Raw genomic sequence first — 72,089 nt, 5'->3', positions numbered from 1 at the left:
ATAACAATCAGAGACTTTGATGAAAGATGCATCATATTGATTCAGGTTGGTTGTTTTTTTGTTTATGGAGTTGCTGGAGCAACAACACTTGAGAGAAGTTTTGCATGCGAAACATTCCAAAGGTTCGGGATCAAGATCGAGTTGAATTCCTTTCTTGTTGAGAGGGAGTGTTGAAAATAGCAACAAGAAATGATAAAAATAGAATTCAGAATATTCCAATTTTAATTTTTCCTTGAATTAAAATTCGAATTTAGTCTCACCAGTTGCTTGAAAAATAATTAATTAAGTCATATTGAGTTAATTAGTTGGATAAATTCAAGTCAGAAGTCCTTATGAAGTCATGCAACAGTTATCCCTTAAATTAAGGAGATTATCCCTTAATTAAGGAGATAAGATTGAGTTGTATTTGAGTTGTAATTAGTTAGCTCAGTTTACTGAGTTAAGTTCAGTTAAATTAGTTCCAAACTGTTTGAGGAACTAATTGTGAGTTTAGTCAGTTAATGCATGCATGCATCCAACTAGTGTACTCCAGATAACTAAAGATTCTCTCATCAGAAACTCATGCATGTCTATTCATAGAAAGACCCAGTTGAGCTAAATGTCAAGGACAGGTTACTATCAGTTGCATGAGTTTTCCTATAAAGGAAACTCATCCATGTAGAAGGAACAAGGTTCCTTGAGGATTGCGCAGTTTTACAGGGTGTGAGATCAGTGTGAGTGATCAATGTTATGCTTGGTAACATGAGGATCACCCAGAGAAACTGTGCAAGGAAATAGGAGGCTTGGAGGGCAGAGGAGAAGGTTTGTGAGAAGCCTTTTTTTCCTGTGAGCATCCAGGAGGATTGTACTGAGAGCTAAGGCTTTATGTAATTCTGAGATATTTCCACCTTGTATGATAATACAAATGGTGGTGTTTTTAGCTTAGGCTTTCCCTTGAGTATTCTTCTGTGTTTCATGTTCATTGATTCCTCTTCTAGTTATATGTGTTCTGCTTGATCTTGCTCAAATATTTAAGCTTCCGCAAAGCAAACTTTGATAGTAGAAGTAGATTAAAGTATTTTGCTTTATTTATATTGCATTATCAGATTAATCTACAGTCAGAATTTCTACAATCTGATGGGTAAACTAAGATAGTAAACAAATTGTTGGAAGGATATCTTTATTTCTTTTTCCTTGATAAACAGACACAATGGATCAAATGGTTTCCTTTTTTTGAATGGTGGTATAACACTTTCTTCCTTACCGCAACAAAAATGACCCCATTTATGGCACTTTATGGATATCATCCACCATCCATCACATCATATTCAAGAGAAAATTCCAAGGTTCAAGCAGTGGAAGATCACATAGAGCATCAACAACAAGTTATCCAAATCTTAAAGGATAACCTTACTTTAGAGCAGAATAGGATGAAACAATAGGCAGATCAACATTCTTTTGATGTAGGTGACTCGATATTCCTACGACTACAACCATATAAACAAATGTCCCTCAAGAAATATAAGAAGGATAATAAATTATCACCAAAGTATTATGGTCCATACAATGTGTTGTAAAAGATTGGTATTATGGCATACAAATTGGAGCTTCCTAAAGCTTCTCGAGTGCACCCAGTTTTCCATGTTTCATGTTTAAAGAAGGTTATATGTGACAAGCTCCCAGTTCAAAAGATATTGCCAAAACTTGACAAGGAAGGAAAAATCATATTGGAATCTCAAGCAGTCACAGAAACAAGAACTTGACAGCTACGAAATTGATCAATTTCGGAGAATCTCATCAAGTGGAAGAACCTACCTGCTGAAGATTCCACATGGGAGGAAGACAATTTTATACAGAAGCATCTAGAACTACTCAAGCATTGAGGAAAACACCTTTTTGAAGGAGAGGGGAATGTTAGGTCCCTATAATATTATTGATTCCCCCATTACTATTGCCATTATAACCCTTATTGTTATTGTTGTGCCCAGTTGTCCCCATATTGTTATTAGTGTGCCCCATAGAAGCCCACGATTGTTATTGTTATGCCCTTATATTATTATTGTTATGTTGGCTTTGATTATATTGTGACCCCTTAGGGTCATATATATAGAAAGGAGGTTTAGTCATTTGTATCATCCAAGAATTGTTCATTTGTGTAATGTAAAGGAGGTTTCCCCCTCGAGGAGGTTGATTTTGAAGGCATTGACCTATCTTTTCTTCTATTTTCTGAGTTGGTTTCATAAAAATCAAATCTATTTGTGCTCCCTTTCCTCCTCTCTTTGCATCATACTTGTTGTAGTAATCATAATTCCTTGTCTTTTTCACTCGCTTCGAAGTTGTCTGAAATTCATTTGAAACTGCGACTCCTCCCGTTGATAAACCTATGAGCCTTTGGATGTCCACTGCATGAATTGGGTATTCTTTATCAAGCCAGAGTGATCCTCCATGCATTATGTTGATCAGTAACTTTGTGCACTACATTGCTTCCATTTTCGTCCCAAACACAGGCAAACTTCTCAAATTAAGTAAGGTGGACCATTGGATTCCTCTAAAGTTAGTTTTGACTTTGATTGTTACACTCCCATCCTCCCTCATGACTGATTCAGTGTAGAATTCACATTTCATGGTTGAAAACTAGAAGGAGTCCAACAGATCGTTGTCGACCAACGCAACTTTATCATACTTTCCATAAAATGGCTCCCTCATCAAATTTCTCTCATCCAATTCTAGCTCTGGAACATATACAATAGTCTTCTTCATCTTGAAGCGGTGCTGATAAACACAAAATACAAGGGGCTGGTATGTGATATTGCAATGACAGAAATTAGAAACATACTATAAACTAAGTGACTCTACCACCTTGGCTTCGAACTCTGAAGAATTCAACATTACCATGCAGATTAAGTAGACTAGCTCGACACTACGTTTCTTATGAAAACTCCTAACCAATTACTCCAAAAACATTCCCTATGCATACTCAATCGTGTTAATCCTATCGTTGGCTGAGGTGGACCTGACTCAGATGATGCAATACTAAAAAAGGAAATGTGGAGTTGATGGGTAATTATATTATCATGATGGAAGATGCTTAGGAATTGATTATTGTTATAATGGGAAATATTTAATGGAAAGTCGAGTGGACACCATAGTTATTGTCTAATTATTACGGAAATGACTCTTAACATGTGTGACTCCCCCTAATGAAAATCATTTGTAGCGAGGTGGTATAGCAGTTGTAACTGGAAGAGACCTAGCAGAAGTTTATTTTGAAATGAAAAGAAATTACTGACTAGAAAAAAAATTGACGCGACTAGTGACGGCTTGACTAAAGAAACTGACCTACTCCTACCAACTCCTACCTATGGTCTCCTCTTGGAGATCCAATCAATTCTAAGTAACAATGTTTGATTTGTGGAAAAATTTTAGGCATGTGTCATTCACCCAACCTAATAGCAATACCCCATCCATTTGTGTGAGTTTAATTGCTCCTGACTACTCTACTTCCGCAACAACAAATGGCCCTAACCAATGCATTTGTAGCTTTTTAGGAAACTTCAATAATTTTCTATAGTATAGCAGATGACCTCCTACTATGAATTACTTTCTCTTGATATGTCTGTCATGCCATGTCTTCTGCCTTTGCTTCTCAACCATTTGATGGAAACCTACTATAAACGTAGCCTCATCGAGCTCTGAAATTTCATCTAGCCTCTTCTGAATTGATTCTTCCTCTGTCATATGAGTGGCCTAAGCTATGAAAAGGTTAGGAATAGAAAATTCAGCTAGTACCACAGCCTCTCGTCCATACACAAGCTGGAAAGGTGTATTCTTGTGTAAACGCTTAACAGTTTTGTGGTATTCCCATAGAGTCATTGGCACTCTCTCATCCCAATCATCCCGGTTGGTTGAGAATATCTTATTCAAACCCTTCTCCAATATCTTATTGAAAGCCTCTATGGTACCATTAGCCTAAGGGTGATACGGGTTGCTTTTGTGGTGTTGTATCATGAAGTTTTGAAGTAAGGAGGCAATTGTTTCATTGATGAAGTGGGTCCCTTGATCACTGGTGAGACTCCTGGGGCACCCAAATCTGGATATGATGTTCTCAAATATGAATTTGGCGGAAATATCCATAGTATAGTCCTTAACTGGTGCGGCCTTTACCCATCTGGTGAGGTGCTCTGTTGTGGTGATTATATACCTGGAGTGAGAGTGTCATGCTGGAATATTGATAGGTCCTATAAAGTCGACCGCCCATTTCTCAAATATCTGCATTGTGCATACTAGTTGTAATGGTATGATCTATATCACTTCAGCTACCAGAATTAACCAAGATATTTTACTTTTGTGATGTTAGGATAATTTCATTCAAAAGAACATGAAAATCCACATGTGCATATTGTAAAGAAGATAAAACGAAATGATGACCACCAAATCAAGAACACAAACACATTGATAATAGAGTTCACCCAATGTGGGTTACATCTCTGGGCCCTCGTGTCAAGAGTGATGAGCGCCAGTATTGAAGCAAGGATGTTGCAACTCCTGGGCTACCAGCTTTACTTATCAACATGGGGTTTGTACAAACTTGGAGGTGACAGTGTTATATGCACAAGTAGAAATGAAGGTCCTGCATGTTGTCACTTGTTCATCTGGTGAGAGACCCCAAGGGTTCCAAGCCAAACTTCTACAGAGTCAGAAGAAGCTTGATTCTTTGATGGAAGAAGAGAAAATATATTCTAAGAGTGCTACTCTACTACAGTAATGAAGAAAACAACATGTAATGCTAATCACACCATATCCTAATTAACCATTTAAACAGCTATGCTAAGCAGAATTTCTAAATCAACACTAACCTAATGCTACTATCTAAGTTATAGAAGTAAAGAGCATCAAACCAAGCTAATGAGTAAGCCAAGAAACTAAACTAAATCTGTTTTCACTTTCTCAGTTTTTTGATGATTGGACAGTGTTAGAGTCTAATTGAACAACCAAATCGAAGCTCGGAAGTGGCAGCGTTTAAATGATATGCAGAACAAAGTTCAAGAAGGAGTCGAGCGGAAAAGCTAATGAAGATCAAAATCACCGAAGGGAGGACATAATGAAGCAGCAGTGCATAGGAACCATTGGATCGATCAGCGAACAATAAAAACGAAAGATGAGCGATGGAGATCTTATTGCAGGAGATTAGTGAATAGATGGACGAACAGGATTAATGGAAGATAAGCAGCGGAGATCTTATCACAGGGAATTAAGTGAATAGATGGACGAACAATATTAATGAGAGATGAATGGCGGAGATCTTATCGCAAGGGATTAAGTGAATATATGGACGAATAGGATTAACGGGAGATGAGTGGTGAAGATATTATCGTGGAAGATTAAGTTAATAAATGGATGAACAGGATTAATGGAAGATGAGCGGCGGAGATCTTATTGTAGGAAAATTGTGGGGAATGATGGAGCAGTATTCGTAGGCGGTAAGAAATTTCTCGCATGCCCTTAAAGCTATAAGAGGAATTCCTAAATTTTGCGCGATTAGCCTAAGTGAATGACACGTAGCACGAGAAAACCACTTTTCTTGAGTGCTCTCAAGCAGATATCGACCGTGCAAGAATTCACGCGAGATTGCGCGATAGTCATTGGATCATGAAAGGTTGATCAACAATGGAGATCGGCCAAGCTAGTTGGCAATCGGGTGACGCGATAGCCATTGGATCAAGCAAGGCAAATCAACGGTGGAGATTTGGAGTGCATAAAGTATCGAGATGATGTGATAGCCATTGGATCAAGCGAGGCAGATCGACTGTGGAGATTTGGAGTGCATAAAGTAACGAGATGACGCGATATCCGTTGGATCAAGCCAGGCAGATCGATGGTGGAGATTTGGAGCACCTAAAGTCAAACGTTGAAATGAATACGTCGGCTATGTGATATGTGGGTTAACGATGATTGGTCATGTTTGTTGTGTATCGGACGGTAAGGAAATCTACAGGTATAATCCTTGCGAACCTGCTAACTAAGAAAAAAAAGGGCACAAATGGAAGTAAACTAAAACACAACCAATCTACACTACACTGTTGTAATGGAAATGCATCTACTTAAGAAAATGAACAATTAAACCATGAATCTATGCGTTACCCTGATGTAATGGAAATGCAGCTACTTAAGCAAATGAACGATTAAACCATAAATCTATGTGCTACCTTGTTGTAATGGAAATGCAGCTACTTAAGAAAATGAACGATTAAGCCATGAATCTATGCTAGCATACATGTACAATAAAGAGGAGCCTTAGCTTTTAGGGTTGGTACCTAACCCAAGAGCTTCAGCCCTCTGAGTTAACTCAGTGCTGGCTCAAAACAAAACTCATTCTTATTATCAAAACAATGGATTACATCAAAAACTTTCACAAGTCTTGCAACTGGAAAATAGAGTAAAGTTTTACAAACAAAAGTCCAAATCCTACTGAGGTCCTAGGCCTCTCTACTTATATTTCTAAAGTCTCCAACAACTTCCTTAAAATTAGGGAGGCTTGGCTCCCAAACTCAAGATAAACTGGTGCTCTAACTTCCACTTGCTCGGCTGCATTCTAGTCCTCATGATTTGGCTGGTTGCACTCCGAGCTGATGGAGGAATATTCGAATGGAGGGGTAGTAAATGAGGAGGATTTCCCTCCTATAATTCCTCTCCCTTGTCCCATTCGAGTTTTGACCAAGACATTTGCCGAAATTCCTTTGTTTTATCCTTTAATCCTGCATTAAATGCACATTAGACCACAAAGAAAAATATCCAACGCTAACTCATCTCATAAACAAAATATAATCAAAAGTATGCAATAAGTTGTGAGAATAGTTGGTTTGACTAAGCTAGGAGGTGAATTAAGGCCCATATAATTACCCAATGATGAGGCTTATCATCACCCCCCTACTGAAAGTGTTTCTCATCCTCTGAGCAACTTAGTCAATTTCCATGTTCTTCATGTCTCTGGTAGCCTCTCTGACATCCCATGCCTCTGTTGTGGTCTCTTCTTCTTGTTCATAGAATTTTGCTTTCCTTTCTACTTCTTCCTACTACCTCTTTTCATATTCTTCTTTTCTCCCTTCTAGCATCCCTAGGAGTAGTGGTGGACTGAGTTTTAGGCCTATCCAATTGACCTTCAACCTTTGCATTGATTGCTTATACATAGGTGTCCTATTAAGTGCCTCTCTCCACTTTTGAGGGGAGTGATATTCTCTGATCTTCAAGTTGTTTGGTAGTGTGTTCCATCTCCTTAAGCAGGCACGTATATTATCATCTCCTAGAAACCTAAACATATCCTCAAAATGTGAAATTTCTTGCTCTTGGGAAGCAAGATATCTAGGTGCTAGCTGAGGATCATTTTCAATTAGATTATGGTTGTTGATTAGGGCCATGGGATTTGATTGTTCAGCTCTGATGAAAAGAGGTTCATTTTTCTCTCTAGCCAATATTATTTTCATCTCTGCAGCCCTTGACTCCTCATGGTTCATCCATGATGCCAAAGTCATTAATTGTAGATCTCCTAGCTCAGCATTAGGATCCCAATCATTCATGTCTATGAGGTCCTTGTTGTGCAAGTAAAACTCAGCCATTTTGGCCTTATCCTCTAGTGTACTTTGATCACCAAGATTAATAAACTGCCTGTAGTCCTGAAATGGCATGGTGCCCCTTTGTGCTAGTGTTTTAATCTGAAATTGCAGCCATTGTTCTCTTAGGTAAAGAGAATAGGATTTAGCTAGCATCCTACACTGGATGGCCTCCAAGGAGAGGTTGGCCATACATGATAGTTGGTTTTCCCTTTCCTGCATCTGTCCTCTCAGCCATGCATTTTCCCTCTGAAGTTGATCTCTCATTATTTCTTCTCTATCCCTTAAGCCACTTAGCTCTTTGCCCATTTTCTTGAGCTTCTCTTCTAGGTGCCCAGTGTCTTCCTCTTTTGTTTCTTACTCATCTCCATCTGTTTCTTCCTTCGTTTCCTCCTCTGTTTCAGCATCATCCTCCTTCTCTTCTCTCCCTTCTTCTTCTGCTTCATCATTTTCCTCTGTATTAGTTTCTTCTTCATCCATCTCATCCCCATCTAGCTCTGTATCTTCTTCTTCTTGTTTTTCCTCCTCCTCACTGAAGACTAGCCATTTTATAGGGATCCTGAGGTTTTGGAGGGTATCCTCAATGAGGATCCTAATCAACCCATGGTGAGCCAATTGTAGGGACTTCCCTTCCTTTATTTTGTTGCTAGAGTCTATGAGTGATTGCATCAAGAAATAGGGTATGTTGAGTCTTTTGTGAACTGGTGTTTCTACCCCCAAATCTTAATTCTTCAAGCATCCTAAAATGGTATCCATAAACAACACTGTATCTACCCTCACATGAGATATATTTGATGAGTTGGTAACCTACCTCACTCTGTGGGTATGGTAGACTGTCCCTCCTTACTCCATTTCAATCCTCCGTGGCTTCTTCACCTTCTAAAAAGAATTTCCTATTTTCCACCTGACTATCTGGTTTGTCTTCTTTTCTCCATGGAATTCATAAGGGAGGTGTGGTGACCCTACTGATGATCTCTGGGGTGAGATATATAGTTAGGATTTCGTTGTGTGGAGTGAGGGAATGAGAAAATTATTGAGCTACCTCATCATCATACCTTGTGAATTTTTCAAAAAACCCCATCCATTGGTGTCTTATAAAGATTTCAAGCACTTGGGGGTGTTGTTGTATCCTCACAGTGTTTGTGGGTTCTCTCCTATTAAACCCTCATGTCATCATGCTTGTGAGGCTTGAGGAGGAAATGAGAGATTTGACACAAGAATATTAAATTCAGGAGAAAACAGTGTTTCCTGTGTATGTAATTCACCTCCCATAGTTGTTATATCCACTAGCTTTTAGAGCATTTCTAGTTCATTTGCTTGTAAATGGGGATGGATTATTAGATCCTACCTCTTTATAATGGTGGAAGCAGACAATTCTCGTGATATTCCCTCTTGAATCCCTCTCTGCCTATCATGTAGATTGCCTTTGTGTATCCTGTAGACTGCTCCTGTACACTGCATGCTCCTGTAGAAATTCTATTGCAGAACGATGGATCCTTGCTTCTGGTGGGTGGCCAGAGTTATGAGAGTGACTTGAGTGAGAGAGTTTCGAGGAGATGGAATGCATGAATGCATGCAAATGATGTTTTGTTTCCCTTTATGGCTTTGTTTCCTCATAATCAGCTCGCACCTCGTAGATCCATAGTTAACCAGTTATTGTCCTACTCCTCCTCTGTCTTTGAGTTGACTGCAGCCACGAGTGAGAGGACACTTAGTTTTGTATGTGATGACTAAACGAAGGTGGCCAAGTTAACTAGCCACCTTTTCACTTATAAACCAACTACCTCATAACCCTTACAACTTTTGATCAAATTATGCATATGAGTGAGTGAGCGAGATACTTACCTGTGGTATTGATTCCATGCAGTGGTTGTCGACGATCAGAGGTGTTGCATTATTTATTTGTTGCATGGTCATTCTTCTTCCTCCTCTATTGTATGTTGATGGTTTCTTTGCTTTTGCAAGTGTCTGTGACTAAAGAGCTAATGTTGTTACTGCTGTGGAGCTCCTGGATCATCTTAGTGAAGACATGTAGCTAATGATTGATATTTTGTGGGATATGCTACTACAGGATCTAACCAACCTACCATTCTCTTTTGGATTGCTTCCTAGGAATACAGGGGATCCTGTAGAAAACACAGTCTTCACCTAAATTGAAGCAATGAAGTAAAAAACAATGGAATTTATGGAGGGATGCATGGTAAGGAGTGGAGGAGATGAATATATGTGAGGCAGGGTTCCTTTTGGATTTTCTCTTTGCTCCTTGATTGCCTTTCTCGCCCACCTGCAAATAACAATTATGTCTTTTTTCTCTTCTTTTTTTTCTTTTTATTTTTATTTTTTGAAAAACACCTAGGCTGCCTTAGAGAGGTTTTCACCCTAGATGTTTTCCCTGGGCACCTCAAGGAAGGTTTTCACCTAGGGATCTTCTTATTCTTTTTTGTTTCATTTTTTTTTTTCATCATTGGGCCGCCTCAAGAGGTTTTCAACCCAAAGATGAGACTCAGGCACCTCGTGGAGGTTTTCACCTGAATCCGTATTCTTTTTTCTCTTTTTCAGTGACTGATGAGGGAGTTGGAACTTGCTCCACCATCATCACTATCTTATTGATATTGTCAATGAACTCTTGTTTTGATAAAGGCCTCTTGTACATTTTCAATCGGTGTCCATTAACAAGCAATGGAATGGCTTCTTCATCTATAGTTCTGATTTGCACTGAATCATTATCATGGCATATTTCCACCACATAAGGTCTGAGCCATCTTGTCCTTAGCTTGCCCTTGAAGTCTTTATACCTAGAATCATATAACAATGCCCAACTGCCCTCTTGAAATTGCTTCTCCTTAATATGTCTGTCATGCTAGATATTCCTCTTAAGCTAAACTATCTCTGTATGTAGGAGGGCCTACATTCTGAATTCATCCAAGCCATTCAAATGGAACAATCTTTCTCTCTTTGCATGGCTGAGATCCAAATCTATTTTGGTTGCCATCCTCAATGTGTTATATTCAAACTAAATGGACAGCAAAGCATGTTTCCCATATACCAACTCATAGGGTGTAAATCCAGTGGTGGTCTTCCATTTTGTATTATAGGCCCAGGTGGCCTCAACTAGTCTCTCTACCCAATCCTTCCTGCTGCTACTCACTACCTTGGTTAAGATGATCTCCAGTGCCCTGTTGGTCACCTCCACTTGCCCATTAGCTTGTGGATGATAAGGAGTGGAGGTCATATGCTTGATTTTGTGATGGTTGAGAAGTTCCTCAATCATGTTGGAGGTAAATTGTTTCCTTGGTCTATGACTAGCTCTCTAGGGTACACAAATTTGTAGAATACATTCTCCCTTAGGAACTCAGCCACCTTCTCTTTTGTTTATTCCTTAATCACTTTGGTTTTAGCCCACTTAATCAAATAATCAGTGCACACAATAATGTACTATTTTTTCTTTGGAGGGTTGATAAGCCCAATGAAGTCCATGCCCCACTTGTCAAATGGCTTGAAAGTCACTTGAGGTTGTAGGGGCATTTCATCTCTTGGAGTAGGCTTTCCCATCCTCTAGCATCAATCACACTAACTAATGTACTTTTTCACATCCTGATGAAGAGTGGGCTAGTAATAGCTCGCTTGTAACACTTTGAATGATGTCTTATTTGCTGCAAAGTGACCTCATTAAGGCCCATCATGACAGGTTAGAAGGATGTCAAAAAATTCCTTTTCCCTTACACACCTTCTCAAGATTTAATCTGGGCCAAGTTTGAAAATATTTCCCCCAATCTAGGTGAAGGGGCACTTTTCTTGACTATCTTGCTCTTTTCTTTGGAGAGCAAGTTTGGTGGGAACTATGATGATACCAAATAGTTTGTTATATTCGCAAACCACGGGGAGAGAAATGAAATAGAAAACAAATGCTCGTTTAGTAACTGGTCATCCACCACTCCTTCTTCACCTATAGGCAGTTTCATCCTAGATAGAAAGTCTACAACAAAATTTTCCTTACTAGGCTTATCAACAATAGTTAGATCAAACTGTTGTAATAAAAGAAACCATCTTATAATTCTAGCATTCACATCTGGTTTTTTCATTAGATATTTTATTGTAGCATGGTCAATGTGCATAAATGTTTGATAGCCTATAATGTAATGCCTAAATTTTTTTAATGAATGCACAACAACCAGGAGTTCCTTTTCGGTCACAGTATAATTTATCTCAGCCTTTGATAAGTTCTTACTGATAAAATAGATGGCATAGAGCAATTTCTCCTCTACCTGACCTAAGGCTGCTCCTATGGCTTTGTGTGAGGCATCGGCATGAATATGAAAAGGGAGGGCCCAGTTTGGGCCTCGAAGAATTGGTGCAATGGTTAACTTACCCTTTAAAATGTCTAAGGCCTCTTGAAAACTTTTTGACCATATAAACTTAGAATCTTTGGTCAACAACCCAAATAAAGGAGAGGCCAACTTGCTGAAGTCCTTTATGAACCTTTGATAGTATCCAACTAACCCCAAGAAACTCCTAACATCCCTCTACTTTTGTGGAGGTGGGACCCTTTGGATGATTGCTATTTTGTTTGGGTCCACCTGCAGTCCTTGCTAAGATATTGAATGACCTAGCACGGTCCCTTTAGTCATTAAGAATTCACATTTTTCTGGACTGAGAGATAGGTTCATTTCAATGCATTTGTGCAATAATTTGCCTAGGTTAGTCATGGCTTCTTGAAAATCACAGCCATAAGGTGTAAAATCATCCATATAGATTTCCACCACATCATGTACTAATTCGGCAAAAATACTCAAGACCTCTCTCTGGAAGGTGGAAGGAGCATTGCATAGGCCAGAAGGAAGGACCTTATAGGCAAAAGTACCCCAAGGGAATGTGAATGTGGTCTTATCCTGGTCTTCTAGGAAAATTTGGGTTTGGTTGTACCCACTAAATCTATCTAGGAAAGAGAAAAACTTCTTCCCTGCCAGGCCATCTAGCACTTGGTTAATGAAGGGTAGGGGAAACTGATCCTTCTTTGTGGATTTTTTCAACTCCTTGTAATCGACACAAATCCTCCACTTACCATTTTTCTTGGGAACTAACACTAAATGAGAGACCCACTCATTGCCAGATATAAGCTACATGAATCCTGCATCTAGCAGTTTTTGCAGTTCTTTGACTATATCTTTAAGAGCTAGATGCATCCTCCTTTGTGGTTGTTGAATCGGCTTGCAACCTTCTTTGATGTATATGTGGTGAGTACACACTGATGGGTGCACTCCCTTCATTTCCTTGTAACTCCAAGTGAAGGCGTCTAGGTTTTCTCTCAACATGTTGCATATCTTTTCCTCTTCGAGAGCAGAAAGAGATGGATTAATTTTCAAATTTTTCTCTGGGCTGAATTCTATGGTTTTGACATGGAGTGGTTTGGAATTGGCCAGACATAAGTCAATTGGATGATTTTTCTGGGTTTCCCTTACTTCTTCTTCTAATGGTAATGAACTAGGAGTTGGACTTTGGAGTAGGTGTTCAATTAAGTCATCCTCATCTTGTTTTCCTCCTCCTATGGTTGCTTCCAAAGCATAAAGTTGGGCTGAATAAACCTCATCTTCTTCCTCCTCCTCCAACCATAAAGTTAAATCATGCTCTAGAGAAGGTTGAGCAGGAGGGTATAGGACTAACTGCTTGGACGTATGCCCACTCTTAATGGTCATATTCCCAGCTCTTCAACTAATGTAAGCATCGGTTGTGACCAACCATGGCCCGTCAAGGATGAGAGGGTAACCAGTAAACTTAGCCTTAGGCTGGAGAACTAGAAAATCTGTAGGGTATTCCCAGGAGTCAATGGAGACCATAACATCCCCCACAATTCCCTCACGGGTGACTATGGAACAGTCTGCAATTTGTAGAACTATTGTGGTATTCCTCAATGACCCTTAGAGGTTGAGCTTGAGCATGGTGTCCTTGGTCATCTTATTAATGGTAGCCCCAAGATCGATCAGAGTGTGTGGGACAATGGTTCCATTGATGTGCACATCTACTACAGGGCTTCCAGGTTCCAAATATTTTGGACATATAACTTGCCCCAACATTAAGTCAGACAGTTGCCCAATGACATTAATGGTAGGGGCATCCCTTTTTCTTCTTCCTGGATGCTTGAATCATTTCCCCTTAATCAAATTATTGTAATTGGGAACATCTTTTATTGCATGGAGAAGGGGTATCTTTACACATAGATTTTTCAATTCTCCCAAAAGTTCAGTTTCTTCTGGGGTAGGCTGGAGTGGTTGGGCTAATCTCTCAGGAAAGGGTGGATTTACTTTAAGGTTTCTTTACTCTCTTTCTTCCTCAACCTCCCTATATGGAGAGGGAGGTTGGTTCTCTAAGAGAATTCTCTCAGATATTAGGTTGATCTCCTGGATTTCTACAGCATAAGCTGGGTATGATGTCTCTCCACTGTATACATTTTGAGCCTGCCTATTGTTCGGGTTCGGATTTGGCTAGGTAGGCATCTGGGGTTGCTTGGGTGGAGTAGAGTGTAGGCATTGTGCTTGGGTAGGTGGTGGAGGAAATAAAGCTGGAGCATTGCTGTATTGGGGCCTCCACCCCTGAAGTGGGGTATTCCACTAAGGTTGTGGCGGAATGTAAGGTTGAAATGACTAGCTAGCTATTTGGGGATGACACTAAGATGCATAGGATCAAGGAGGGGGTGTAGACCAAGAAGGATGAGTAGGGGGTCCCCAAGAAGGTATAGTTGTGGTTTGGTTGGGGTTGTAATATGCATGGGATGACCCTTGCATACCCTGTTGGTATGGTATTGGCCCAGGAGTTCTCCTTTGGTTGATGTAGCAAATCTTCTCAGTGACCCCTTCAGCTCCTTGATATACAGCTTTGAGTCTGGGTAAAGAAAGGCACTTGTCTATGGAGTGGTTTTCTTCACAAAACAAGCAAATCTCAATGCAGTTCAATGGACTTTCGTTTCTGGGGTGCCTCCTGGTGCATCTAGGACAAAAGATGTCCAAGGCTCTCTTTGCTTCCTCTTGCTTCCTTTTGATATTCATGGTGTCCAATTGCAAGGCAAGGGTTTACAGCATCCCACTTTTGAAATCTTCCAGCATATTTCCAATTTCACCCTTGATGGATGAGTTGGAAGATGATGTACTGGCCATAGGTTAACTACTCCTACCCTTTTTCCTGGCTGCCCTAGAATGGTTTCTAAAGACAGTCTTGATATCCTCATAGGGTAATTGGTAGATATCTCCTCCTGCTAACAAGTGTAAGGTATCCATAAGATCTTCCCTTACTCCTCTAAGCAAGACCAACTTTAGTGACTCCAGGTCAAGTGTGCACCTGGCCCTTTTGTAACTAAGGTGGAATCTTTCTTCGTAGTCTTCTAAGGATTCATCTTGGCCCATGGTCATCTTGAAAATCTCTTCTTTACAATTCTTTGACCTACAGTAGTCCCTATATTTGTTGTTAAAAGCTTGCTACATCATTGAGGGTAGATGGAAACAATTTTAACTTTTTCTCATCATCTGTATAGTCATAGGTTTGGAATATAATAGCAAACTTGAAAAGGAAAGTTTTAGGGTCCTCTATGGTCAGGACATGGAAATGAGGTAGAGCATAGGGGCTTATATTCTTCATCTTAGTGTCCCCATTGGTTTCCCTGATGGGGAAGGCACCCTCAACTCTCTCTCTATTCCCTTTATCATTTCGGTCTTCAGCCATTGGTTCAGTCGGAATGGTTTCCTCTTCTTCTCCTTCCCCTATAGTTTCTTCAAATATATCAGGTTGCTCACCTAAAGGTTCCTCCAGTTCATAGCCACCGAAGAAGAGAGAAGGTTGGTGTTGGATGCAGTGGGGGTATTTGGCAAGAATTTCCATAAATTTTCCCTATTCCTACGAAGCATGAAAGGAAATTTTTTTGGGTTGGTTTTTGTCAGATTTTTTTAAGCTGGAAAGTAATTTGCAGAAATGAAATTGTTCATTGAATGAAAACTACTGACAAAAAGAAAAGTTACTTGCTGAATGGAAAGGAAATCAGATAATGACAACTGAAAGAAAGGAAGCTACTAGATTACTTTTGCAGAAATAAACTAATGGAAGAAAATTGAAGACTAGAAATAGAAGAAAAGAAAGTAGTACTCACATTCTACTCTGACACCTCCCCAGTAATGGCGCCAAAAAGTGATGAGCGCGAGTATTGCAGCAAGGATGCTGCAACTCCTGGGCTACCAATTTTACTTATCAACCCGGGATTCGTACAAACTTGGAGGTGACAGTGCTATATGCACAAGTAGAAGTGAAGGTCCTGCCTGTTGTCACTTGTTCATCTGGCGAGAGACCCCAGGGGTTCCAAGCCAGACTTCTATAGAGTCAGAAGAAGCTTGATTCTTTGATGGAAGAAGAGAAAATCTATTCTAAGAGATCTACTCTACTGCAGTAATGAAGAAAACAACATGTAATGCTAAATCACACCATATCCTAATTAACCATTTAAACAGCTATGCTAAGCAGAATTGCTAAATCAACACTAACTTAATGCTGCTATCTAAGTTATAGAAGTAGAGAGCATCAAACCAAGCTAATGAGTAAGGAAGGAAACTAAACTAAATCTGTTTTAACTTTCTTGGTTTTTTGATGATCGGACAGTGTTAGAGTCTGGTTCAACAACCAAATCGAAGCTCATAAGTGGCAATGTTTAAATGATATACAGAACAAAGTTCGGGAACGAGTCAAGCGGAAAATAAATCGAAGATCGAAATCAGCGAAGGGAGGATGTAATGAAGCAACAATGCATAGGAACCATTCGATCGATCAGCGAGCAATAAAAACAAAATATGAGCAGTAGAGATCTTATCGTAGGAGATTACGTGAATAGATGGACGAACAGGATTAATGGAAGATGAGCGGCGGAGATCTTATCACAGGGGATTAAGTGAATAGATGGACGAACAGGATTAACGAGAGATAAATGGCGGAGATCTTACCGCAGGGGATTAAGTGGATAGATGGACGAACAGTATTAACGGGAGATGAGTGATGGAGATATTATCGCAGGAGATTAAGTTAATAAATGGACGAACAAGAGTAACAGAAGATGAGCGGCAGAGATCTTATCATGAGAAAAACATGCGAAATGATGGAGCGGTCTACGTAGACGGTAAGCAGTTTCTCGCATGCCCTCAAAACTGTAACCAGAATTCCTAAATTTTGCACGATTAGCCTAAGTGAATGACACGTAGCATGGGAAAACCACTTTTCTCGTGTGTTCTCGGGTGGATATCGGTCGTGCAAGAATTCATGCGATATTACACAATAGCTGTTGGATCATGCGGGATTGATCGATGTTGGAGATCGACCAATATAGTTGGTGATCGTGTGACGCGATATCTGTTGGATCAAGAGAGGCAAATCAAAGATGGAGATTTGGAGTGAATAAAGTATCGAGATGACGCGATAGCCATTGGATAAAGTGACACAGATCGATGGTGGAGATTTGGAGCGCATAAAGTATCAAGATGACGCGATAGTTGTTGGATCAAGCCAGACAGGTCGACGGTGGATATTTGGAGCGCCTAAAGTCAAACACTGAAATGAATACGTCAGCTGTGTTAACGGTGATTGGTCAAGTTTTTTGTGGATTAGATGATAAGTAAATCTACGGGTATAATCCTTGCTAACCTGCTAACTGAAAGGAAAAAAAAAAAGGCACAAATGGAAGCAAACTAAAACACAACCAATCTACGTGACATTGTTGTAATGGAAGTGTAGCTACTTAATAAAATGAACAATTAAACCATGAATCTATGCGCTATCCTGTTGTAATGGAAATGCAGCTACTTAAGAAAATGAATGATTAAACCATGAACCTATGCACTACCCTGTTGTAATGGAAATGCAGTTACTTAAGCAAATGAATGATTAAACCATGAATCTACACTAGCATATAGGTACAATAAATAGGAGCCTTAGCTGCTAAGGTTGGGCCCTAACCCAAGAGCTTTAGCCCTATGAGTTAACTCAGTGCTGGCTCAAAACAAAACTCATTCTTATCATCAAAACAATGGATTACATCAAAAACTGTCACAAGTCTTGCAACTCGAAAATAGAGTGAAGTTTTACAATCAAAATTCTAAATCTTACTGAGGTCCTAGGCCCCTCTACTTATATGTCTGAAGTCTCCAACGACTTCCTTAAAATTAGGGAGGTTTGGCTCCAAAACTCGAGATAAACTAGTGCTCTGACTTCCACTTGCTCAGCTACCTTCTAGTCCTCATGATTTGGTTGGTTGCACTCCGAGCTGATGAAGAAATATTCAAATGGAGGGGTAGTAAATGAGGAGGATTTCCCTCCTATAATTCCTCTCCCTTGTCCCATTCGAGTTTTGACCAAGACATTTTCCAAAATTCCTTGCTTTTATCCTTTAATCCTGCATTAAATGCATGTTAGACCACAAAGCAAAATATCTAACTCTAACTCATCTTATAAACAAAATATAATCAAAAGTATGCAATAACTTGTGAGAATAGTTTGTTTGACTAAGCTAGGAGGCGAATTAAGGCCCATATAATTAACCAATGATGAGGCTCATCAAAGATTAGGGAGGCATCTTCATTAAATGTTACAAAAGATGATGATGTACATAGTATGTTCTTTGTCACTACAAGGATAAATACCCTCAACCAAAGTGGCAGGTCTCTCCATGAGACGTTCTTAGGAACTCTCACTCATATGGGAAAATTCCCTCAACAAGAGTGGCATGTCTCTCCACGAGACATTCTCCCTATAGGAACTCTCACTCAAATGGGCATTCCTTCAGCATGACAAGCTAATAAAATCTCACAAAATGTGGCATACTAGTATCCCTCAACATAATGGTAATCAAGGATCTTAGCAATAAAAACATCGTCTCATCAAATCAAAATAAAAGCATGGCATAACCACATCATATACCTCCACTTTGATGGATGGCCAAAAAATGCAAAGCTCAACTATTAAAATGGACACCGCAGCTGAATTTGTGGTGCGAAATTGTGTCAAATGACTATAAACTTTTCCCCTTTCTGACACCGTCAAATTCTAGACCCTTGAGAATCTTTTAGATTCCCCTAAAGATTCCTTCTTGAAGATGGCTGGAAAATCCGCTGCTCGAATGAAGATTCTAAGCACACCACTGCGCTCCCTGTGAAATTCTATGAAAATTTATTATAAAGTCAGCATCATTCTGCCTCAGTCAAAAATCAGCCTCCAAGGGAATCTTTTAGATTCCAAAAGATTATCCAAAGATTCCTTGTTTTTGGATACCTGAATTTATGCTTCTCAGATGGAGATTCTAACTGCACGGTTGGACTCCTGGCAAGAAAAACTGCGAAAATGTCTATCAACTTGTCAAATTTTGTCATTGGCACCTCTGGCCCTTAATGCAATCTTTTTGGCATCTTTACACATCCCCTACTCATGGTTCCACTCTGGTCTGGCTTAGCATTCCTCCATCAGTTGGGAAAATGATTTACTGTTGTGGTTTATATACTGGAGGGTAGATATAACAAGAAAGTCGTTGGCCTTTTGGCTAGCCCATGACTAGCAGGCCATTAGGTGGCAGGAGACTAGGGGTCAATCCCCAAAGGCAACAATGATATTTTGGCATTTTGCGTTAACGTTGATGCTAGCATTTTATCGATTAATGTTTTATATAGAAAATGGTTGGTGTAATATGTTGGCATATGACTTGGAAGTCAATGCTTGCAATGGTAACCGTTGTAGTGCGTTAACAAATGTTTTGGAGTTATATTATATGTTGGCAACATACAGTTATGGTGTAATGGTTGAAACAACAACAGTTTAACCTAACGTTATGTCATTGCATATGTCACGGTGGGTGTGGTGGGTCCACCCTTGGCAGCTTGCCCACCAAATATATATATATATATAGATATAGATATATATATATATATATATATATACAAAGTCCAAGCCATTATATATATATATATATATATATATATATATATATATATATCTAATTCGATGTTGACCAATGGGGTGGGTAGGTCTGGCAGGCCTGACCCACCCACTTATTTTTTAATATTTTTTGTTTTTAACAAAAAATTGGTCCTTTTTAACTTTTCTGAAAATAAGGATCACTAGAAAAATTAATAGTTTGACAAATTTGTCCATTCCAGTGATCATATTCTATGTGCCGGGTTTTTGCCAATTTGTTGCCTCCTTAAACCTACCACTTGGCCAAGTTTGACCAAAACTTTGACCAGTTGTAACTTGAGCATATGAACTCGGATTTGAGTGTCATTCACACCATTGGAATCAGGAGGATGAGCACTACGATCTAGCTCTAGTTGCACTTCAATATGAGGGATTTTAATTTTGATATTTTGTTGATCTACTTTTGAATTATGAGTGTGTTTGGAGCCACTTGGATCCTGGAAGTTCATCATAGTGTGATGGTATCCCAACCCTTTAGCAAACATCACAGCCCCTAGCATATTCCTTCGCATATTTGAAAATCATTGGCCACCATAGCCCCACCTGCCATACTTTCCTTGCAGTAGCCTTTCCTCCAACATGTCCACCCGCAATTCCTGAATGACATTCCCATAGTACATCGTGTCTCTTATGGTGCAAGACACATATGCACAACACCTTATCAAGCCCCAATTTATGCAATTTCCTTGCAATTAATTGATAATCGACAGCTTGGACTACCATATGTGTCCTTTGTGTGGTATTGTATTCTTCTTGACATTTACCTGTAGCTAAAAAACTAAAATGTCTTCCAAGTAATCTGGTACTGCTTCAATCTAGAATAGATCAGCGTCTGGTAGCTGATCATCTAGGGATCCTCCAATTTCTCTCAATTCCAACTGTGAGAGGCGATCAAGTCCCACATTCAATTAGCTAGGCTTAGCAATCACTTCAAATGTGAACTCCTGGAATAACAAAAAACACCTACAAATTCTTCCTTACAGTATAGGCTTGTTCACTAAATATTTCAAAGTGGAATGGTGAGTGAAAAAATTGAACGGGCCTCCCAGTAAATAGTGTCTGAATTTTTGGAGGGAATATACCGTCGCTATTGCCTCTTACTCAGTTGTGGTATAGTTCTTTTCTGCTGTAGATAATTTTATGCTAGAAAAATAAATCGGGTGGTTGAGGTTTCCTTCCCGTAGCTGAGCCAGAACATCACCCAAAGCAATGCTTGATGCATCAATGTGGACATGGAATTTTTAGTTCCATTCGAGGTAGACGAGGATCAACGCACTTACTAGCTTTTCTTTCAGTATGTTGAGTGCAACCTCACAGTCTTCCAACCATGTGAATCGTTCAGTCTTCCTTGACAACTTCTCCATCGATGCAGTGATCGATCCATAGTTGAGGATAAACCTCCTGTAGTACCCAGTATGTCCCAAGGTGGATCTGAGCTATTTTACACTTGCAAGTGGGTCCATATTCACGATCGTCGCAAACGTAGCAGGATCTATACATACTCCTTCTTTGCACACTATGTGGCCTAAAAGCATGCCAAAAGGGACTGAAAACATGCACTTATTCAAATTTAGTGAGATTTGTAGCTATCTACATTGATCGAACATGACTATGAGCAAAATAGAGTGTTTCTTCAATAGAATATAGACCATCTAGTCATCCATATAGACTTCTAAGAAACTGTGGATGTAATATCTAAAGGCGGAAATCACAATTCTTGAGAACACCATGGGTTCATTCTTGAGACAGAATGGCAAAACATGATAGGCATAGGATCCCCATTACATGGTAAATTTAGTTTTCTTCTTATCCTCTTCTATGATCATGACTTAGTGATAACAAGAGAATCAATGCATAAAAGAGTAGGCTCCATTACTCACTACATTATTTAGAAATTTATCACTGAATGGTGTAGGAAAAGGATCATGCACACGAGCATTGTTCAAACTACGGTAGTCCACACAGACCCTTATCTCTCTAGAGTCTTTCTTATTTTGTATCACAATCATATTTATCCACTCTGCCTCATCCACTGGAAATATAAACCCTACTGCTATCATCTTGTCCATTTCTTTTTTCACTTTCTCCTTAACCCTTGGGTTCATTTAGTATGGTTGATGCTTTATTGGCTTGCATCTGGTTTTAGCATGATTTTCATCTCCCCTAGATCTCCCTTGATCTCCTTCAATTCCACCACCGATCAAGGGAACAAGCCTTCATATTCTCTCAGGAGGTCAAAGATCTCCTTTGTAGTTTTTTCATACCAATAATCTCCAATTGAGGCTAACTTGGGTTTTTCATCAATCCTGATGTTATGTTTCCACAAATTCAATGGGAGTAAATGTGGAGCATCGCTGACAGGTCCATTCTTGATGTCCTTTTCCCTTTCAATTTCGTGGAATGATAGATGTCGTAATTCCTCCAAATCATCTTCATCCGGGTCTTTTTCTAGCTTCTCATAGGCTACAGCTTCATGATATCCAGACTCATAGATATGTTGTAAAGTCTTATGATCTACGCACCCATCCATTATCTAACCCAAGGTGAGAAAAATCCTCTTGACATCCTACAATGCCTTAGTCAGTCTTTTGTTGTGGTCTGAAAAGGAAAAGTTGGTGACAAACTGATCAACGAAACTATCCTAATCTCCATTTTGTCTCCTTATTTCTTCTTGTACATTCCAAGATTTGGGAAAGGTTCCTAGGGTGTGTATAAAACCATGCACCCATAACTCATTCCCGATTCCATTTTTCCTTACAATTTTTCAAATGTTTTCGAGGATCAAATTCCCCCCTATATTTGAAGAAATATTGAGGGTACTCCCCTCCTTGTAATAATATTACTTCCATGGCTATTTTGGTCTTCTCCCATTCTTATAGGTAGTTGTGGTAAACTCCCCACCATCTTGTCGGTGTCTCTTGTAATTGTTGGGTACGGATCCCCCAGGTCTAAGTTTTTCTCTGAATCATGTAAAGTCTCTGCATTTTGAGGAGTGGAGCGTGATTAGCGCAGGGTTATAAGAGTCAAAAGGGCTTTAGGGTGGGTCAAAGCCCCTTATTTTGTAAAGGGATGGGATTATCTAGAGTATTTTCAGCTCTCCCCATGGTTTACAGACCATGGTATTGTAAGGGTAAAATAATGTATAAAGACATGTCTTATCAAGTCTAAGGCAATCAATTGGTGAGATGATATGCTTTTGAGTTTGTAATTGTGAGATATTTCTATATTCAAACGAAGGGGAAGGCTCATGTAGATGTGTGTGCAGAGACCTTGGTAAGTCTGCAGTTGTGTGCGTAGGCCCCTACAGTTGTGTGCATAGGGTCAGAAAGATTGCATCTGTGAATACTTGAACTAATGAAGAAGAATTTGAGACAAATACTTGTATTTTCTTATGTTCGCTTAGTTTCTGTGTTTTAGCCTATTTATGGTTCATTTTTTTACATTTCTTCTGAAATTGCATCGCGAAGGTTCAAATATTGTTTTATATGATGAATAATACATGTTATACTTGTTACACACAGCTCACAAGTTTGTTAAGTAGGAAAATACTTTACGACTATAACAATAAGGTTAATGGTTCGCGAAGGTCAGATTAATCCCTAAACTAATAAAAGCCTTACAACCACACTACATAGTCCCTCTGGATGTAGAAACCTGGTTCTAGCATCCCCCAATACTGCCTCAGGTGAGACTGTGGTCTGCGTTACGCAGATCATTGCCCAAAGGGCCGGTAGTATAGGGTTTTGTTGCTTAGTACAGCTAACTCTAAACTTGGGTCTAAGCCCCTCAAGCCAACAATAATTCAACATTTAGTAGAGGAAATTTATGTTCTTCAATAACAGTTGCATCAATCTTGTTGATAAATGAATTTACTGAATCTATACCATTAAATATAGGGAAATATCGTTCGTCAATGCCAATCCAATTGATCCAACATATTATGGCACAATATCTAGTGTTGATTTCATATCCACCCTATTGCAAATCATCCCAAGAAACTTTTGAGCCAACCTCTCAACTCTGAATTCTCTACTAGTTGATAGACCCTTCAATCATTGGGTTGATGTAGTCTTCCCTTCTTCCTCTAAAAGTGTTTTCTCATGACCATTGAAGGGTGTTTTTAAATTATTTCCCCTAAATATATTTATCATGGTGTTTTTTATAAAACACCCCCAAAAAGTCATGAAAATTGAACTTTGGAGGGGGGAGGGGGGGTATAAATGACTTCCTCTAAATATATTTTTCACGACATTTTTTAACCCCCCCCCGGAAGTCATGAAAATTGAACCTTTTTTTATGCATGGGGGTTTCTAACAATCGCCTTTAAAAGTGTTTTCTCATGAATTTTGTGGGGCGAGGGGGTGGTTTAAATGACTTCCCCAAAACATATTATTCATGGTGGTTTTTTGACAACCCCCCTAAAATTCATGAGAATTTAACTTTTGGAGGCGGTTTTCAAAAACCCCCTTCAAAAAAAGTCATGAGAATTGAACATTTGGAGGCAGTCATTTAACAATCACCTCTAAAAGTTCAATTATAATGAATTTTTTTTTTTGGGGGGGTGGGGGGTCTCCAAAACCACCTCCAAAAGTTCAATTCTTGTGACTTTTAAGGGGGTTTTTTGACAACCCCCCTTAAAAGTCACGACAATGTAACTTTTGGAGGTAGTTTTGGACAACCTCCCACCCCACCCCAAAATTCATTAGAATTAAAATTTTAGAGGTGATTGTTAAATTACTATCTCCAAATGTTCAATTCTCATGAATTTTGGGGAAGGGGATCTTTTGATGTATTGGACGGGGCAAGGGGACATAAGGGTAGCATGGATGGGTAGAAGTGAGAGGTTCGGGCATGGTTTATTGAGATCTATAATCCTAACATTAAAGAATGAGAAGGGGCCTTAGGACCTCATGACATAGGGGCTATGGGGCCTAGAGGGAAGGAAACAAGAGAAATTGATAGGAAAACCCCCAATAGTTGTGACAAGCGGATTAGGGGCCCTATTATCATAACCCATAACCACTAAATTCCCTATCCCCTTAAACCCCAAGCCATAATCCCTTAACACATACACTCATAACTCATAACCACCTTAAAAGTCACGACAATGTAACTTTTGGAGGCAGTTTTGGACAATCCGCCCCCCCACCCAAAAAAAAAAAAAAACTTTTAGAGGTGGTTGTTAAATGATCACCTCCAAATGTTGAATTCTCGTGAATTTTTTAGGAGGGGGATATTTTGGTGTATTGAATGGGGCAAGGAGACATAAGGGTAGCATGGATGGGTATAAGTGAGAGGTTCAAGCATGGTTTACTGAGATCTATAATCCTAGCATTAGAGAATGAGAAGGGGCCTTAGGACCTCATGGCATAGGGGCTAGGGGGCCTAGAGGGAAGGAAATGAGAGAAATTGATAGGGAAACCCCCAATAGTTTTGATAAGGGGATTAGGGGCCCCATTATCACAACCCATAAGCTCTTAACCCATAACCACTAAATTTCCTATCCCCTTAACCCCGAAGCCATAATCCCTCAAGCCCTACACTCATAACTCATAACCCATTAACCCCTTGATCCCTTAAACCATAATCCACTAACCCCTTAAACCCTAACCCCTTAACCCACTGACACCTAAATCCCATAACCCTTAAGCACTTAACCCTTAAATCCCATGACCCTTAAGCCCTTGGTGCTTAAGTTATGCTTAACCCTTAACCACTAAGCCATTAACCTCTAACCCCTAAACCTCCTAGACCTCAACACCCTAGCCCTAAACCCCCTAACCCCTAACCCCCTAATCCCTAACCCTTTACCCTTAACCCTTGACTCCTAAACCCCTTAACTCCTAAAACTCCTAAGCCTTTCTCCCAAACCATAGGTTCTCCAAAACTAATCTTCTTCATCATATTAGGTTTTTTTCTACTAACCCCTCCAAACACAACCTCCAAGCACTACTAGAGTCCAAGGAAAAGAGCCACAAGGTCCCCAAATTTGATCTACATTTTATGGACAATCACATTTCCCCCAAAATATCCTCCATGTATTTGCTTTCAAAGGGAAACAATATGGTCTTATAATATCCACAAATGCATCTAAGTTCATAGGAATAAAGTAAGGTTCATCTCCATGCATGACCCAAATGTAATTCATGTCCACTTAAAAGAAAAAATATGATATAAGGATGTCCCTTTAGCTATCATCATCCTTTAACACTGGTCCATTCTCTTACCAAATGTATGGGTAATAGTCCCATACAAGTCTACAATATTTCTCAAAGGTTTTGTCCACAACATGCTCAAAACAACATTCAAATTCCCTTATTTTGCTCCAAGTCTATTTGAAACTAACACAAGAAAACCTCAACTACATGAATGGTGCAATCTTCAAGCTATCTATATCTAGGTTCATCCCCTTTTTTCCCCTTTTTTGCACCTTCAATAAAAATTTGACCAAGGAAATCTTACAATTGGATCTCCCTTTTTCATCTAGTGAGAATATGGCCTCATTCTTTAGGAATGGCTTGTTTCGAAACAAAATTACACTAATACTCTCAACATATGTGGGGCTAGAAGATACATTAAGAGGAGAAAACATAGGTCAAACTCAACCTTATTATCAAACATAGGTTAAACATATATAAAAAATTAAATAGTCTACACATGTAATTCTTACATTGTTGGATGATTTTGGACTAACTTCACCATTTCATTCCCCACCTCCATGATAGCTTTTCATTTCATTAATTCTTCAATAACTACTTTTAATTTTCCAAGTTCCTTGTCTTTTTCTCTCAATTTATCATATGTATCATGCAATTAAAGTTGATTAGTGAACCCCCAATAGTTGTGATAATGGTATTAGGGGCTCCCTTATCACAACCCGTAAACCCTAATGCATTTAATCCCTTATCCAAGTAGGGGAAAGGGTGTAGTTGTAGGGGAATTGGCACCAAACTTGGGGGTTCATAACATTAGGAGAAGTTGAATGGTATGACAAAAAAGGTGGGAGGGATATATTCTTGTGTATTGAATGTGGAAAGGGGAGGTCCAAGCATGGTTTAGTAAGATCTATAATCCTAGCATTAGAGAATGAGAAGGAAACTTAGGACCTAATGTCATATTGGCTAAGGGGCCTAGAGGGAAGGCAATGAGAGAAATTGACAGGGGAACCCCCAATAGTGGTGATAAGGGGATTAGGGGCTCCATTATCACAACCCATAAGCCATTAACCCATAACCACTAAATTCCTTATCCGATTAACCCAATGTCATCATCCCTTAACCCATACATTCATAACTCATAACCCATTAACCTCTTGACCCATTAAACCTTAAGCCACTAGCCCCTAACTTAAAATACATGAACCCCCTAAGCCCTAACCCCTTATCCTCTTAACCTATGACCCTTAACTCCTAACCACCACTTGTACATATGGGCAGAAAATTTGATGTCGTACTTCAATAGTTTAGTCATACTGTCGCCTTTTACTTGCAAATATTTCTATTTTTATTTTTAAAGCTCTAACATTTGTGAGATACCCGACAAACAAAATTATCATCGAATATCTGACAATATGTTATTCAAATTATCAACGATATATTCCTCTTACATTCCCCAACAAAAAATCATTAATGTTATATCATAAACACTCTATATAGGTAAGCATTGGAATCATTTTCCTCAACTCATGGGGTACCTTTACACCTCAACCCATGGAAGTGGACCTAAGTCCATGGTACAACCCATCGCACTCTAATATGGTTCTAATTTTATCTTCAAAACTAGGGCATAACACACCTTATAATGTGAAATGGTTAAGCCCTCCGAAACTTGTGGGATTTTTGCCTTCATGGAAGATATTATAGCTAGTGTTCATCAAATACAATGCACTAACTCCACTAACACACACCAAAAGTCCAAGATACCCATAAGATGTGGCCCACACCCAAGCGCTTAGACTACACCTCCATAAAATGCACCTTCAACTTTGGATGTCCAAAAACAATACTATTCTAATCCAATATGGCCTATTTGTTAGATTTGTGTAATTCAGACTTTATCAAATCCTTGCACCTCCTTAACACTCCATGAAAATTAAACTACAATTGTCACCTTCCAAGTTCCGACACCTCCTTCTGCAACATGAAAAACCACCTATATATGTTCCAACAACCTTTCCAACCTCTTCAGTCAGTTGCACATATATTTCACATTTCTTCTTTGTCTTACAAAGTGGTAGTGCAAAGAGAGGGTATCAACTTCAATCAAGGAATGTTCTCTTAGTATCACTGGCAAGTTGTGTTTCTGCAACTTGTCAAATGTCTTAAGTTAGATTCACAACTTCTCATGGTACATAGCTTGCTTTTCTACACCTCTAAGTGAGACCACAACCCCTCTAACTATTCCACCTCTTCAACCCTTGTTAGAGTCTTGGACGTGTACCCATGCCTCAAACAGAACATAACACTAGCATCCCAAATGTGCATGCTTGTTCCATCTTTTAATGCCTTGTTGAAACCACATCATCACAGTGTTTAAAATGAAATGTTTACATCTTAAGGAAAAGCACCTGCTTTTCTTATGACAACCTAAACTATGTGAGTGACTTGGAGAGGACTCCATTTTATCAAGGTAAAAACATAAGGTCTTACAAACCCATTCACACAACAGTTTGAATATATTTAATCGATGGTACTCCTTCCAAATTTGTCATATGACTTTTAAGAAACTAACACTTTTTTTTTAATTATTAAATCAGCTTACTATATACTTTCTTTTGTTTTCACCCACCTAATATGCAAGAACACTTAGATATTTTCAATAAAAGCAAGTTAATAGCACATGTTTCCTTATTACACTTAAATGTTTTCAATACAACCAAGTTAAGGGCATGTGTTTCCTTGTGAAATGTCTCACATTCAAATTCCAAATGTAGAGTATGTCTACCTCTATAAACTTCAAAAACAAAATCTTTGCATAAAAACAATAATCTTAAAATTAAATTATTATTATTATTATTATAAGTACTCTAAATATGCCAGAAATGCTTTCAAACACAACAAAAAACATCCCAAGGGCATTAGTTTCTCAAATACAACTAAAAACATACTATCCAAGAGAAAATAAAATAATGTATAATGTATTTAATGAAAATAAAATAATGTATTTATAAAACAAAATATGTATAAAGTATTTAAGTGAAAATAAAATAATGTATTTATAAAATAAAATAATGTATAATGTGTTTAAGTGAAAATAAAATAATGTATTTATTGTATTTTAGGAGGGAAAATTTTAGCATATTTGAAAAAATTAAGCGTTGATTTTGCTTTACAAAATTTCTCTGAACCCAATGTTCATTTAAGTTCTAGAATAGGTAGTATTTGTTCACTTTTCACACGGCGGGAGCGAAAATGAGATGTAAGACAATTGTGAATTATGGTTTTACCAATAGAAAACACAATATTGAACCCCACCATTGGATCTTCTGTCCATTGATTGTGCCAGAGTATGCTCCATTTTTAACTTCTCTGCATTTCCCCCATTTTTAGTCTTCCACACAGAGAGGAGTACACACACCTCAGGTCTCTGGCTCAAAATCCACTATTTTTTTGCATCCACACTGGTATGTTTATGCTTTAATCTATGTGCTACATGTTGTTATTGTTTGCAAGGAGGGTATTTTCATTTGATGAGTTTGAGAGACCATTTATCATAGTAAAGGAGCAAGAGCATAAAACCCAAATGAGATCATAAGGCCAACATTGTGGCATCTATGGCCATTGTGAGAATCCTCTGCACCTCACTTGGCCCCAAGGGAATAGGAAATATGCTCCAAAGCCCCGACGGTGGGGTCACCATTAGTATGCTCCTATTCTATTTATTCATTCTCTATTTTTGTATCGGTGAAAACCCTTAAATTATGAAAATAAGTAGAAATTAATTATTTAAAACCGTATAATTTATGAGTCAAAATTACTTTTTTTTAAATCTGTAGATATTCTTCAAGGAGTGAAATAACAAAATACTCACTTTGTGATCTACTCACATTTTCTCACACACTGCGAGGCCCACCAAGTTCCTACAGACAAAAAAATTCATTTTTGATAGTTAAAGGCCATTGTAAGATATTGTCACAACCCATGACAATATTTCAAAGTTCTTATGTGGGAAGTTGTCTAATTTGATGACCACCAGATCCATCTTACCTAAATTTTAATGCGATCATTTTTCACTTCCATTACTAGAGTGAACTATTACTATTTTCTCGCTACCGAGAAGCTATTTGAGGAAGATATTGGCTTTCCTGCGGCTCTTATTCAAGAAATCATCAACTCTTGCACCACAGAAGAGAACATCAATAATCAGGTAGATTGGGATGGGTTTCGATTGGATAGCAAGAGAGGAATAATTAGATTTTGACGTATAGTAAATTCCCATTACAGATTTTATGTGATCAAGTCTCCCAAATTTATTGTTTATGTAATAGACCATGGATTTGGAAGTCTTTCGAACGTGCAGGAAGAATTCATGAATTTATGCAATTTAGTTGGCGCAATGTTGCTCTTGCATAGAAGAGATGGAAGAAGTATTTGTGTCTCCACTCAACTGCCTGACCATCAGATGGAAACACTAAAACTAATCCTCATGGTCATCCCCAACTGAATATACCTCTCTTTTTTTCATATTAATATGACTTTATATTTTGTATGTCTATCTAAATGTGTTTTTGTATGGGTCAGTTGGAAAATTCATGCGTTTGAATTTATTTTGTCTTAGTTAGATTTGAATCTGTGGGTTTATTGATGGGACACAAGTGATATCATCATTGTGGTATTGTCTATCGTACTAGGGATGTCAATGTTCTAGAGTGCCAGCTATGACACATTATTTCAGTTTCAGGTTATGTCTGCTATAAGATTATCTACAATCTCAAGCATGTGTTCATCCAATAGTAATAGTGCTAATTACTCATGGCTGAGAGTTGAATTTATTTTGTATGGGTATGTTGGAAAATGCTTCTCTTTGAATTCATGTTGTCTTGGCTTGATTTGGATATGTGAATTTTTCTATTGTAAATGGGTGATATGAGCATTGCGGTATGTCTATCGTAGATAGGATGTCAATGTTTTTGTGTGCAATCTATGACACTTTATTTCAGTTTCAAGTTATATCTACTATAAGATTGTCTCCAATGTCAACCGCATGTTCATCAACAGTAGTAGTGCTAAATACAATCTTCCATCGTATCTATAACTGTAAATCGTGAAACCATTATGGGATGAATTTATACAATTCGATGTGATCTATCAATAGGTTGGTATTCATTGGTTGGATTCCACCAAAGATCAAGCAGAAGAACATAACATGCAGCAAGCATGTTGAGACCAAAACTTTCAACTTTCAGGGACATTGTCATAACAGTTATCTCGGGGAGTGTCTTGAAATCATTGAGAACTTTATCCCATGTTATTATAGACATAGTTCCATACAGCCTTCTATATTTTATGCATGATTTTTTTAGTGAAACCTTAAGCAAATCTAACATACTCATCCACTAGGAGAAACTATGGCTTTCTCCGATGTCCATAATATGCTTCTTTAGACTTGGCTTTGCATGTTGATTACTATTACCACTATCAGACGTTTCAGCTAAATCTTTATTGATATTATTGACATAATTGTTGCTAGAGGCACTTGTACGTAACTTTGGGAGGGCTTGGAGAGTTTTTGCCGCAACTTTGATCTTTGAAGAATGAAAGTCTAAAATATCATATTTCAAATCCAATTCACTGACCCCTTCTAAACTTGTAGAGATCTCATCATTGACAGTATCATCAGAAGTGCAATGCTTTAAGGCAGTCATAGAAAACATGAAATCATCCTTTAGATGGATTTTGCAGCCTTGAGTAGGAAAAATGTAGCCTTGAGTAAGGTGATCTAATATGCACTGATTGCAAAATACATGACCGCAAATGGTGGCAATCACTTGTTCAGGGGCATCATTATAGAGGCCACAAAGATCTAATGAACCATCCAAACGATTTATCAAATCAATATATTTTTCCCTGGGTAGCTTCGTTACTACTTCTACAGAACATCTCCAAGTAGAATTAGATAATTGACTTTTAACAAAAATAGGATGATCACATGCTTGATGAAGACGTAACAACATGAATAATATATTCACATTTATGTTCTTTTTCATAGTTCTTGTAGCAACATAGACCTTGAATTGAGCTTCCACCAATAGAAAAACCTGAGCCTCTATGTATTGATGTTATCTACCACCCGGAAACAACAAGTACCCACAACTCTCTCTCTCAGTGATACATATGAGCCTTTGTGTGTCGATTTTATCTACCGCCCTGAAACCAAAAAGCCCGTAACTCTCTCTCAGTGAGATATTTATTTATAGAAACATTCAAAATGAGTAAGCCGGGTCAATGAGATCTGACCTGGGGTTTAACCGAAACCACCTATCAGCCTCAGACCTTGAACTGAGCTTGTGAATGAGCTTTAGGCAAGTGGTAAAAACCACTTTCTCCCACAGAGAATTCAACCTTCTACAAGGTAACTATTTTAGGAGGTTATGTAATAATAGGTTCCCCATCAATGGTAGTACCTTTTTTGAAGTATTACTATCTTCAGGATAGCTTGGAGCTTCTGGTATCCTGAAATTGGATTTCTAGAAATTGGAAACTTTATTTTGGAAATGAAAGAATTATAAACAACATATGGTTCATATTTAAGAAACCTAAAGTAGATGAAAATATCATCAATAGAATTTTGGATTGGTGTCCTAGAGAGACACCACATTTGTTTAGTCGGTAAACCCCAACATGCTCTAGCAACTTGGGTCCTATGATTCTTAATATTTTGAGCTTCATCTAGAACCACCATAAACCAACCCACTCTTGCAAGAGGGGGAGGAATAGGTTCACTTGAGGAACCATTTTCTCCCTTTCTACTCTTTGCCTTCCTAATAGTCTTTGAGGTCTTCTTTTTCTTTTCAAGAATAAAAGAGTCAATTACACCAAAATCATTAGGATTTCTTTCAACTTCTTCATAATCATCTCCAAGATATTGTTTTAGAACCTCCATGGAACAAGTAGTCAAAACAATTTCATGCTCTTTTCCAGCTCATTAGGGCCATTTGTCATGTTGCTTCCATGATAAACCAGGACAAACAAATTGGATTTTTTGGTAACCTTGTCACAGACTTCTTGTGCCCATTACTTAAGAACACTTGTTCGACACACAACTAAAGTACCGGTGGATGGTCAACCTTTGTTCATATAAAATGTATTTTCTTTCCCCTTAATGTATTCCTCCAAAGCGATATCATTTGCATCATTATTTGATGTCTTTATTTTCAAACAAAACATGTTGATACTCATCATCTTTATCTATATTTACAATAGATGTTTCAACCTTTACTTGATTTGAATCTTCCTTAAGAGATATGTTAGGAGGAGTCTCCTTCAAAATTAAAGCAATCATTGAGAATTTATTTGACATCTATGTGATTTCAGAAAATTAAAGCACTGCAACATTGTGTTTCCATAGTGACATGTGAACTTTCAGAAGATAGTAACAAGTGCCACCAGTAGAACTTTTAGGCAAATTCATTGAGTTAAACAGCATTGTGCCCACTTTAGAAATCTATTGAAAAGTTTCCCTAGATTTATTTTTGATAAAATAATGTGAGCTTCAATCTTCATCTATTACTGATTAGATTTCTACAGCATCATCTTCCAATTTAGCATCCATGTTGTTAACACCACAATCCTCTATTTCAGTAATTTGTCTTCCAACAGTCCACATGATATGTTTTTTGTCTTTTGTTCCTTTTCCATGGCATTGAAATGAAAAATCTATGAAGCATTTATTTCTAACCCCCACTTAAGTTGACTTTGATTCCAATGAAGGTACCATAATTCTATCCTTATTTATGTACCCTGAAGAAGGTGTTTTAATACTTCAAGTTAAATCCTTCAAAATTATTTTTTAATTTGTTTCTCTGAATGCTTCCTACCGGAAATATACAAAAACATCAAAACATCCAGAATGACAATTATCTATTTGAATTTCATAATTCAAATATCCACATTCCTTCTCCACCCTATCAAACTCACACTCATCTCTCTCCAGTTTTAGTAATATTTCATATTTTAATTCCAATTTCCACTCAGATGGATATTGAATCTGAAAAGTGTCATCAGCCTTTGAATTTACTGGTGCAAAAGGATTACTATCCATATACTGAGCATTCAATGGGTCTTCTGCATCAGGAATCTAAGAAACACAAATTGGCATAGTATCCTCTTCAAGTAAATTGATTTCTCGATGTTTAGAAGTGCTTGGAATATTATTGAACAACTTTTGACAATCATCCAACTTAAAAGATCCACCTTTGAAGGAATATGCATCTTCATCTACACAATGTACAACAATTCTAAAATCATATTAACATTTCACTTTTTCATTTTTCAAACTAGGATTCATGCCACATCCTTAATCGTCATATTAAATGTAATGTATTGATAAACAAGAAGTAGGAAAAATCCCATATGTTAATTGGAATAACTGCAGCCAAGGAGAAACACATTTTATGGACTTGAAATGGAATCCAGAATATGAGTAGGGAAGGCAAACTCAAATTGAAAAGGACTGACAAGTATGAAAACTGCACTACTAGGAAATAAGTGGTGATATTGGCATAGCCCCAAGGGTAGGTTCAAGTGATCTTGCAGCTAGACATGGGTCCTTTCAAAGTTGGGAGGTTAGGGTTAAGCACCATAATCAGTGCCAATGGTTTACCCCATTACTATCTAGGGATCACAACAAAGTACTCATGGCTTTCTGTGATGTTTTCCTTGGGAAGAATAAAAAAAAAGAAAAAAAAAAGTGTTGATATTGGCCAATCTAATCCAGAAATGGTTGAAATTGAAGAAAAAATATTGATGGGATCAATCTAATAATATTGAATAATATCTAGCCCAGTAGGATATGTCAAGTGGTTGTGTACTTTGAGGCTTGAGCTTCATGTAGGAGGTATTGAGGTCAATCCCCTGGGGTGGTTGCCTCTAGTGTGTGCTTCACTCAATGCCCTTACTAGGTCAGACACCATAATCAGAGGCCAATAGGTTTCCACTAGGTAACATCCACAAAATGTGGGGAACAACCCTGGTGCTTCCCCATGAGGTTTTCTTTGGAAAAAAGAAGTTTGAAGAATAGGATCTATAACACCAATCAAAATATCATAATGGAACATTAGAGAGAATGTAATGGAGCAAAAAGGAGAAACTAAAGAGGTATAGGGGGGCATAAAATACACCCACCCATTCCCTCTAATGACATAGGTCCTTATCAATATTGGAGGATATATCAAGCTTTTTCAATTCAATTTTTCTCCATGCTAGATTATAAAAAACGTTGGAAATATTTGTAAAATACTACACTCTCAATATCAACATTGATGCTTCTTGAAATATTATCCCTTCCCCACTTGATAAGGTGGTGTGCACAGGGCTCTAATCCCATACAACAAATACTCAAGAATTTATAATTTTATAAAGAGGACCTTTTCTATCTATCATCATAAAAAACAATAGCCAAGGGAGTGAGCATAGCAAAATTAACATGACAAAACCCAAAGTGCAAGTAGGAATTCCATGGAAATAATTTCACAACTAAGGATCCCCTCCAAAATAATTGTAAATAAATAATTTGACAAGCATGGATCCACCCCACTTGGATGAGTGGGGATGTTTCCAAGTGACTTTAATAAATAACAACAAATCATTTACTATTGGACTGTAACACATGAGGTAAATCCAAGCAGTTTGAAGATAAGGTATGTATTGTATCAGGCTATAGCATATGCATGTTGCCATCTATGATAATGAAAAATGAAAAGGAAATGGAGTCTATGAAGAATGGATGCAAGATAGGAAGGAAGCACTAAATTAGTGACATGTTATCCTTGATAATATAGGCTCCAGAACATGAGAATTTTAGGAACTTTTAACAAGAGGTTCCACTTGTCTACATGATGGATTGATCAACATAATGGGGAATGTGTGAAATACCATATTTCATCTCCATATCAACCAAATTTCCTATGGAAATGTTTTACTTTCACTTCCTATCATACATCACCAACTTGACTTCTCCATATGTCAAAGTAGTCAAATGATAGGTTCAGTCACTTCTAGTCTCTTCAAACTTCAACTGACTGAGTAACTAGGGTCTTTTATGGTTATATATGTAGGGGGATATCAGTTTTCAATATGCCTTTAAGTAAAGCTCCAACAATAAGGTAGTTTTTCTTTACAGAAGGATTTATTTTCAAAACTCCCATAATGTGCAACATAAAACAGATAAGGTTAGCTCTATAATATTTGACAATAAAATTAGACAATAAGTCGAGGTAAATCACCTAGCACCACTAGATATGATGGTTTTTAGAGAGGTAGATACTTTATCAAAAGGTCAAACACCATTAGAAAGTGAATACTTGAAATAATTTCCTTCCGAGGCTGACTTATTAAGGATTGGAAGGACCAGAATCATTGAAATGGAACGATTAGAAGATATGAACTTCTCAAATGGAGTTAAATTGATTGCAATTCACTCAGAACTGGAACATGAATATCAATTTTCAAGATCCACCAGTTCTACACCTGCACTTGGAATATAGCATAATATATCTAAACAAAATGAAAGTTGCAACCAACTCTTTTGTATCCCCTTTGTAGAAGACATGTAATATAGAAGAAAGATCTAATAAACAAATGGGAAGAAGAGTTAGGAGAGAAAAGGCATCAGAGAAGGTTGCAGGTGCGGCTTCTACAATTTCTCCTATATGTTCAACTCAAAAGGGAAAAAAGGTTGTTGCATCTAAGGGTCATATGTTTGATTCAATATTCTTGTTGTGAGAGTGGGGAAGTTCAAAACTTTTAACTGTTAGTGCGGTGTTGGAAATAATACTGAGAGGGGGGTGAATCAGTATTATCAAATCAATCATTTAATTTTCCAAAAAAAATTGTATACGCTACTTCAGCTGAGTGAACTAGCACGTATACATGACAGTACTTAAGGCAACTAGTGTATATGTAGAGAACTTTTGATTTATCCAATTTATCATTCATTGAACCTTAACAAGTATATCAGAGATTTATTATATAGTGTAGTAAAAGCAAAATAAAGCATCACACATAAGCAACACACATGAACACCAAGATATAAGGTGGAAACCCAATGTGGGTGAAAACCACCTACTATTGTTGTCTCTGTCTTCTTTTAATAATAAGAAAATTTGTTTACAATTTTGTACTGGTGAAAACTTATACCAGTACGCAGTCTTCTACCTACAGAAGGTTACAACCTTCCCTCATTCTCCAGCTTCTCCTGGAAGGGAGCTACAACCCCCTAACTCTTGTACTAGCCGATATGTTTACTAGTACATAGGCTTAGACCTACAGAAGGCTACGACCTTCTTTCTTCCTCCAAGGACCATGTTTCATAAATTTTCAGACTGGATCCATCAACAACATCATAACAGTAATTTAATCATCAAATACATCTACATAAACCAATCACTTTTTGAACCAACCATAACCGAATCAATCAATCATTTTGACAACCCATCAATCTTGTCATTTAGAATACTATCACCAAAATACAGTAACTAGAACCCAAACCAGAACCTAGAACTCTGCAACAATAAACATAAACAACTGAAACATATTTTATAAGGTATACACTACTTCCATGTGTCAAACCTGTGAGTATACGTGCTTTTCTCAAAGCCAACCAGTGTATACATCTGCAAATATTAATTCATAATTCTACAGCTATTCCAAACTTCAGTTATACCCAGATCATAATATTTACAGAACAACACATGCGTCAGTATATAGATCTAGAATAAACATGATCAAACCATATAAAGATAATTCATTTCAAGCCTTAAGATCCTGATCCATCATTAGATCTTATCCTCCATCAACCACTAAGGTTCATCCCTGGTTCAAATCAAGCATAGCACCATAAGCCAATAACCTGCATACTAGATCTCACACTTCATTAGATATTCGATACTTACACACCTTTGCCTAACGATCTTCTCCTCCTTTTATATTTATAGGCCTTTCTCAATACCATGGACCAAAACCACTTAGGACCAATACATTGGACCAAATACCTAGGGTCAATACCTTGGACCAATACAATGGACTAAAAACTTAGTTTTTCAAGGTATACGCACTTTTCCTTTTGTGAAAGTGTGTGTGTACGTATACACTACTTGTGGTTAGTGAATCTGCGTGTATACGCATCTTGGTCAAGGTGAACCTGCGTATACCTCTCTTTCTTCATTTTGTGTAGACTGATCTGTAATTATTTGATGTTAATCTATTGTCCTGTGATCTTTCATCTGAGTGAGTTGCCATCAAGGACAATACATGTATCATAATGCCATCAATATCCCCCTTTGGACTTGATGGAAAAAACAACACCAAGTCACTCTCCCCCTTTGACATCAAGGGCAAAGGGTCATGCTCCCCCTGAGTACATGCAAATTTTTCAAAAAGATTTTCTAAAAGAATAACATGACTCTATACATACATCACCAATGACCTTCCTATCACCAATGACTCATACATACATCCATCTCCCAACCAAGTGGGGATATACCAAATTTGACTCATCCACCCAACCAAGTGGGGATATACCAATTGTTTATACATGACAAAAACAAGAAATATTACATCATCCATCCCATGCATAGTGGGGTTACAAATTAGGTCTTTTCATGACCTTTACATTAAATTATATGCATGACATTTATAATAAGGACATCAACAAGACCATGATAGTCATCAGCAACTATCATACACCATATATGATCTGCACCATCAGCAACATCAGGATCAACAACCTGTATATTTCCATCATCAAAAGAGTCACCTGAATCAATAAAATTATGCAGATCTGTACCAAGATCTTCTAAAATAATTGCCAACAATGCATTATTAGAAGCATATGCTCCCCCTTAACTTGTGCCAGATGTTTACTGTCAGATCTGATTATTGCATATATCAGTAAGAAATATGAAAGCATCACCAGATATACATCAAGTTATCAACAACTTTATGAGGACCAATATATTTCCACATGTTATTAGCAGATTGTAACCATCATCAAACAGAGTAGATAATTGAAATAACCATATCAAACCCCTTTTTCCTAAGTCTGGCCCACTGCTTTTCCTCAAACCAACATATACGCGACTATGCCCACAGAAACCAGCGTATGTACACGACTACGCTTCATGAAAGTCGCGTATAACAACCTTTCTTTGAAAAATAGGATTTAACAACAGGATGATGCAGCAACTACTCCCAAATTTTGTCTGAGATATTCAAATGTCTCTCTGGGTAGTGGTTTACTGAATATATCATCAACCTATTCTTTGGAGGGAACATACTCCAACTTGAACTTTTGTTCAAGTGCTTGTTCACGTAGAAAATGATATTTGATGGGTATGTGTTTGGTCTTGGAGTGCATGACTCGATTCTTTGAAATACTAATGGCACTTGTATTATCACATAGAATGGAGATGGGTGGAGTACATGTGATCTGAATGTCTTGCAAGGTTTGCATCATCCAAAGTGGTTGTGTGCAGCAAGATGCAATAGTCACATATTCTGCTTCAGCTGTAGGTAATGCAATTGGACTTTGTTTCTTGTTGAACCAAGACACTAACCTGGAACCCATATAGAATGCACCACCACTAGTGCTTTTTTTGTCATCAACACTTCCTGCCCAATCTGCATCTGTATATGCATGAAGAGGAAGATTTGTATCTCTAGGATACCATAAACCAATTTTTTGTGTTCCTTGAAGATATTTGAAAATCCTTTTGACTGCTTGAAGGTGTGATTCCTTTGGATTTTCTTGGAATCTTCCAACTATTCCTACTGCATGCATGATGTCAAGTCGGGTACCTGTTAGATAAAGTAGACTGCCAATCATGGATCTGTAAGTTGGTTGTTGTACTGTTGTTGATTCATCATTTGAGCTGAGACTGCATCCTGTTGAGTATTAGTCAAGTTAATAATATTTTTCTTTTCATGCTCAAATTTATATACACTACTTCAATGAAGGTAACCGACGTGTATATGCAACTGTGTTTAAGGAAACCAGCGTATATCCAGCAAACTTATGATTCAGTTAATTCATCATATGTTGATATTTAATCAGTACTTCATTAACCATATAAATAGTAACCATGTGCAGTAATATCATAACAAGCCATCACACATAAGAAACACACATGAACACAAGATTTAAGGTGGAAACCCAATGCAGGACAAAAACCACCTGCTGTTGTCTTCTTTTAATATAAGAAAAACCTGTTTACAATCTTGTACTGGTGCAGACTCATACCAATACGTAGGCACCCACCTATAGAAGGCTACAACCTTCTCTCATTTTCCATCTTCTACTGGAAGGGAGCTACAACCCCCTAGCTCTTGTACTAGCTGATCCATTTACTAGTATGTAAGTGCCAACTCACTGAAGGCTCCAACCTTCACTCGTTTTCCAGCTACTACTGGAAGGGAGCTCCAACCCCCTGGCTCTTGTATTGGCTGATGTGTTTACCAATATGCAGGCGTCGGCCTACAGAAGGCTATGACCTTCTCTCTTCCTCCAGGGACCACGTTTCATAAATTTTCAGACTGGATACTCCTAGAACACAACACCATAATATGAAGGCCATGTTTCATAAATTTTTCAAGCTGGACCCATCAACAAAATTGAAGCTCAAAGTCAATAACCACTGCAATACAACCATCAAATACATCTGCATTAACCAATCATTGAAACTCAATCATCAATCTCTGAATCACCCACAACTGAATCACTGAAGTCCCATCATCACTGAAGCAAATCACAATCAACCAATCAATTTGAACATTTAGTATACTGTCATTAAAAACACAATCACCAGAACACAGAGCAGAACCCAAAATTCTGCAACAATAGCCAGATCCAACTGCAACCTCAAATATCATATCTCATAATGTATACGCTACTCTGATGAACCGAACCAGTGTGTATATGCACTTTTACCAAAGCCAACCAATGTATACATCTGTAAATATTAATTCATAATTTTACAGCTATTCCAGACTTCAGTCATACCCAGATCATAACATTTACAAAACAACACATGCATCAGTATTCAGATCTAGATTATACATGATCAAACCATATAATGATAATTCATTTCAAGCCTTAAGATCTCGATCCATCATTAGATATTATCCCTCATCAACCACTAAAGTTCATCCTTGGTTCAGATCAAGCAAAGCACCATCAGTTGATAACCTGCATACTAGATATCACACTTCATCAGATATTCAATACTTGCACACCTGGCCTAATGATCTTCTCCCCCTTTTATAGTTTTAGGCCTTTCTCAATACCATGGACCAAAACCACTTAGGACCAATACCTTGGACCAAATACCTAGGGTCAATGCCTCGGACTAGATACCTTGGACCAATACCATGGATCAAAATACCTTGGACCAAATACCTTGGACCAAAAATTTTGTTTTCCAAGGTATACGTTCTTTTCCTTCTGTGAAAGTGTGTGTATATGTATACGCTACTTGTGGTCAATGAACCTGCATGTATACGCAGCTTGGTCAAGGTGAACCTGGATATACCTCTCTTTCTTCTTCTTTGTAGTCTAATCTATGATTCTTCCATCTGAGTGAGTTTCCATCAAGGACAACACCTATATCATAATGCCAACAATCTCCCCCTTTGGACTTGATGGCAACAACAACACCAAAATGCAAGCTGCAACCAACTCTTTTGTATCCCCTTTGTAGAAGACATGTAATATAGAAGAAAGATCTAATCAACAAATGGGAAGAAGAGCTAGGAGAGAAAAGGTAGCAGAGAAGGTTCCAGGTGTGGCTTCTACCAGTTCTCCTATATGTTCAACTCAAAAGGGAAAAAAGGTTGTTGCATCTAAGGGTCATATGTTTGATTCAATCTACTTGTTGCGAGAGTGGGGCAGTTCAAAACTTTTAACTGTTAGTGCAGAAGTAGATCTCTCATGGGGAATACAGGTCTTTGCATCAGAAATTTCTTGATTGTCTTTCTTGATTAATGCTATCATGTGGTGTTTTTCACATGTGTATTCAAGCACTTAGGTATGAAAGAAATTATGAGAATTTCTCCCTGTTTATAGTGTCATATGACTAATGCTAATATCTTATAATGTGAAACATATTTTATATGATCTGAAACTATTACTTAAGAAATTTTTTCCTTTTTGTTTTCAATTTTAAATAACTTTCATTATTATGAAAAAAATATTCAATATATACATGGATGAACTTAGGGTCAAAAGAGGATGATGGTTTTCTCATGCTTCTATATTGAATCTAGATTTAATATGTCTTGTTAGAATTTATTCAGTGTGTACTTTCTAGTGTTTTAGGCCTGCAAATTTCAACCCTTTGGGTGGGTAGCCTTGTATAGATCATACCCAACCACTTATTGTAGTTCCTACTATAGGTGGAAAGGACAACAACATAAAAGAGAACCCAAAATTTTATCCTTAAAGTCTACAACAAAGTGAGTCTAAAGCAGAGATGATTATTTTTTGATATTATTGAATATAAATGTGCCTCTGAAAATCATAATCAATATGCCTTTCTCATTTATGTTATGGGTGACATTTCCTTATATAATTTGATATGGATCTAGGTTTTGGAAATTTTGGAACCTTGTAAATGGAATGTGTATGCCACTAGCAACCTGAGTATGCATCTTATGTTGCAACCTAGAAACCTATAAGCTAAACTTTATCAATTTATAAGATTTATAACCATCTACTAAGACTTGAAACGTAAGATTTGAACTTTATCAATTTGACAAAACTTATAAGTTGTCAATATTCTCTACATGGGATACATGTTGGATGTCACTGTACACTACTAGAAGGATGGAAGGGTAAGTTTTTCATTCACAGTTTTGTCTATACCAGTTTTTTTCCTATCCATTTTCTTCTCTTTGCAGTTTGATCTAATGTTAACTTTTAAGTGTTGTACTTAACAAATATACAAACTCCCTTTAACATGCCCCTTTTTAGAATTTGTTTTTTGTAAACCAATCATGCACTGATATGGAAATTGGAACTGATAATACACCTCCCTATCTTTCTTGTAAATATTAGTTAGGCATCAATCATAGTATAGTTGTTTCTTGCTTGTAAAATGTATTTACTATTATTACAAAGATGAGTTAGGGAATTCTTTGTCATTAGGGTGTCACTAAGGTTACTTTGATGCCTATGCAATGGGGCTTCTAGATAAGTCTGAGTATAATAATTAGTTAGACAGGTTTAATTGTAGGATATACAAAATTTATAGGTTATTTTGATGTCCTATGCCATGGAGATTTCTCACATGTCTGACTAGGTAAAGTAGAATTTTGAAGTCCATTATGGGAAGCTATGAGCAGTGTATGGTGGCATAGGACTGTAGATTTTATAGTTTCTCTGCTGAGAAAAAATAGAAGTATAAGGGAAAACATTTGTCAAGATATTACGTACCATTTTGGTAATTATGAATAGGACAATCACAATTGAATGAATAATAATAGCATTCTTTAATAGTTATTAATAGAGAGACAATGACATGACTATTTGATAAAGAGATATGAAGAAAATATAATTATACATGAACCTATTGTAATAGTCATTGGATATGTATTGATAAAAAATCCATTCACTCTTTTGGCTCTACAACCTCTGGTGTATGAGAAAAGCCCTCTGAGGGTGGATATTTTTCATCGCTGCCCATGCACATATCTTCTCTTGTGGCAGTTAAATCAATTCATTATGATTATCTTTTCTCTAGTAGATCCTAGATGTTAAGAGTTAGGATCATGTATTCATTACAAGAAACTAACATGATTGGTTTAAAATATTATTAATTCCATGGTCCTTTTGCAAAAGGATCCAAGTAGAGTCAAGAATTTTAGTTATTTATTTATATAGAAATACTAGATAGGAAGTTGGGCTAGTTGCAACCCCAAAATCCCAAAATTACAAGCATAACCTCCTAGCTCAAACTCAAACTTCTCTAATTGAATATACCCTTTGGGTCGAGGCTATGGTGTTTTCCCAATATCTTAAGGAGTTTGCCTCATCTCCAGTCTAAATTTTCTTTCACTCCTTGACATTGTAAATCAATGCACTCATTTTGTTCATGTCTCATCTAGATTTTCTTGTACCTTGTCCAATTGCATGTTTTGTTCCTCAACCTATTTTTGTTGTTTAATCACATTTTATGTCAAATGTTGTTATTGTTTTTCCATGCCCCACACATCAACTCCAAGATTTACTATACTCCATAGATTTATCATAGTCCCATTAAATTCTGAAAACTTCTCGCCTAATTCCCAAGAAAACTTTTCAATCTTCATTATGGACATATTTCGCAAAGTAAAAGTATTTTTCCTAGTTTTGGAATGACCTAGGTCATCCTAGTCCCTACCTCCTCTTGAAATCCCTCCTACTGCCTCCTTCCCTGCTCTCTTGTTTGCTTCAACTTCAGTCCTTGCATCCTCTTCTTCTTTTGTTTTTGGGGCATTATGCATTCTCCTTGGCCATTGCTTTTCCTTCATCCTTCCACTTGGATTTTAACAACATTAATATTCAAGCTTATTTCTATCATTTTGTAAGCAAAATCAAAAATATGATTGTGGAATTTGATACCCACACTACATATCAGTACACATACTAAGAGGGTGTCCTTATTAGGATATATATTTTTTATAGGTGTCCTTGTTGGGATATATTTTTCTATAGGTGTCCTTATCAGCATTAGCTTTTTGAATTCTCTATAGCTCTCCTTGTTTAGTGAATATTTATTTTTTCCTCCACCCTAGCTTCTTTTCTGTATCTACATATCACATGCACTTAAATAACCTCATCCACATCTTTTTTAGCTTTCCCCACAAATATTGAGATGGAAAAATTTTCAGAGCTTCTCGTAATTTTGTGCCAAGTTGAGGGGGTTGTTCTCCCTTTTTGCAAGCTCAGGAGGTGAAAAAAAAATATGCACTAGTTGTGTAGTTGTTGCAACAACTAGATGTGTCTGAACTTCTTATGATCTACCACTAAAGGGATCTGTGAAAGTGTTCTGGTCCATATGCATTCACCCTTGTTGTTCTTAGTTGCTATGTACTGAGCTATATTTTGACTTCTATCATCAACTATGAATATAATTTTTTCTTTCCTTCTACATTATCATATTGTCAGGATCAAAGTCTTCGTACATATGTTGTTGATGGAGTTGATGATAAATTTCAAGTTCTTTTACACAACTCCTGGGAACTGGTTGGTCTCTTTCCTATTAGATCATTTTTCTTAACCTTGTTTCACATTAAGACCCTTTGAGTAAACACAAAAAAAAAAAAAAAATCTAGAAAAATAGCCTTTAATGGCTGCTACATATGTATAGCCCATGTTTATTTTCCAAAATACTTCTTCCAAGTTCACTTAAACACCATAGATAGGGATTCAAACCATAGTCCAATACTATTAAAAAATTTGGCATAACTTTTTAGATGAATAATCCCAAATAATTAATAGCCCCAGAAATTCCTATCACTTATTACTATGTGGAATGAAAAAGTCCTTTACAAAATTGTTGACTCATGCTATATTCTTGTATTAATATTTTTTTGGTGTCCCATTTAGGATATTGAGAGAATCAACAAAAGTAGATTCTCCTATTTAAGCATTTCAGGAGTGGTAGAATTTAGGGTAGCACCTATGCATTCCCAGTGTTGAGTTACTAATTCAAAAATTACCAATATATGTAAAGAAATAAATGGAGCCAACATTCAATATGTTCCTTTCCCATGGTTGATACCAGATCACATCATCATGCCAATTGCATGGATAGGGTGAACCACAAGCCTTTAAAAGCCACAAAGCACACATTTGATAGAGAAAACCCCTAATATCGGGTTAAACAACTGAAGCCTCTCTAACTGAGGTGTATTTTGAGAAAATAATTGTGAGTGATATTCATGTTGTCTGTATTCTATCTAAACACCCGAGGCTTCTATAATTTGGTTCTCGTGCATTATCATCACAAAAGGATTTCATTTGCTAAAGAGGTTAGAGAAACGTGTATAAAATTATAATAGATGAATTCCACAATAGAGAACATACTTTACTTCACCACATGATTCAGTGGTGATAGACAAAGGTGCAAGGTAAATCTATATCGATCATGCATCCAACAGATGAAATAAATGCAAGAGAACCAACCTTCAAGCAAACTGTTGTCCCTCTACCAAACAAATAATGCAGTACAACCACCTCCTGATCTCAAGTCTAAGGTGATTTAGCATCACCATTTGGACTAGCAAGCTTCCATGATTATTATGTGCTATTGGGAACCATTGGAGAGACACAACAGGAGAAATGATACTCATACTCTCCCTTCACAACTTTCTAGAAAAATCTTAGATCAAATTTCAAAACAACAATGCATTTGAAATCAAATTCTTATCTTATGTTCTCTGCCTGATTTCTTATCTGACATGCCATGTGAGAAACCTCTATGCAATTTTCTCTTTTGATGAATGTGAGTGGTGGACTACTAAAGGGTGGAATTCATTTTGTGATCAATTAAGGTTGAATTGGTTTCTCGGATCACATATTATGAATGTTGATATACAAGTACATAGCACAATACATTCATATGAAGTTCACTGATAAATTGTACACGTGTGTTGTCAAGGAGCTTCTGAACCACAACCTTGATCTAAGAAAAACTTTGGATTTATCAAATGCAGCACCTTGTTTCTCCTATAACTAAGGGTCATGTTGAGGTGGTCAATGAACTTCTTGCTAGACACAGTTGACAGGGATTTCCAGAAACAATGGCAAGAATGCACTGCAATTTGGCTGCAAGAAGTGGTTACACAGATATTGTGAGAGCTTTACTAGCAAATGATCCACAAATGGCTCAAATAATAGACATAAAGGGCTAGACAAAAATGCACATGGCATCCAAAGGAGCCAAGTGCTTGTATGTGGTGAAGGAACTACTTCTGGTTGACCAAAAAATAGTTATGTTACCTGACAAAAATGGAAACACACAATTTCATGTAGTTACAAGGAAGAAGTGTGAGGAGGTATTGTCTCTTGATACAACCTACCAAAGTTTCATCTAATTACATGACCTGGTTTAGAGTTGTACATTTTAATTAGTATGGAGAGGGATTTGTCGGTTCAACCAAGAAAAACAAAGGTAAGATTTATTTCCACTTGGTTACAAAAGCAACAAAAGCACATAATTATTCCCTAAAACTAGAGAAGTTCATGCTTCAACCCTAACAAGTTTTACAACAAAATCCTTCTTAACATCCACACTAAATGATACCATCCATAAATATTAGATTTCAGTGAGAATAATTTGAATTTAGCAGTAATGTAAATATACCATATAATGTAAATATACCAATAAACGAATAGTGAATGAAACTGAAATAAAGTTAGTTGTCAGCAAGATTCTATCCAAATAGGGTGCCAAATCAAAATCCTTGAAGCTACATTTATTTGTAATACGATTAAAGCAAAAACAATGCTTTCAAAGTTGTTCATGTGTGTTGCTTTTAACTAATTTTCATCTCACATTACATTTATTTTCCATTCATCTAATATATGCCTATGGTAGGCTTGTGCTTAGCGAAATTACCTAGTGATCATGTCATTTCTATTATACATTTATGCATATCCTAAATTTTCATGAAGATGGACACTCTTTTAAAGTGATCTTAATTTCTAAAAGTTAAAGCTCTCTCTTCTATTTTTCTAAAGAATGCATGTTTTGAATATGAACATAAGCTCATTAAATTGCATGTTTATTTCATGGGTAAAATATTGATCGTGTACTCTTTGTTTTATATAACCCTTACTTTTAGTAAGAACATTTACTCAGATATGAATTTATTACTCTATCATATCTGCCATTTTGCATTTAACTATTTTTATTGAAATGCATTGCATTGATGTAACATTTTATTCTGCCATGGACATTTTGGCCCTTATAAACTGACAAGCACATGTAAAATGAAAAACCCCAATTAGAAGTTTCCACTAAACAGACAATCTAGTCTAATGAATTTTTTGTTTTATTTAAACTATAGTTATTGTAAGAGGAAAAAATATTATAGTTTGTGGAGAGTAGACAAATGTTGAAAATTAGATATCCTCTTATCTTTCATGATGATATTGAGACATGTCTTTAATAAGAAATAAATATAGAATACAAGATGGTATAGTCATTGAACTTATACAGTAAACATAATAGATCATGAAACAAACCATTGATCAGTCTGAGAGATCATGAATGGTTTAGTTGTCAAAAGAATTGGTTTCCCTCATTAACCGACGTAGGGTTTGTTTTTGGCTAGTATGAAATTTTAGTTGAACTTGAATTTTATTTTTGGCCAACAAACAACTCAGGACAAACTTTACCTTTAGCATTATGGATAGGCTCTTTACATGTTTTCAATGGAACTATTAGAGCATCCAAAAAAAATTGAGAAACATGAATTCCCTGAACCAGAGCATATCAAAAGAATGTCAATGGAAGGCTTTGCAAAGTTTTCTCAAGAGAATTTAACCTCATTTTAGCTACATGGAGACAAAGCAGCATAATTACATCAAAGGTGTCTCTCTGTAGGCTTGAGTTGGGCAGACACAAATCTTTTATTCCTTTGGTGTATCTTTGCAGCTTTAGGGGCAATTGCTAGTCCTATTATCTATGTATCTTTTGTTATTCACCTAGATCTATTCTATAAAGGTAGAGGGGGATGTAGTGTATTTTTGTATTGTGTAGTTCTTTTTTCTTTGAGGTTCTTTTCTTCACACCCCATTTCTAGTTGAAGTACTTGTAGGAGGACATAGTTATCATTGAGAGGTAGAGAGTGTTTTCCTTGTATCCATGCAATTTCATATTTAGATACTCATGCTTGGTGTGGATTTGGAAGTGTTTGAATGTGTCTTGGATATTTTTTTGGTGTAATGGATATTAGCCAAACTTTGTGCTCACCATTTTAACATTTGTTTAGGGGTTGCATTTTGGAATCATTGTTATTGATCATTTTATTTTGATATATTGAATTTTTTAATAATGAAAAGCACTCCCAATTAGTTTTATAGAACCCATAGCCAATAGGATTCAAGAAGTAGCTCATTATTCATAATTGCATCATATATATTCACTGTTTTTTACTTTTTGGCATGCAAATTAGTCTTTTAGAGGCAGTTTTTTATGCTATCACAACAAATTTACATGATTCACAAGCTCAGAAATCAATATTTGGTGTAATTACAAATTTTAGGTTTGATAATTATAAGTCATTTATAGGCTATAAATGTCTTCAAAGCTTCACTTCTAATTGAGTATTCAACTGAACATATTGAGTATCTTATATGTAACTATTCCCCCCCCACCCACTTTTGATAACTTCCATAACCATTAGGTAGGGACCTGCAAGTTCAATGCTATTTTGCCTGTTTAGTAAAATATTTTCCAACACTTTACAAAGTTTTATAATTAATTGAAAATCATAGAATTTATAATTTATAAAGTTTCAAGGTTTAAATTTTTAAAGTCTAATTATTTAAAGGGTGCTAGCTCAATGGAAGAGCACCTGCTTTACAAGCAAGAGGTTGGTGGTTCGATTCCATCATACCCTGATATTCATAGGGAATGGTGACAATCAGTTTTTGGTGACAGAGGCTCTTTTGACCATCACCAATGACTTTATGGTGACATTTTTCGACCATCACCAAAATATGAAATGGTGATGGTCAACGAATGCCACCATATATATGCATCAATAGTGACAACCATGAAAGTTCCATCACCATAAATAATTGTTGTTCATTTGAAATGGTGACAGTCACTATCTGTCAATATAATCATTATTTGTGATGGACCTTGAATGTCACCAAAACACTTGTACTTTTGTCTATGCATCCTTTGGTGACATTCATTTTTTGGTGACGGAGGATCTTTTGACCATCACCAATGAGTTTTTGTGATATTTTTTTACCCTCAACAAAAGATGAAATGGTGACAGTCAACGAACTTCTCCATATATATGTGTCAATAGTGATGAGCATGAAAGATCCATCACAATAAATTTTTATTGTTCATATGAAATGGTGATGGTCACTATCTGTCATTATAATCATTATTCATGACGGACCTTGAATGTCACCATAACACATAATTTTGGCAACGCCACCTTTGGTGACGTTCGATTTTTTGGTGACAGAGGCTAAGTTCATCACCGTTAATCATATGAAATGGTGATGGTCACTATACATCATTATAAATCATTATTGGTGACAGACCTTGAATGTCACCACAACACCTATACTTTTGGTGACGCCACATTTGGTGATGTTCAGTTTTTGGTGACGGGTGCTCTTTTTTTCGTCACCAATGAACTTATGGTGACATTTTTTGACCCTCACCAATGTCATTTTTTCTTGTAGTGATCCTTCAGTTGTTGGTTTTATGTAATCCTCCCTCTTACTTGTTGTCAATTTGTAGAGTTGATCCAACATCCCTGGCTCTTCTCTGTCATTTGTTGTTCCATGAATTTGGGTCCCTGATATTGATCTAGTGGTTGAATCACTCTTACTCCTTCTACCTCAAAGGTCATTATTTCCTTATTTAGGTCTATGATGACGTAATTTTCAAAGGCACAGTCTATCCCTAGTAGTGTTGGATAAGGATATTTGTCTCCCATAATATCTATTACTTTGAAATATGCATGTGTCTTTACCCCTGTGACATTCACTTCTACGTCCTCCAGTCACCCAATTGGAAGTATACAGTATTTATTCGCCATCCATAACTAGATTGGTGAGAATATCAATTTAGGCTTCCCAACACTTCCCACATCTTCCTAGTAAGATGTTGACATTTGCCCAAGATCTAGCATAGTTTCCTTGATCTGAAATCTTGAAATCTAAGCATCGATTATGACCTCTTTTCTTATTCTCTTCTTGTTTATTTGTACTCTTCTGGCATGCTTTTTAGGCAAGCTGGTGGAGATTGTTCCTCCCTCAACACCCTCCTCCTGGATGGTTGCCTTCATACTTCTCTGCAACTTCCCTAGCATCTAGTAATCATTGGAAATTTTCTGGAATAACCTAAACCATTCCTTAATAGGTCGGGAAGCTATGGAGGGTGGAAGTTCTGGGATATGAGCCTCTGTTTTCCCCTTTGTAGTTCCACACTTTCATCCATATCATTAAATAATTGTGTTGCCTCCTTGTAATATTGTTTCTGCTACTCGGGGATATAGGGTCGCTTCGGGGAGGCCAATTGGATGATGGTGGGTTAGTCTAGTGTTCCTCAATCAGCCTTAGTCTTTTTACCTTCGCGTGTAACTATGTTAATGTTGTATATTAGGGCTTCCTCTGTGACCCTTAGTTCTGCATTGCTCAAATTCGCTCCCCTCTGCCTGTTCCACTCCTCCCATGTTGCAATAAACTCTGGACAATCTTTTGTCGCATGTGCATTGACCCTGTGTTGCACTAAAAATTGTCACCTTGACATTCTGCAATCTGTGTGAGTCCATCACCACTCATACTTTCCTCCTTTGCAAGTCTTAAGCCTCAGTTCCTCATATCAAGCCTTGAAAATAAGAGAAATCCCTTAAAAGTATTTAAAACACTAGTTCTGCACTTTCTCTTTGCATTACCTACAGTCCCACACCTAATGCTTATGTCTCCTGTGCACCTGACCGCTTTGTCTCTGTGTTATGGGTGAGGACCCTTGTAAAAGTTAAAAATGTGTGAGTACATTTCTAAAAAACTCACTTTCAGTCATTTCTAGAAGCTTCTGGAAGGAATCTTGAGGTGGCAAGTTCACTCTCTTAAGGTTCATGCATCCCATACCTTAAGGAGCTAACCCCTTGATGTGAGGAGCTTATCCCTTTGAAGGAGGATTCTATCCCTTCATAGATGGACCTGTAACCTCCTCCTCTGAACTATAAAATGAGGCATTGGGCTGGTTACTGGAGAGGTTAAAAGCTGAATATTTTCGAGGTGAAATGCTGTTGGAATTTAGTCTTCTTTAGTTGAGTTTTTATGAGGAGAGATTACATACCTCTAAGATCTCATTTGGAAGAGTGCAAGGCTTGTCAAAGTAAAGGAAATTCCTATTTCAGACCCTAGGAAGAGCTTGTTCAACATCAAGGTTGAAAAGGTTGTAAGGTTCTTCTACTTCAAAGTTAATACAAATAAGTTTGTTTTTCTCAATAAGCTGTTCATTTGTGGTTTATTTTATGGATTCCTTGATCACCATAATGTTGGGTGTGGAGCCTGATTATCTTCTATAGTACCGGCATTTTGGACCCCAGTTCAAAATGGGGTGGCAACGCCGCTCGTAAAATGATCGCTGCCGTGGGGGGTCGCCCCCCCCTGGCGGGGGGTTTCGGGGGCAGCGCCCCCGAAGCTAAAAACAGCTGTAAAATTGCCTTGTAAAAGTATAGTAATTTCTAGTCAATCTGGGCCGTTCATTAGGCGAATGATCTGACGGTAGAACTTATGTTTAGTTTAGGGGTTTTTGCCCTAGAAGGCAACCCCTCTCTTTATATGAGGGCATTGTATTTGAGGCTATGACATATGTGTATTCGGTGAGCGAGAAACATAGAGGTGAGACTGTGAGAGAAAACAGAGGATATTACAGCGGTTTTGCTGTAGGTTGTATCTCTTCATTTTGCTGGATAATAGAAAGGAAGGACTGGCTGTTCGGGGTGGACGTAGCCCAAACTGGGTGAACCACGTATATCTGTGTCTCTCTTGTTTTGTGCGTTTTCTGTGTTTATATTTCTGCAATATTTTATGTGTTCCATTGCTCCGTAATATATAATTTTCTAACACATAATAGACATGATTTATGATATTTGCTATGCAGGTGCTATTTAATGTTTGCTTTTTTGTGATTGCAGGTCTTTAAAGATAACTCTTTCAAATGATTGAAGGATGACTACAACGAATAAGCATTGGATCTAAGGTAGGATCTTAACACCTTTATAGTCTTTATTTGTAAATCGCATATGTCTAGAGAAAGATAGGTTTATTTGTATGTTTGTTGCTAGACTATCTTCTGATACTAGGGAGATCGGTCTTGTCCGTGAAATCAATTTATCTAACCAACAAATTGGCGACTCAGCTCGGGAATGAATTTGTTTTTTTTTGGTTTTCCTTTGTTTTGACTTGAGAAAATTGTTTTTGTTTCTGGTTTTTGATTGATGTATAATGGCTTGGGTAGTTTTTAAATCTGGAAGTATTTTTTGTTTTTTTCTAAGTTTTCAGGGGACTGCACTTTCTCTTCACGGACAGTGCGGGCATATCCACACTTTTCCTTTAGTAAACAGAGCAGGACCGCACCTATAACGTCTGATTTTCTAGAAGTTTGCATGCTTGGAGTGGTTTTTACTTGGTCTCTGTAGTGACTCAAAGATAAGAAGCTTGAGAAAACTTAGATTACCCTGTTGTCTTTTTGTCTTCTTGATGAGTCCGACTTGGTTGTGAAATCTATTCTTTGTGAGAAATAGATTCAATTTTCTCATTGAAAATCTTTGAACAAACTTTGTTATAAGTTCTAAATTTCATTTTTATAAAAGAAAACATATCTGGATGTTTTTAAATTGGTTTGTTATTCTGAACAAATGAATCCTTAGTTTACTGAAAAACTAAGTAAGACGTCCTCAAAAGGAATTGAAGATTTTATTTAATTAGATTTTTTTTAAGTTTTTAGATCTCAAAATTAGTTTTTTAGATTTGAGTACTTTTCTAGAACTTGTAGATCTCTTTTGAAGCAATTGTTTTTCTTGTAGTTTCGAGTTTTGAAAAGTGAAAGGGATTTATTGTGAGAATTAATTATTAATATTGTTTTGAGTTCTTATTGAAAAAGACAAAAAGATTTTCTTTTAATTTCCATGTTGAAAGAAATAATTGTTTCTTAAAAGAATTGCATTCTCGAACTATTTCTTTTAGCTAGAATTTCATTGAAAGAAAAACGAATTGCTAATCATTTTAGGTGCATTTTTTAGTGTTTGGAGTCGAGTCTTCACACAATCAAAGTTTCATCTCCATACCTATTGACTTAAGGAACAACCCATAAAAGCAACGCTTAATTAAAATTGATCTAGTAATCTTTTTTATTTCCAGGGCTCTTATCACCAATATAGCTTAGGCTAGTATCTTGGAGTAGGGAGTAATTAACTCTCCAAGATAGTTAAAACAAACAAGTAGATACATATTGTCATAGGAAATAAATCCAATTGTAATTGATACATTCTGGGAAGCTTCTCTTAAAGGAGTCAATCACGATATCATGTCCGAACCTTTGAGACAATCAATTCTATTTCATTGGGAAAGATAGAAGATTTGTGCGTATTATAAATGGTAAACCTCAGATTAACCATTGTCGAGGAGCCTGGGGTCACTTGTTGGTAAACCTTGGATTGACCATGTCGAGGATCCTTCAAGGGGATTGAGCTTTGTTACTCTGCCCTTGCACGTAGATCGGATCACAGACTGTTCCCCCAGTTGTATTTGTTGTTGTTGGTAACCTTAGTGTCCACAACTTAAGATTATTTCCTAAGGTGACGGTGAAGGAAGGATCTCACTGTACCTGGAGCAGACGTCGACTAGATTCACCTAGACTCTCTGGGGGGTTCTCTTCACTCAAGATGATTTTTTGAAGAAACTTGTGCTAGTCTGTTTCGTTAAGCAGGTTGTCGGGGTAACTGTTCCAACCACCCTTTCTGTATTAAACTTATACTAAGTTGGATTTCATCACCAACTAGTGTTTTTAGTACAGAAAGTTACTGTTTGTGTTTGGTTTGAACTCTTAGATTTTTTTTAGGCGTGTGATTCAATTGTTTGTTTCCTTTAGAGATTTTAGGTGTTTTTATTGAAATTTTCTTTGTTTGCATGTGATTAATTAATATTTAATCGTGGCTGAATTACCAAGACAATCTCGTAGACTTCAGGGGAAACCTCCAGAGTATTCACCAAGCCAGCTTGAAGGGCAGTAGAGTTGGATCACCAGAAGCCAGAGAATCATCTTTAATTATTCATCCTGATTATCAAATACAAACAACATAGTCTATTCAAAAGCCAATTTCATTTTCCAAAGTTACTAGTAGTATTTCTCCTTACTGTGAATTAGCTGAAGAACCTGAAATTTCTGAGCTTGACACTGAACCTGTTGTTAATCCAACTTCAAGATTTGCTTCTCCAACTTCTAGTAATCCTATTTCACCTAGAGTAAGCAATATCATTACTCAAAATCTTCCTTCTGGCCTCATTTCTATTGAAGAACTTGTTAATCGAGAAGAAGACGTAACTCTTCCCGAAAACCAACAGATTTTAAATCTTAGGGAGCGTGAATCAATATTCTACAGTCCTTTTACGAGTGACGCCTGGTATGTATCATTGACAATTTTTTTAGAACACCCGGGTCTTAGTTTTTCACCACCTCAAATTCCTTTTCATCCTACACCAAGAGGTTATTATCCTTCATCGATTATGTCAAGACAGTCATCTATGTTTTCCCAAAAACCGGAAACATTTTTATCCGGTGGTCCTTCTATTCCTTCGAGGTACTAGTCACTCTCTAGTACTTTTTCAAGAGCATCTCCTCGACCGATTGAACAATTGTTATCATCTGGAAGTAATGGAACTCAAGCATTGAATGCAGAACAAATCCTTATGATGTCTGGTAGTATTCAAAATCCTCAACCTCAAGGTAGTTAGTTACCGCCTGGGGGGCAACCCCAAGGTAGTCAGTTATCGCCTGAAGGGCTTCCTCAAGTTTATCAACCTTCAGGACAGTACATACCCCAAGGTCAACCTCAGACTCAGTACATACCTCAAGGTCAACCCCAGTTTCAGTACATACCTCAAGGTCAACCCCAGTTTCAGTATGTGCCTTAGGGTTATCAACCCCAAGGTCAATACCCAACTCAAGGTTTCCAACTGCCTTCTGGTCAACCATTTTTTCAAGGAGCTGGAAATGTACCGCTTAATTATCAGTCCTATGTTCAACTAGGTTATGGTCCTCCATATGCACAACCTTTTGTGGGTCCATACTCTGGAATGAACATGGTGTGGGATCTGTCTCAAACTCAATAGACTATGCAACCCAATGTGCAATTACTTAATCAACTTGGATAGCCTTTGGTTTCTGGTCCAACCTAACAACCTGTCCAGCCTACTGTTCAAACCCCTACATCTGGTACAGTTCAGCAACCTGGGTCTAGCTCACCTCGTACTCTGCCTCAAACTGCTGCAACTTCTGTTCAACCTACAACACTTGTTTCTGGAGTATCAGCAGCTCCGGTTTCTACTACCCTTGCATCAGTGAAAATTCCTCAAGTCTCTGTGCCACAGTCAGGACCTACGGTTCAGACTTCAGTCCAGATGCCTACAGGACAAGCTAGTACGATTGCTACAATTGCCACAAGTCAACCACAATTCACATATCAACCATACTAGGGACAGTATCAATTTGGGCCTACTGTACAAAACCCAGTTTATCAGTATCAATCGTATCCTGGCTATACTTATCAACAGCCTCAACAACACCAGTTTTGTCCAGTTAATCCTTGTTTTCCAGGAGGTTATAACATTCCTAATGCAAATCCGATTCCAGGTTATCCTAGATATCCTCCTCCTAGAACTGGTCTCGCTACTCAATGTTTTCGCAACCCTAACTGTCAGTTACCATTTATTTCAACTTTGGATTTACCTAATTTTTCGCGCCTTACGAATGATCCGATTTACTATCTTCCGTATTGGCAACCAATGCCTAGTAAGTTTCCTAGTGATATCCCGAAATTCGAGGGTAAGTCAGGAGAGGATCCGTCAAATCATGTTATGACTTATCGCCTCTGGTGTGCATCTAATTCCATCATTGATGATTCAATTCGAGTGCGTCTTTTTCAATGAACTCTTATTGGTCTTGTCGCCAAATGGTACATTGAGTTACCACGATCCTCTTTTTATAATTTCAACCAGTTAGCCACTACTTTCTTAACTCATTTTCAGTTTCCTATCAGATACGACAATGGCACAGCACTGTTAACTTCACTGAAACAATCCTCGTCCACATATATTTCTGATCATATTCATGAATGGCAACATAGAAGGCATTTAGTAAAAATTTTCATTCCGGATCAAATTTTAGCGGAATGGTTCATCAAATCATTGTTAGCTAAAATCACTGAAGATGTAGCTAAGGGAGGAGTTGGTACTGAAGAGAAAGTCATTTCTCAAGCTCAGTACCTTGACCTCGTCTATAGGCAGTCAAGTACTTTACATGAAAAAATCCCTAATCTTCCAAAACAAGGTCAAATAACTGCAGCTCCTTCAGGGTCTCATGCCACTGATGGTATGATTGGCTCAGTTAGCACTAAAAGTAAGAAGAATTCTTCAAAGAATTCTTCTCCTATCATAACTTTACTTGATTCCCCGACAGGAGAGTCTTCCACCGAAATTTCTGCCGACATCCATGTCGTAGAATCATCTACGGCCAAATCAAAATCCGGTAGTAAAAAGAAAGGGAAGAAGAAAAACAAACAAAATTCAAAAGATAAAACAGATAAAAATGAATCTACTAACGAAAAACGGAACCCTTGCTATCCTTGTTTCATTTGCGACGAGGATCATTTTACCAAACACTACCCACATCGAGCAGAGGTTTCAAAATTTATCAAAGTTTCTCAAACACCTGCTATCTTAAAGGATCCTGTCATGCGGAAAGAGTCGATTTTGCGGGCAAAACCTACCTCCCTAGAAGCTAAGGCTTTCTAGTGACAAACAAGACAAATAAACACTACCTTTCTCTAAATATGCATTAAGAATACAAGTAATCATGTGATTATAACATACCTTTAGTCCAACGCTTTGTAGTAGTCCAGCCTCGCCGATCCGGATGAGATCCTCCTTCTCTTCGAAACCTGCATTCACTAACAAGCCAAAAGATTAAATAGCACCTGATAAACTTATAAAATAACACATATTCATCATACAGACCAAGGAGTATATGAAACAAATCATGAATAACAATATGTTGAGAAAAATGAGTTTATTTGCATTAAGTGGAAACAAAAGAAACCATTACAACCTGAGCCTTGGTGTTGTGCAGGTCCCTCCTAGGGTCCAGCAAGAGTTTTCCTTTACTTTGATCAGCTCACCCACTTCCAAATAAGGCTAGGAAAGGATGGGAATCTCTCCTCTCAAGCTCTATATGGGAGTCCTAATTCCAGCAGCATCTACCCTTAGGAATGTTCAACTTTCAACCTCCCCTCCTTCTGGCCCAATGCCTGTATTTATAGTGCTCTAGAGGAAGTTATTCAGGTCCACCATCAATGGGATAAGCCCCTCTTTGGATGGGATAGCTCCCCTCTTGATGGGATAAGTTCCTCTTTCATAGGGATACATGAACCATCTGGAGGCGCTCAATACACGTCGAACAAGCTTCTAGAATGCTCTAGAAATGACCACAAGTAACTTTTTTGGAGTGAAACTTGCACCTTTTAACCTTTACAGGAGTACGCACCCAGCCCTTTACAGATAGAGCGTACAAGTACGCAGGTATTGTGAACTTGAGGTGCGTACACACAGGTAAGACTAAGAGAAACTGCGTACCCAGAGATATATAGATTTTTAAAGACTTTCTCTCTTTCTTGGAGTTTGACATGAAGAGCAGAGGTATGAGGATTGCCAAGGAGGATAGTATGACAGTTGATAGGGCCATACTAACTGCAAATAGTCATGGTGACAAATTTTAGTGTAACAGATTGCCCCCTAAAGTGCGAAGCCTGTAGTAGATTAGGGTTTCATATCATCTAGGAAGGGTGAAGTACTTTATAATTTCAAGGATTATCTTGTGGAGAGCCCAGTCGGAACCTGCAAATATTCAACACAAAATACATATATAAGATCATATCATCGCTGAGGTAGGCATTCCCATACTCAGATCAAAACTTTAACTAAGAAACTAACTGCTCCTCTGATACAGGAATGATTTCGCAGTACATCATAATCATAGACTCTTGTAGACACAGTATGGACGCAGCCATCTATTTATAGTTAGTCTACTGTATAATGAATACAAAACTCCTCGCAGCCTGGATGGTGGAAACTAGATCCAGGGTCTTCATTTCTACTTCCCGAAAAGGTACGATTCTATCCTTGCGAATAAATGAGTTGATGTCGAACATGGTAGAAACCACTTGATTACCAGTCAATGATGTAAACTGTTAACAAGTGTGAGAGAGACCACCAGTGATGTCAATGGTTCTCAAAGTACCCAGTAAAATCCATGAGATGTGAATGAATGAGTTGATGTCGAACATTTCACGGAATCCTTCGATCGAAAGTCAATGATGTAAACCGTCGTCAAAGGCGAGAAATCTGCCATTGATGCATGCAGACTTCAAGGTACTGACAATTCCTAGGTCATCTTTCTAGATAATGTGCTGATGTCGATAGAAAGCGACCCGTTGCAGGCAAGCCCACAACACGAAATCATAGATCAAGTTGAAGAAATGTAGTTGTAAGGACTGACTCAGGGATGGTCGAGATGGATGACGGGTATTTTGCAGATGAATGGTTTATTTGCAGTGACCTCTTGAACACATAATGACACAATAGATGGCTTGGTGACATTTGACCCAAAGTTAATACCCGGCTGAAGACTTTCAATGTGGTTTGATCAACTGTGAGGCAAAGGATTTCCCAACCCAGGTGAATGAAAAGTGTCGTGTTCAAGAGTGGTGATAAGGCTTCTTCTGAGACAAAGGATAACAAATAGGCTCATTTTTCTCTCTTTTCCCCCACCATTTCTGGCAAGTACCTCTTTATTTTTTACAAGCTTGAGGAGGATAACATATGCTTGATTATAAGCTCATCCTTCGGATGAGTCCAACTTAGTTTTGATTCGAACCCTAAGAAGGAGTGGTCCGTTCCTGTTTTTAATCGAACAGGTCCTTTACTGTGAAATTTTAACGAGTCCAGTATAGGAGAAACTCGGCGTTTTTCAACTTTAGAGAGTCTGAAAAAATTTAAGAAGACTCCAGGTTGAACTTTTTTGTAAATTTGTGTCTCCCAAGCCCGAAAAAGTATAAAATAATACTTGAGAGAACCGCTTGATCTTGCGACCAAGGAGTACTTTCATGATTAGTGTCTTTGACCTAAAAAGTAAAAAGCGATCAAGGACACGTCGTTTTATTTCCCGTATCGAATTTGAAACGACAAAAATCCGGCAATCTTTTCCTGTTTTTATGGTCAGAAAAGGGCTATAAGGGGACCGTCTTTTAATTCCGTTTTAACGAGTGTAAAAGAAACGCTCGGAAATCTTTTCATGTTTTAGGAGTCAGAAAAGGGCTTAAAAGATGACTCTTGTATTTTTGTTTGTGAAAAATGACAATTTTCCCTGAAAATCCCTTTATCCTGCGCAAAAAGCATCACATTACTCATACCTGTTTAAATATAGATAAAAATACTTGAAAAATACCTTTTCATGGTGGAAAATAAACAAATTTGACATTTATTTACTCAAAAAACCTATAAAAAGGGCTTTTACCATTTCATTTTTACCATTTTACTGTTGAGGAGAGAAAAAGGGCTTTTGGCAAGAAACTTCCCGTGGACACTGCGGAGAATCCGACCGTCGAAACCGAACGCCGTCTCATCAGGTATTCTACAACATCCTCCCTTGCATTTCCATCCGTTTAGAATTTGTTTTTAAGCTTTAGTTTTATTTTTTGGAGGCCTTGGGGGTTTCAAGATCCACTTTTCGGGGTACGCAGGTGCCCCATGGGTGACATGCATACCCCGACATTTTCTCAGTTGGGAAAATGTCGGGCGTACGCAGCTTGCCTTAAGAGAACCTGCGTACATACGCCCTGTCTCTAAAGGCGGGCTGCGTACACCGCGGAATGGATTTTGAAACTCCCATTTCTCCAAAATGAACCAAAAACTTTTAATTTTATGGACTCTAACAGATGTTTTATGGTGTGTAGATTGCCCACCATGCTTGATTGGCGCGAGAGGGAACACGAAGATGTTGATTTGGCCGCAATTAATCACCAACCTTCCATTGATGCTTTGAAGGCATGCGGTCTTTACAAATACAGGGCCATACCTGGCATGAGGGCCCAGGTGTGCTTTCTAGAGTGGCTGGTTGAAAGGTGGAACGTTCAGGATCAGTGCTTTTACATTGGAGGGCACCAGCTCGAGATAGAGCCCTCTGATATTTACTTTCTCACTGGTTTGCCCAAGAGGGGCGAACAATTGAATCTGTCCGAGACTAGGCCGGGTGGCCAGTCCATTGCTAGTCTCCAACTAGAGTGGTATAATAACCAAAACCAGGATAAGGGGATAGAAATCAAAAAGATATCCCGACTTGAACTTATGGTAATTGCCCTTATAGTTACCAGACTTTGCGGGGCTGCCGCTTTGCACATTGCCACTGGATCCCAGATGCGGATGGCGATTGATTGCTATCGAGGCACCATTTTCAACTGGTGCGATGCTGTGTTGGCCAACTTAAAGGGCCAACTGACTAGGACCAAAAACAGACAGCTGAAGACTTTTGGTTATGGGCCTTTAGTTGTGAGTTTTTCCCTAGAGAGGGTTCCGATGCTGATCCCACAGCAGCTCACTGTTGAGGTTAGGCCTCCCCGAGAGCCTAAGTTGATGCGATGGGTTGCGGTGACGGCCCGTCATCCTGACGAGGGCACGGAGGTTGTCCGATTTAGACCGGAGTATTTTCACTGGTTAGAGAACCAGGTCTTCTTGATACAGGATTTTCCGTATGCCGGAGTTGATTTTCGTGGAGATCCAGACATGATTCTTCCACTGGGAGAACAGTGGGATGACACAGGTACTTCATTTTTCACAAGTTTTTAAATTATCTATTTTTTTTGTTTTTATATCGTCTCAAAACTGACAGTGACAAATTTTCAAAATGCAGATGTAGGCCCACAGCGTCCAGCCAATCTCTGACCTTTCAAGAGGAGAGTACCAGTTGCACCGGCACCGGCCCCACAGGACGCGGCCGCAGAGACCTTAGCTGAGTTGGAACAAGACCTAGAGCGTCTTACGGCAGACATACCAGAGACAACTATAGACGATATTCCTATCAGACTTCAGCGATATGTGGTCGCAGTCCCAGGACCTTTTAGGAGGTTCTTGTGTAGGGTAGCCCGTGCAATGATGTCGTATAGAGAGCACCACCAGTGATTGGATGGTCACTTTTGTAGACACATGTGACATTTTGGTTTTTTGTACTTATCATTTTTGCCAATCATAAGGTGTTTTTCAACCTATGATCGAAGACGATGTATTTTTTGACACACTCCTATCTATATATATCATTATTACCGGCTTATCTTGTTAAAAATGTATGATGAAATGTTTTTAAATTTACATGTATGATTATCGCAAATGTCTGTCTAACATTCGAGAAGCAATTGCATCTGCTAATGTATTTAAAGACCTTGGAATATGCTGATATTCAATGTAATCAAATTCACGTTCCAAGAGACACACTCTCAAAAATAACCTTAATAACACTGGATTTCTAATGGCATATACTCTATTAAGCTGTAATACAACGAGTTCAGAATCTAACCTCACTATCAAACTCTGAATCCCAAAAGAAATAGATTCAGACAATAATTCAATCACTGCACTGTATTCTGCAATGTTGTTTGTTGTTTGACCAAGGCTCACCCCATGCATAGAAACTAACTCGTCAGAGGGCGAATAGATAACCCAACCTGCGGAAGAGATATTCTGTGTACTACGACAAGCACCATCAGCGAATCCAATGTACGTTTGGAGAGGCGTCGACATCTGCAATATCAAGAGTAAAACCAAGATAAGCCAGAATAACGACGAAAAACACACTCTCTAAGCTAAGCACACTGTCTATACTAACAAACACACCAGCTAGAAAGAAAAAGATAACCTAACTAAATCTCCATACCCATCACTTAAGCATAATACCTCTTTAGGTAAAGTCCATTTCTGGGTTTACCCAAAGAGTCCCCATCAAAATCTAATAGCTCATAGGCCCCTTTGGCTAGCTTTCGCTTGACAATGTAGGGCCCATGCCACATAGGAACGAATTTTCCAGCACCTAATTTATCATTAGCTTGATCATATAATAGCACTAGGTCTCCTTCCGAGAAATTTCGAGGGGTCACGTTGCGATCATACTGAGCTTTCATCCATTTTGCGTGAGTCTCAATTGCCAATGCAGCGTCACGTCGAGTCTCATCTAATTGAGCTAAGTATAACAAACGCTTCTCCTCTTCGAAAGTAGCTAGAAGTAATTTGACAGCCATTTGAAGTGACGGGATTTCGCATTCAATGGGCAGCGCAGCTTCCAAACCATAAACTAGTTGGAAAGGAGTGAACCTTGTTGATGTTTTCACTGAGGTTTGGTACGCCCAAAGTGCGGAAAATAACATGTTGTGCCAATTCGACCGATGAATACCAATGATTCGTCGGATCATGATAACTAAAACTTTGTTGATGGACTCAACCAGACCGTTGGCTTGTGGATAATAAGGAGTTGAGCTATCGTGACGCAAACCAAGCTGGCCTGTAAGTTCTGTCATCATAACGTTTCGAAAATGGTGCCCATGGTCAGTGATTATCGCTTGTGGGACACCGAACCTAGCAATAATGTGATTGAATATGAAAATTGCAGCTATCTTGCCGTCTGCCTCGAATGTAGGCATCGCCTCGGCCCACTTAGTAAAATAATCAACCGCAAGGATGACATACGCATGCCCCCCGGCCGAGTGAGCGTTACATGTAATAAAATCGATACCCCATTTGGCAAAAGGACCAACGGCAATTATAGGGTGGAGAGGAGCAGGTGGTGCACGCATCTTGCGATCAAACACTTGACAGTTGTGGCATTTCCGGACCGCAATAATACAGTCTTTAAACAAAGACGACCAGAAGTAGCCAGCGCGCAATATCTTTTGGGTTGTGGCATACCCAGACATATGACTGCCACACGCTCCAGAGTGACAGTCATTCAAAACCCTTTCAGCTTCCTTGTGAGTTAAGCAATGGCGAAAAACCAAGTCTGCCCCACGGCGATAAAGAGTATCTCCAATAATTTTGTACTGTTGGGACTGGAATCGAATTTTCTGACGTTCCGACTTTGAAACTTCGGGCCGAAAGGATCGGGTTTGGAGATAGACGATTATATCCCCATACCACGGATCTAAAGTGCTGATGAGAAACAAAGATTCGTCCGCAATGGGTTCCTCTGCCACAGTTTCAGTGTCAGCACGCGGGAAATCACACATCAACTCTGCAAAAACTAAAGATTTCTTAGACTTAAATTTTTCAAATTCCAAGTCGAACTCTTGCAGGATAACGATCCATTTAGAGTACTTGCCCCCTAGCAATTGTTTAGTCAAAATGTAGATCATAGGGTTTCAATCTGAAATGACTGTAGTTTTACGGAGTAGAATGTAGTGACGAAAACGTTGGACAGCTTGAACGGCTGCCAAGGCCAATTTCTCCACATGTGAATATTTGAGCTCAGTGGGATTTAACGTCCGACTAAGGTAATATATCACATGTTCCGTTCCGAATTCATCTTCCTGTACTAAGACCATTCCAATGGTGGAATGAGCGGCGGCGAGGTACAAAAAGTAATCCTGGTTGTAATTGGGAGGATGCAGCAATGGTGCATGGGTCAACGCGTGCTTAAGCATATCAAAAGATTGCTGAGCAATCTCATCCCAAGAGAATTGAGCGTTCTGTTTCAACAACCGGGTAAAACCTTTGGTAATCTCGGTGTAGTTATGAATGAATCGACGTAAAAAATTTGCTTTCCCTTGCAAACTTTGGAGTTGGCGAAGACTCGAAGGAGGAGGCAATTTGATGATAGCTTCTACCTTCGAGGGATCGACGCAGATGCCGGCTTTTGAAACTACAAATCCTAGCAATCGTCCCACTTCTATACAGACGACACTTTTGTGTGGGTTCAACCGTATACGATAATGCCTACACCTCATAAAAATTGCTCGTAAATGGACAAGGTGATTAGCTCGATGCAAGGAGTGAGCGGGCAAATCATCGAGATACGGTTGCACAATGTGTTTGATGTCATGAAATGCATAAGACATTGCCCTTTGAAAAGTGGCTCCAGCATTCTTAAGTCCAAAAGGTAATTTGCAGTAAGCAAATGTCCCCCATGGACAAATGAAAGTCGTTTTTGGTTGATCGGCAGGTAGAATATTGATTTGATTGTAACCGGAAAAACCATCCATAAAGGAAAATATTTCACTGCCGGCACAATCATCAATTATTTGATCGATATAGGGTGTTGGATAGTTGTCCTTGGGACAAGCACGATTGATATCCCTATAGTCGATACATATTCTTATTGTTCCCTGTTTTTTGTTAACCGAAACAATATTCGATACCCAATCCGTTAGCGGGATCGGATAAATGAAACCTGCTTTCAACAGATTCTCAACTTCTGCTTTAATTGCAGCCGCTTTTCGTGGGTGAATCTGACGCAAACGTTGCCGGACGGGTTTAGCATCCGGGTAAGTCTTGATCTCATGGACAACAATGGCGGGATCAATTCCTGGCATTTCCTCGTAAGACCAGGCAAACACGTCGTGGAATTCTTGAAATAGGGCCTTGTATGTTTGAATTTCATCATTTGAACACGAGGCACCTATATGAATGTGCTCAACAATTCCGGACTTGACTGAAATGTCAATGGGAATAGTGCGAGAAATGTTTCCCAAATTCAGCTCTGAATCAGGATGTTTCATTGGACTCTGAGCTTCTTTGACATATTCAGCTGTAAAGATTGACGAGAAATCGTTTTCAAAACGATCATCCTCAGGTAAAAACGAAGATCTATGATGAAGATCTTCCCATGGTAAATCGTCTACGTACAGGACTTCGCAAAGTTGTTCGTCAGATGACACAACTTCGGGAAACGTTATTAACTCCGAGGTTGACGCGAAAAGTGATTCCTCATGGACCACATTCATTTGGTCGATTTTGGTTGAACTTGAGTCGGAAAAAGACTGCACGGCTTCATAGGCAATTTCATATGGACTCAAAGGCATTGCGTCACCAAATGAGTCTTTCTTAGATTCAGAAAGAACGATCCAAGGATCGTCATAAACAATGGCGTCTGAAGTAATCATATGAATAGATGCAAACGAAGACACGGCGTTGATTGGAGGAAAAGGAAAAGTTCCCAGTAAATCGGCATCTTTAACTAATCCTACGCCAATCTCCTTGTAAGGGATAGTCGTTTTACCGACATGATGGATACTCTCTGAAAAGGCTGGGTCGGATGAAAAGTAAGCCAGCTGGTCTATGGTTACGATATTGCCATTATGCGGAAACTTTATTACTCTGAAGACCGATGAAACGACCGCTGTCATAGCGTAAGACCAACTTCGACCCAAAAGAAGGTTGTAGTCTAGAGGGGCATCAACCACCTCCACATCTAGACTAACAGTTTTTCCTTCAACCCCTATAGGCAAATCCTGTAGAATGCCAAACGGATGGAACCCACGGCCATCAAAGGCCTTAAGAATTGTCGGGGATTGATTTAGTGAAGGAGAACCAAGCGATCTCCAGCACTGTATCAACATAATACACGTGGAAGCTCCCTCATCAATTACAGTCCAATGAATAGGCCTGTTTTTTACTATCACTGGGATCTGGAAAGCCATTTGATGAGGTAAACGCGGTGTACTATTTTCTAGATCAAAGATTATTAGGTTCGGGTCCTGAACATCAACAGCTCCTATAGCTGACAAAAGTAATTTTCGCTGTGCTAGGCATGATTGCAGCACTTCTAAAGCCGACATTGCTGAGGGTGAAACAGCTAAATCCTCAACAATGTTGTAATTATGGGCCGCTCTCGCATGTGGATTGAAAGCAGACCTTCGAAGTACACCCTTGGCGGGCGGTTTGATTACTAAGTCAGGGTTAGGTTTCTCGATCTGTAGTGGATCGGAACCGGGAGCTGAGGTTGATGGATTTGAATGAGAAGATTCTGCTTCTTTCGATCCATCAACAGGATTCTTACTACCATAATCTTGCGATTGAGTCGCAATCCTTGCATGAGACATCATCAATATGGGTTCTTCACTGGCACTCGAGGAAGAACCTATCATCTTACTCTCTTGCTTTGGAAATGGATCTTTCAAAACAGAAGGAGTTGGGGAACCTTTGACGATTTTCACAACCTTGGCCTGATGAGGGAAATCTCTTGTAAAATGATCCTCTTCACAAATAAGACAAGGATATCGAGGTTTACGCTTTTCGTCATTGGTTTCCGACTTTTCTGTTTTCTCCTTTGGAGTCTTGTCTGCTTTATTCTTCTTCTTACCTTTCTTCTTCCCACCATTTTTTGATTTAGCCGTAGATGACTCTACAGCATGAATATCAGCGGAAACTTCAGGAGAAGATTCTCCTATCGGGGAGTCTGGTAAGGTTATAATGGGCGAAGAATTCTTTGAAGACTTCTTCTTGCTTTTAGTATTTACCGTACCAATCATGCCATCAGCAGCATGAGATCCCGAAGGAGCAGCAGCAATTTGATTTGACTTTGGAAGATATGGGATCTTTTCGTGTAACGTACCTGACTGAGTGTAAACTAAGTCAAGGTACTGCGCTTGAGCAATCACTTGCTCCTCAGTAACTACTCCAGCCTTAGCTACATCTTCAGTAATCTTCGGTAATAATGATTTAACAAACCATTCAGCTAAGATTTGGTCCGGGATAAAAACTTTCACTAATCGCCTTCGACGTCTCCATTCATGTATATGATCGGAAATATAAGTGGACGTCGATTGTTTTAGTGAAGTTAGTAGCTCCGTGCCATTATCATATCTGACCGGCAACTGAAAATGAGTTAGGAATGAGGTAGCTAACTGGCTAAAGTTATAAAAAGAGGCCCGTGGTAACTCAATGTACCACTTGGCCGCGAGACCAATGAGCGTACGCTGGAAAAGACGTAAGCAGATCGAATCATCCGAGATGGAATTTGAAGCACACCAGAGGTGGTAAGTCATCACATGATTTGACAGATCCTCTCCAGACTTACCCTCAAACTTGGGAATATCACTGGGCAACTTATTCGGCATTGGCGGCCAAAATGGAAGATAATTGATTGGATCGTTCGTTAGGCGCGACAAGTCTGGTAAATCCAAAGTTGCGATAAACGGTAACTGCCGATTAGGATCCCTAAAACTCTGGGTCACAAGACCAGTCCCAGGAGGAGGATATCCAGGATAACTTGGAATAGGAATCGCATTCGGGATATTGTATCCTCCCGGAAAACCAGGATTAACCAGACCGTACTGGGGTTGCTGAGGTTGTTGATAAGTGTACCCAAGATATGGTTGATACTGGTAAACTGGCTGCTGGACAGCAGGCCCGTATTGGTACTGTCCCTGGTACGGTTGATAAACGAATTGTGGTTGACTAGTGACAACCGTACTTAAACCAGGCTGTCCTACAGGCATCTGAACCGTAGTTTGAATCGTGGATCCAGACAATGGTAAAGATGTCTGAGGAGTAGTTGCAGAGACAGTAGAAACTGAAGCTGTCGATACTCCAGAAGTAAGTGTGGTGGAAGGAACAAATGTTGCGGTAGTTGCAGCAGTCGTTTGAGATGGAGTACTAGGTGCAATGGGCGACTGAGTAACTACCGAAGGTACAGAAGTTTGAACATTAGACTGGACTGGTTGCTGGGGTGAACCAGAAACTAAGGGTTGTCCAGCTTGAGATGACAACTGTACACTTGGCTGCAATACCTATTGAACTTGCGATGGATCCCACACTATGTTCATTCCGGGGTATTGACCCATGACAGGTTGAGGATATTGAGATCCATAACCGGATTGAGGGTAGGATTGATAATTGAAAGGTACATTTCCCGTACCTTGAACATAAGATTGACCTTGGGGTGGTTGATAACCTTGACTCGAGTATTGACCTTGAGGTTGATACCCTTGAGGTAAATACTGATACTGGGGTTGACCTTGAGCTATAAATTGATACTGAGGTTGACCTTGGGGTACATATTGAGGCTGGGGTTGACCTTGAGGAATGTATTGTACTATGGGTACATACTGTCCTTGAGGTTGCCCCCCAGACGCAATTTGTGTACCTTGAGGTTGCCCCCCAGGCGTTAATTGAGGCTGCCCCCCAGGCGGTAACTGGCCACCTTGAGGTTGAGAACCGGGAACTGAACCTGACATCATGTAAATGTCTCCTACACCCAACGGTTTATTACCATTGTTTCCAGCTAATAACCCATGTTCAATGGGTTGAGGAGATGCTCCCGTAAAAGTACCAAAAAGTGACTGATACCCAGAGGGAACAGAAGGACCGCCGTACAAGAAAGATTCAGGAGATTGAGTGAACACGGACGACTGACCAGACATATTTACAGGAGTATAAATACCTCCAGGTGGAAAAGGAGTACGAGGTGGAGAAAAAATTAACCCTGAGTTGTCCAAATAATTAGTTAACGAAAGATACCAAGTAGTGCTTCTAGGAGGACTGTAAAAGATGGATTCACGCTCCCTTAAATCAATAGTAGGTTGATCTTCAAGGATAGAGACGCCAAATTCTTCCTCTGGAGCAAGTTCTTCAATAGCTATCAAACCAGCAGGAAGATTTTCGGTGATGACTCTTTCTACCCTAGGTGAATCAGGAGCACTAGAAGTTGGAGTAATAGGTTCAGATATTTCAAGTTCTTCGCCTATATCACTAGTAGATGAAAAACTACCAGCAAGCTCGGAAACTGCAACAGCTTCAGGATTATAACCTGTTTCTAGACTTTGGTAATCTGGATGGACTACCAACGACGATTCTCCTTCTTCAGGTGAACCTACTTTACTGCCACTAGGAGTTACAAGGACTTTCAAACCTTCGTAATGACCCAGGACGTCTTCAGGAGGTTCGCCCCGAAGTCTACGGGACTTCCTCAACAAATTGGCCACGGTAACAATCTCAGGAGACTTGCCTCGAAGTCTACGGGACTGTCTCGGTAATTCAGCCACAGTCAAAAACTTTTAACTACTGCACATGCAAACAAAGTAAAATCTCAAAGCAAACCACCTAAAGTCTCTAAAGAACCAAACAAATTTGAATCACACGCCTAAAGAATCTAGGGCGTCAAACCATACACAAACAGTAGCCTTCTGGACCGAAAACACTAGTTGGAGATGAAACCCAACATCGCCGAATTCAGTACAGAAGTGGTGGGTGGAACAGTTACCCCGACAACCTACTTAATGAATAGACCGGCACAAGTTCCTCCACTTTAACCGTCTCGAGTGAAGTGAACCCCCCGGAAAATCCAAGTGAGTCTAGCCGACGTCTGCTCTAGGTACAGTGGGATCTTCCCTCCACCGTCACCTCGGTAGAATCCTAAAGATAATGGTCACTAAGGTTACCAACAGCAACAAATATACCTGGGGGAACAGTCTACGACCCGATAGCATGCAAGGGCAGAGTAACAAGCTCAATCCCCTTGCCGGCTCCTTGACAATAATCCAAGGTTTACCGACAAGTGACCCCAGGCTCCTCGACAATAATCCGAGGTTTACCGTTTGTAGTACGTGCGTATCTGGCGTCTTTCCCAATGAAGGAGGATTGATACCCTCACTGGTTCGGACACGGTCTCGTGCTTCTCCTTTAAGAGGATCTTTCCCAGAGTACAAATGAAACAGTTGGATTTATCCTACCACAAGATGAGCTACTTGTTTGGTTTTACTGTCTTGGAGAGTTAATTACTCTCCTACTCCAAGACACTAGCCTGATCTATATTGGTGTTTCAGAGCCCTAGTAAATAAAAAGTTACTAAGTTGATTTTACTTTAACCGTTAATTTTTATGGCTTTTCTTTAGGACAAAAGGTAGTGGAGATGAAACTGATGGTGTGTAGACTCGACTAAAATCCACTAAAAATATGCACTTAGGATGATTTATACTAATTTTCTTTTTTCAATTAATTCCTTAGCTAAGAGAGTTGGAGAATGCAAAATCGATATAAAAACAACTTTCTTAGCAATGAAAATCAAAGAAACAAACTCTTTATCTTTTCCAAAGCATACAACACATGACCACTAATTACTTCACGAAAATTCCTTTTCTTTTCAAAGGTTCAAATGCTACCAAAGCAAACTTTTCTTCAAAAGAGTTTTTTTTTTTTGTATTTTTTCCTATATTAATAAAGCATGTAAAACTTACTTTAACAGAAATCAAAGTTAAAAAATCTATGACAATCAAATCAACTCAATTTCACACAAAAGCAAAAATGCACCCAAAAGTAAATCTAATGAGGAAAAAGCCTACCAAGTATGATTCCTGGATGTTTTACTCAGTTAAAATTTAACTAAGGACTAGTTAATGCAGAATCAAAAACCAGTCAAAAACAAAAATCAAAATCTTTTGTTCTTTTTCTTAAGAATAAAATTCAAAGTTCAATCAACAAACTTTTTCGAGATTCGGCAAAGAGACAACACAAAGGTAGGTTTCTCACAAGGGTGGATTCTATGAAAGGTCTGACTCCTAAGAAGACTGAAAAAACCAGAGAGATCCAAGGTTTTACAACTTCTAAAGCCAAAGTCACTACAGGACCAGTGCAAAAATCAAACCCTAGGGCAAAATCTCTATGAATTTCACTAAAACTCTTGACACTGATGAAACAAGCTTAGGTGAAGATTTATGGCAGATAACCAGTGGATCTGGGCAGAAAAACAAATTAAAAACAAAATCTAAGAGGCAAAAAAGAAGAAAATTGAAATTTTCTCAATTTTGACAGGGTACGCAGGCAACCTGTTTACACAGGTGCGTGTACGCTCTGTGCACAAAGTTGCAGTGCGTACAGGTACGCACTGTGCTCAACGCAGAGACTTCGTACTTCTAGCCAAACTAAGAAAAACTAAAATCTAATTTAACCCTAAGCTAGCCCACCCAAATACACAGTCAGACAGCCAAAAACCAGAAAACAAACGACTTTTCTCAGATCAAAGTTTCATACAAAGGAAAAATCATTCACATCAATGGATTCCCCAGTGGAGTCGCCATTTTGTCATGCGGAAAGAGTCGATTTTGCGGACAAAACCGACCTCCCTAGAAGCTAAGGCTTTCTAGTGACAAACAAGACAAATAAACACTACCTTTCTCTAAATATGCATTAAGAATACAAGTAATCATGTGATTATAACATACCTTTAGTCCAACGCTTTGTAGTAGTCCAGCCTCGCCGATCCGGATGAGCTCCTCCTTCTCTTCGAAACCTGCATTCACTAACAAGCCAAAA

General features: G+C 38.3%; 1 pseudogene; it reads right to left on the bottom strand.

Annotated features, from left to right (window-relative positions):
• Nucleotides 1-32,056: 32,056 nt before the first annotated feature.
• LOC149219482 (helicase-like transcription factor CHR28 pseudogene) lies at nucleotides 32,057-32,971 on the bottom strand (annotated as a pseudogene).
• Between the last annotated feature and the right edge of the window lie 39,118 nt (nucleotides 32,972-72,089).

This window comes from Pinus tabuliformis, chromosome Q (assembly GCF_031772625.1).
Source record: "Pinus tabuliformis cultivar Carrire ecotype Pingquan chromosome Q, CPIR1, whole genome shotgun sequence".
Classification (NCBI taxonomy): domain Eukaryota; kingdom Viridiplantae; phylum Streptophyta; class Pinopsida; order Pinales; family Pinaceae; genus Pinus; species Pinus tabuliformis.
This window is presented reverse-complemented; position numbering and strand designations above follow the sequence as displayed.